Consider the following 70,473-nt stretch of genomic DNA (forward strand, 5'->3'; position numbering starts at 1 on the left):
CACCAACTTGCAGATTCTAACAATAGAGTTGTCGACATTGAAACAGGAGCGGAGGAAATAGATTTTTTATTATAGCGAGGAAATAGATTTTTAAATGTTGGCATTTGATATAGACAGCCATTTGAACCAGAAAATACCATCCAACATACAATAGGTAATTGACTGACCAGAAAGCAAACACATTTTCATCAATGAGATGGAGACTGCCCTTATTTTTAACCTGAAGATACACACTCAGGAGGCCAAATTTACCTGGCAACTTTCTACCTCACTTGTCCTTTCACTCTAATATTTTGATTTACTTGAAAGGAAGAAGTGGAAACGCATAACAGGTGCTCATGATGAAAAGAGATGAAAGTCAGAGGCCTAATCAATGGACAAGTTGTCCTCAGACCCTGGACGGATGCCTAGGTTAGACCCTCCAGAGGCTCCAGAAGAGGCGAAGGCCGTGGGTTTCACTGGGGAGACAAGATTTGAGCAGAAGCAATCAGTGAGCCATACAAGACGGTCTGTACCGTACAGTAATGTCACTAGTCATGAAAATTCACATTTTCCTTAGACCATCATCATCCCACCAAAGCTGAATTAAAATTTCACCGAGATCTTGTTACTTCTAAAAATTTAACGTATTGAATAGACAATACATTAACAAGGCTAAAACATCAGAAGATATTTGAAACATTTTCACAAAAGTCTCCCTTCTATGGCATCTCTTAGCCACCGGTTCCCATCTGTTCTCCTCCATTGTTATTAGTCTGAGTTTCTTTATGTGCCAATAAGCACATAGGAATAATCTCTCTTTTACACAGTGTAGCATACAGTTCACACTGGTCTGCATCTTGCTTTTCCCCTTAATATATAGGTTGAGGATCTTTCTATATCAGCTCACAGAGAGCTTCCTCATTAAAAAAATTTCTTTTTCATAATATGAGAGTGTTTTGCTGTATGAATGAGCAATAAATTAATTATCCAGTCCTCTTATCTATGAACATTTAAGTTGTTTCCAACATTTTTGCTATTACAAACAATAATGCAATGAATAACCTAGTATACATGTCACTATGCACATAAGTTATATCTCTAAGGTAAATTCCTAGAAGTAGAATTGCTGGGTGGAAAGTTAAATGCATTTTCAGTTTTGAGAGATATTGTCAAGTTGCTCTCTGCAGAGGTTGTCCCACATTATCCTCCTGATTTTCTCCACACCCTCACCTACAGCGTGTGTTATCAAAAGTTTGAAAGTCTTAGTGAAATATGTTTTCAGTGTAGTTTTAATTTACACTTATTTGATAAATGAGATTGAACATCTTTTCATACATTTAAGGCCCACTGTATTTCTTTTCTCTGTGTGGTCTTTTATATTCTTTGCTCATGTTTCTATTGGGTTATTAGTGGGCTTTTGTTTCTGTTTTATTTCTAAGAGTTCTTTGTATAAGAGGAAAACTCGCTTTTAACAATGCAAGTTGCAAAAATTTCCCCAAATTTTACATTGTTTTCTGACTTTGCTTATAGTATTTTTGCCATGTGGGGATATTTTCTTTTTAATGTGGTTAAATATATCAATCTTTTTGGTGTGTGTGGCTGCTGGAATTTAGTTACAGATAAAAATATTTTCCCACTTTAAGAGAGGAGCTTATTAAAACAGCTCAACATATTATATTTTTATAAGACTATTTACAACAAGGCATTTATTACATAAAATTGATCCCCTCCCCTGCCCCACGTTAGTACATTAGATAAATAAGACTGATATGATCAAAAGTGACTACTATTTAAAATAGAATATGTCTGTATTCAGATAGTTTTAGACATTTTTATTTATTATAGTCTAGTCATATATAGAACAGAAATTTAGTACCTTAACTAATTGTCACATTCAGAGGTGGAGAGCAGATTCAAAACTAAAGACATGAGAAGACCTCAATTGAGGGTACATTTTCAAAAAAATAATAATAACAAATAAATTTAAAAAATAAATAAAAAGGGAATTCCCTGGTGGTCCAGTGGTTAGGACTGTGCACTTTCACTGCTGAGGGCCCGGATTCAGTCCCTGGTTGGGGAACTAAGATCCCGCAAGCCACGCAGCCTGGCCAAAAAAAGAAAACTAAAAATAAAAAAAAATTTTTTTAGGGCTTCCCTGGTGGTGCAGCGGTTGGGAATCCGCCTGCCAGTGCAGAGGACACGGGTTCGTGCCCTGATCCGGGAAGGTCCCACATGCCGCGGAGCAACTAAGCCCGTGTGCCACAACTACTGAGCCTGCGCTCTGGAGCACGTGCTCCGCAACAAGAGAAGCCACCGCAATGAAGAGTAGCCTCCGCTTGCCACAACTAGAGACAGCCCGCCTGCAGCAACAAGGACCCAACACAGCCAAAAACAAATAAAAATAAAATAAATAAATTTATTAAAAAAAAATTTTTTTTTTTAGTTAAAAAATAGGGTACATTTTCACATCAAAGAAAGAGCGTCCATGAAGGGGATTGATGCCTATAATATATACAAAAGTATTAAAATAAATATTTTAGAACAGAATACTCAGGTAAGGCACAGTCATAACAAACTCTGGATCCACCTTAATCCACCAAAAATCAATATATACTTAGCAGGGGCCTGCCGTGGCAAGGCACTGCCAGGCACTGCGGGGAATATAAAGAGATTGAGAGGCATTGTTCATGTTTACCCTTCAAAATTTCACATTATTTTTCACATATGTATATGATCATTTAGGTATTAAGGCATCTTTCTAAGGTATTTAGCTGGCAAGTCATCCAGAAACTTTGGCCAAAAGAGAACAAACGTGAGTAACCATGTGATTTTTGTTACTAAAATTAAAAAAAGAAAACAGTTGACATTTCACTTCTTCTTTACCGACTTGAAGGGCCACAAGGAGACCAGACTGCTGCCTCCCTCATACTGATTTATCTTGCCCTCTCTCTGTATCTGCCCCCCACAATGGAGTGAAGAGAGGTGAAGGTTGGTCATCTTGCCACTCTCTATGGCCAACTCTTTCCATCTTAGGGGTACAGTTTTATGACCATTGCCTTTGATGCAAGCGTAGTATCCCTATAAAACATAAATGATTATGCAGTCTTTTATTATTTCTATTATTTTATGCCATGCATTTTAAGTGTTATTTAATGCGTTTTGGGGGCAGTGATAATGGGTAAAGATTTGTGAAGTCTGAAAATACATCTAGATTATTTTGTATGCATTTTTGCAGCCTTATGGAAATAATTACCATTTAGAAGATAGCAGAGATAGAGAGCTATAGACCAGACTTCATGCTCCTCTTTCATAGTGTAATATATTTCTATAAAGGGGCTTCCCATCCTGGATCTGTATTTCCAGTTCCCCTTATGGGAGGGACCACGTGCTAAATTTGCATTGGTAGAATACAAACAGAAGTCATTTTATACCATTTTCAGGCCAAGTTTAAGAAATGTGGGTGCCTTCTCCAAGTTCTTTCTTTGCTGATTGGCTGCAGAGGGTAACAAGGCCCTGGGAGATGGCAGAGCCATGTGAGGGAAGGAATCACCAGAGGAAAGACAGGTACCCACTGAGCAGGAACGTTAACACCAGACAGTTATATGAGGAAGAAATAAACTGTTGTGTTAAACCTCTGAGATGTTGGGGTTTATGTGTTACAGCATCTAGTGTTACCCTAAATAAAACAAAAATCCTTTCATTATAAGTTGCAGTTTTTTGTAATATAACTCCAATATGGAATGTAGATCACTCCTCTATTTCGGCTATGTAAGTTTGGTCCCTCTGTCCTTATGGAGGTTATAATTTAGTTGACTGCTCTGTCTTTAGCCATGTTCTCATTTAGTGACCTCAATGAACAATAGAGGGTCTAAAAAGAAATTTGCAGACAGACGCAAAGCTGAAAGGGATAGCATGATGTTCAATGAGAGAATCAAGATCAAAAAGTTATCTAGATTGATCAAAAGGAACAAGATGAAATTTAGGCATGCAGTAAAATGATATGCTTTCACAGACAGTGGTTTGAAACAATTATAATGATTCAGACATTATTATGAATTGGGATAGGGAACATTTGATAAGTAATGGAAGAAAAAAGCGATCGTTTCTATTATGTGTAAGGAAAAGGCAGTTCTTGTGAGATGCAGCTTACTCTCCAGTTACCCGAATAAAAAATCTGGGGCAGAATGTTTTAAATTGTCATCTATATACTTTAAGTGTATATGGCTCAGACACAGAGACCTCCCTCCACTTGGAAGACCATGTTTACTTGAAAAACAACAATAAAACACACATCAGAAAGACTGGATTCAAAAGATTAAAACCTACAGTTTTTAAAATTCATTAGAATTCACGTTTATAGAAAAAGGAGAACTCATTCTAAGTCAGACTCTGTCTAGGTGTCTAGGGGAAATGGAATAGAGTTCTGTGTGAAATTACCATAACAATAATCACTCATCTTTATAGTGCCTTAGAGCAGGGGTCCCCAACCCTTGGGGAATGGTACCAGTCCGAGGCCTGTTAGGAACCAGGCCGCCGCACAGCAGGAGCGAAGCTTCATCTGCCATTCCCCGTTGCTTGCATTACCACCTGAACCATTCCCCCCATGCCCGCCTCCCAATCCGTGGAAAAATTGTCTTCCACGAAACCAGTCCCTGGTGCCAAAAAGGTTGGGGACCGCTGCTCTAGAGCAGTTCTGTCCAGTAGAAATATAATGTGAGTCACATATGTAATTTTAATTTTTTTAGCAGCCACGTTAAAAAAGTAATAGAAACAGGTGAAATTAATTTTAGTGTTAGATCTTATTTAACTGGTCATTTCCACATATATTCCACATGCAAAATTATTAGTGAGATATTTTGCATTCTTTTTTTCAGACAAAGTATTCAAAATCCAGTGTATATGTTACACTAGCAGCACATCTCAGTTCAGACCAGCCACATTCCAAGTGTTAGTAGCCCCGTTTGGCTAGCCGCTGCTGTATTAGCACAGTTCTGAAGAGTTCATTGTCTTGTTTAATCTTCACAGAAACCCTCCACCATAGGTATTATTATTCACATTTTACAGATAATAAAACTTTTACAGAAGTGAAGTAATTACCCCAAGACACCCAGCCATAAGGGAAGATTCACTTTCTGATGGGCAGTGTATCTCAGGGTTAAGTGGGCCAGTGTGGAGTCAAACAGAACTCTGGCTTCAAATCCTGGCTCTGACATTTTCTTAGCTGTTTTACCTCGGGCACATTTTTTTCAACATGTGATTTCATTAACCGAAACCTGGTGATAATAAGAACCCTCATAGGCTATTGTGGGATTAAATGAGATAATGCCTGCAAGGTCCTTAGCACAGCACCCACCCATGGCAAGTGCTCCCTGGAAGTTGATGGTTATCACCTTGACGACAAGCCCAGTGCTCCTCCCACCTTCCCACACTGCTGCCCGGGAGCCTCATCTTCCATTCACCCAGGGTTCATTCTCCACGTGTGACTTTTACCAGGAACCAGGGAACTGAATGTTGGTTCTGACTCCAAGACCAGACTCATCCCAATACATCACAGCTGCTTTGTTGTCATTTTTTTGGTCAAACATATTGTTGTCATTTTCCAACAGCACAGGGTGTGATGACTTGACAAACCACAAAGTAAATCCGGAAATGTTGAAAGGCAGCCACGGAGTCTCATTCTGAGACCCCTCCAAAGCGCCCCCTCACAACTGCGGGCATTGTAGGAATACCTGTCACTTGGTTCTGGGACTGTTCCACCCCTCTTCGTGCCCTTTGCAATCTGCACAGCTGAAGGGAGGAGATAGAATGTCTCTAGGCAGGAGCTGGGGCGTTCTCACAGCCTCCTCCCTGCCTGGCACCAGTATCCCCACTTATCTGCAGTGTCGTAACATGACCCCTTCCCCCAGAGCCAGGTTGAACTTCCCGCAAGGCAGTAACAGAGTGTTTTTTACCACCCTGAACGAAATACTTTAATAAAATATGGGGTTGGAGTATTGAACCCACAAGTAGTAATATGGTGGTGCTCACACATGCAATGCACGCTGGTTAGTGACTGCCCCCCAAAGTGCTTTCTTTCGTCATAGAGCAATGGTTTTACCGAAGACAGGCTCTCAAAAGATTGACACATAATGAAGTGAATCTTAGTTCATTCACTCATTCAACAGATATTTATTGAGCCCCTACCACGGACCAGGTGTCGTGCAGGGTGCTGGGGATGCGATGGTGGGCATGAAAGACAGAATTACCGCCTTCAATGAACTTATCTTCTAGAGGGGGATGTAGATAGAAATCAAATATAGAATTACAAACTGTAGTAAGAGCTGGAGGAGAGGGAGCAAACCGCAGAGAGATCTGATCTGGTCTGCAGGTCAGAGGAGGCTGCCCTGAGAAAGTAAGGACCGAGCTGAGGAGGCTTAGGCTATGTGAGGGCCTGAGGGGATAGGGGAGGCATCTTGGCAGAGGCGAAATTGTAGCAAGGATTATGCTGGGCTCATCTCAGGTCTAGGATAACGGAGCTGGCTATCAAGAACCTCTTTTATACAAAGGCCCACTGTGTATCCTGTGGAAATGGCAGAGGGATTTTGGGGTTCAAGGTTGGACTCCAGAGGTTCCAAAATCATCTCTCCTACGGAATTCCCTGGTGATTCAGTGGTTAGGACTCCACACTTCCACTGCAGGGGCCCGGGGTTCGATCCCTGGTCCGGGAACTAAAATCCTGCAAGCCACGCAGCGTGGCCAAACAAAACAAAACAAAACACAAAATCAACTCTCCTAAATAAGAAAGAGAAAAATGCTGCCCCAAACTTCTGAGAGAAGCAAGCTGGGTGGGCAGGTATGAGAGGGTTCGGCCACTTTTACACACCATCCCGGGGCACTAGCTGGTGTCCCACTTGCAGGCCAGAAGGTTCAGGGTTTGCCCAGACTTGAGAAAGCTGAATGTGGTGACAGTGGAGGAACCATCCTCCCACCCCTGCCTTGATGGCAGCAGCAGTTGAATGCCATGAGGGCCAGGGTGGTGGCACTGGCTTCTTTTTGTCACCGGGTGGCTGGAGCAATAAGGAAATGGCAGCTACAGAATGTAGTAGGGTGGGAGAGGCAAGCACAGCGCGGGCAGCTTCAGCTGAGCTGAAGAGGGCAGATCAGGGGTGCTGGGATCTCACCCAGTGATGTCAATGTATTGGGGGCTTGTCACGAGAGATCATTGCATTTTTAATGCCCATGACTGACCTCCAGGTTGTCAGGTTGTGAGAACATAATGATAAAGCTCAAAAAATGTCCAGACTTGGGAGGTGTGTTCCTCTTCTCCCCCGCTTCTCTCTTCCTCTTCTCTTCTTTTCCCTTCGCTTCTCTTTTCTTCCTCCTCTTCCTTTTTCTTGGGAAAAACATGAGTTTTGGACATGTTGAGTTGGAAGTACCTTTGAGACATCCAAGTAGTGATGTTAATTACCAGCTGGACATGTAACTCTGTAACTTAGAGGGCGAGACCTGGGCTAGAGATCTGTGTGTGAGCTCATTGACATACATGGTACTTGAAACACTGGGCATGAATGCATGGCTGGGGGAGAAAGCAAGAGAGAAAGGGGCCCAGGAAAGGTCTTGAAGAGCCTCAACATGCAATGACTGAATGAAGATGAGTCCACAAAGCAGCCAGAGCAGTAGGGTCAGAGAGTGAGGAGGGACACCAGTAGAGGTGGTTGTCCAGAAATCTAAGGAAAGAGTGTGTTTCAGGAAAGAGTGTGGTCCACAGGGCTGAATGCTCCTGGGAGGTCAAGAATGGAGCCTGAAGAGGCCCACTGGATCTAGTGAGTCAGAGGTCATTGGTGATCTTGGGGAAAGATGTTTCTATGGAGTTATGGGGGCTGGAGTTTAGGAATAAATAGGAAGTTCGGAAATGGAGACAACAGGTGTAAACAACTCTTTCTAGAAGCCTGATTATTCTGTTAGAGCATGCAGTTGTGACGTTGAAATCTGTGCATTAGGATTCACTGAAGGAGGTACCATATTTCAGTGGAAAGAGAGCCATCATTTGTCAATGGGAAATCACATACTAACAGAATTGGCGCCCCCCTTAATGAACCTGTGGAGCATTGACTCTGGTGGGATTGCTACATACATCATGGCAGCAACAAGACAAATGTTCTTCATTTGGGGTATGCACCTGTAAACCTAAACAGCATGATCTGTACGTGCAGATGGTTTTGTAAACAATTACTGATATAGGGGCATTTTTAGCCCATTGATCAACTAGGAACAGGAAGTGACAGGAAAAGAGACTAATCACGGTGATGGATGTGTGCATCAGAATTCCTGACTCACAGCATGCCTCAGCACCCAGGTCTCAACACCATTGCCTGTGACACTTCAAATGGCATTGAGGCCACCTTAAAGCCAAGGGGGAGGGTCTGCCATGGCAACACAGGCATGTGGCATTCATTCAACTCTGACAAATGCGAACTGTGAAGGCGAGAGTGTGGGACCAGATTTTTGGAGACTGAAATATTTACTAACACCCACAGCTTTGACACCCAAAGTCAAAGTCAGAGGATTATCTCAGTCATTTTTGATCGCAATACTTCAGACATTTTGACCCATTTGAAGACGCTGACAACACTCACTTGGTTCTGAATAGGAATCAGCACTTTTTAAAAATCTGTGTGCATACGCCTCAAATCTCTTAACTCTAATTTCTGACACCCAAAGGGTCCATTTTAGAGGCGGATACTCCTCTTTCTATTTTATCCTTTTTACCTGGAAAGAAGTGGATCCTGAAAAGTTGGAATACATGTCAGGAGAAGGGAGAATGTTTGAAACTTTCAAATCAGTGTTCATTAAGGTGAGTATCTTGATGGCAGAGACGCCATACACTGAGAGCGCTGGTACTCACTTAAAAACGGCTTCGGGCACATTTGAAATGTACTTATTCATAGACTGTGCATAAATTAAAGGGAAGGGTTTTCAGAAACGGTTATCTGATGGTGACAGTTATCTATGTTCAGACATCTGGTGCTTGTCTCTCCTCATGCCTGAGCTCCTCGTTGGGTTTAAGAAAGATGCCAAAGCTGCCAAAATATCTCTTTTGCGCCCAAATTCACTTTAATAAACACTTACGTCTCCATGTCTTCAGGAGGAAGAGAACGAAGCAGGTGGGCTGAGGCAGGACACCAACGTGGGCAGCACCAGAGGACCCCGGGGTCTCCTTATTACCAGGGAGAGAAGGTAACCTCCTGCCTGGGGTGATTTTAGAATGCCTGGAATGGACCCTGGGTGGGGGAGGGTGGGAACGATGACGAACTGCAATCACGAAACTCCCCCACCTGTAAGTCAGGAATCCCTCTAACAGGAGCTAGAGATAAAATGTAAATGCTTATGGCTCTTCGAGAGATAATTCAGAGATTTTAATTCACCCTCAGGTGTAAATGGTGCTTCCAGAAATCTGGTCAAGCCTGAAGGAAGGAGCGTGGGAGAAAGACCCAGGCAGTAGGACAAGGGCTGCCTCAAGGGCCCAGGTGTCCTCCGGGGGGAGGCAGACAGGATCCACATTTTGGCTTTGGTTCAGGGCTGGGTCTGACTGGGAGGGAGGCGGAGAGAGAGAGAAACTGTGAGAGATGGGAGTGGGTTCTTTGTCCTCTTGGGAGCAGGGTGGTGGGTTGTCGGATAGTGGGCACATCAGGAAGATACCACCCTTTGGCTGCCTTCTCTGCAAGCCTCAGGCACTTCTTTCACAAGGACGCCTCCAACGTCTTTTCATCAGTCTTGACAACTGCCATGTCAACACAGGACCTTAAAATTTGTTGCAAGATACCATTTTCGGATATGCTCAGAAGAATCAATCCTGTCCACTACCTTCACTTTCTGAGAGAATCAAAGTGATAGTTGGTGGGGACCAAACCAGATTTAGGGGAAGGACCCCACTGAACTCTTCTATCCCTAGTTTAATATTATGGTTTTAGCATTTGCATATATCTTCTTAAATAACATTTAGGACTTTGGGCGATTGGGATTGACATGTATACACTGATGCGTATAAAATTGATGCCTAATAAGAACCTGCAGTATAAAAAAACAAACAAACAAAACAACTAATACTAAACTTTCATTGGGTTATTTGTATGAAGATGACTTTTTTAAAATTTATTTTTTTAAAGGTTTTTTTGATGTGGACCATTTTTAAAGTCTTTATTGAATTTGTTACAACACTGCTTCTGTTTGGCTGCGAGGCATGTGGAATCCTAGCTCCCCGACCAGGGATCGAACCCGCACCCCCTGCATTGGAAGGTGAAGCCTCAACCATTGGACTGCCAGGGAAGTCCCTAAGTTCATAGCAATATAAACTCAAGTTTGAACACAGCTAAGTTTCAATCAGTTACAATTATTATCCTTTTTGAAGTTAAAATTGTCCCATCTTTGGCTTGTGGGAGGCTTTTTAAGTTGGCTCCTGAGTCTTTTGACATGACTGAAGTAGATTTTGATCACTTCCTTGCTACCCAATAAAACAAGATGTCCAGGCTGATCTTGTATGCCTCTTACCCCAGACCTGGAATCAACCATCTCTCCAAGAAACTGTGGTTTCTTTTAGTAGAAAATGGTATTTCAAGACTACAGTCTGGGTACTATAGATACTCATTGCTCCTAGGTTGGTCACTGTTTCTAGGCCTCTTCAGTTGACAGAGCTAGGATGGATAGATCAATTGACAGATCAATCAATAGATAGGTATAAACTATCTCATGAGTTCCTACTGATACTTCCAATTCAAATTCAGGACCAAAGGGGTTTTTTTTGTTTGCTTTTGTTTTTGTTTTTTGGTTGCACAGCTTGCAGGATCTCAGTTCCCTGACCAGGGATTGAACCTGAGCCAAGCAGTGAAAGCCCAGAATCCTAACCACTAGGCCACCAGGGAACTCCCCTGTTTTTTGTTTCTTTAATCTTAGGGGGTTTTATTAGTCATGTATACTTTAGTAAGAATTAGCTAGACCCTTTCCAAATTGACAGATGAGAACAAGTTCTCAAGCAAGCTTAGGCAGAAAAGGGAAATTTAGTATAAGGATACACAGAGCCCAAGGACAGAAATGCAGACAGACCTCAGGAAAGTAGTGAAACCAGGGACAAGAAAGTTATCAGGGATCAGGGCAGCCCTTCTCTATGGGAAGCTTCTTGCTTTTCTTTCATCAGATCTACTTTCTCCACTTCATCATCCACGTGGTTGGTAAAAGGTGTCCAAACACTTCCAGGAGATGGGCATTTTCCTGTGTTACAAACATGGCTACTGGGGGTGGAGACTAGGTAAGGAAAAGGAAGGGCTGTTCCTAGGCAAGAGGGAATCTCAATCAGCTGGAGTCCATGTCATGAGGGGTGTGAGTGCATAAAGGCTGTGGGCACAAGGGAAGGCAACCATGCTCGTGAAAAGAATGCAGGACGGGGTTTTCACTTAACCTTTTCTGTATCACATCTGTATCTCTTTTCTTCCACTCCAAGACGCCTGGTTCTCAAGGACACAGGGCAGGATAAAATTAGAATATCACATAATTAATAATCTACTTTAGGACTTCCCTGGTGGTGCAGTGGTTAAGAATCCGCCTGCCAATGCAGGGGACACGAGTTCGAGCCCTGGTCCAGGAATATCCCACATGCCACGGAGCAACTAAGCCCGTGCACCACAACTACTGAGCCTGCGCTTTAGAGCCCGCGAACCACAACTACTGAGCCCGCCAGCCACGACTACTGAAGCCCGCTCGCCTAGAGCCTGTGCTCCACAACAAGAGAAGCCATTGCAATGAGAAGCCCACGCACCGCAACGAAGAGTAGCCCCAGCTTGCCGCAACTAGAGAAAGCCCGTGTGCAGCAACGAAGACCAGCACAGCAAAAAATAAATAAATAAATAAATCTATTTTAAAAAATAATAATAATCTACTTTATCCCACTTCACACACACAATAGTCTCAGAGTAACATTAATACCACCACTATCGATGTAATTACTGAGAACAGTTAAAACTCAGTTGTCACATATGTTCTCCCCATTCTCCCATTTTTACAGTTGTCTGTAGCTACACTGTATGAGCATATGGCCTTTGTGCCCTATATTTTCTGTTTTAACCCTCACTCAGTCTTAGTTCTATGAGTAACCCTTTATTTAATGCTCACACCAGTCCTTAGGTTGATGTTTTTCTAGTCATTTTTATTGTCTTAATTGTGAAAATTTAAGACTATCCATCAAAATTGTATTAGTATGGTTCTCCAAAGAAATACAACCAATAGAATGTGTGTGTGTGTGTGTGTGTGTGTGTGTATTTATTATAAGGAATTGGCTCAGGCAATTATGAAAGCTGAGAAGTCCTAAGATCTGCAGTTGGCAAGCTGTAGACCTAGGGGAGATGATGGTGTAAGTTCCAGTCCAAAGCCAGCAGGCTCAAGTCTCAAGAAAAGCCGATGTTTCCGTTTGAGTCCAAAGGCAGGAAAAGACCAATGTCCCAGCTTAAGGTAGTCAGGCAGGAGGAGCTCCCCCTTACTCTCAGGAGGGTTGGCCATTTTTTCATTCAGACCTTCAACTGATTGGATGTGGCACACCCACATTAGGGAATTTAATCTGCTTTAATCAGTCTACCAATTTAACTGTTAGTCTCATCCCCAAACACCCAGAATAATGCTTGACCAAATAGCTGGGCACAGTGTGGCCCAGGCAAGATGACACACAAAACTACCCATCACAAAAGTAGAGGGCAGGAAGACTTTTTGCTGCCCCTAAAATCAACAAGAAGTCATTCATTCTGCCTGCTAGTTCACAAGGCCAGACCTAGTAAGGGTGCTGGTATTATACGAAAGGTTGCAATTTACAGAGCATTACATGTATTATACCATCTAAATCTCCAAACAAACCATAGTCTACAGATCCAGAAACTGAGGCTTCGAGAACTAAAGCAATTTACCCAGTGTCATACAGATAAGTAATGAAGTGGGGATTTGAACACGGATCTCCTTGATTTCCAACCCTGTGCTCTTAACCGCTATGCTAGATGTCCTGGAAAGAACACAGGCTTATAAGGATAGAAGGTGAAGTTCTTTACTCTGTGGCACACAGTTCAGCTGAGTGATATTTACGTGTGTTCCAAGCCTCACAGTCTCTTTAAGTATCCTTGGAAAGAAACAGGTCTACAATAGTAGATAACTGAGAAAAGAATAAACCTGTCATGACCATTTTTTTTTTGGCCATGCTGTGCGGCTTGTGGGATCTTAGTTCCCCAACCAGGGATTGAACCTAGTCCCTTGGCAGTGAACGCGCCGAGTCCTAACCACTGGACTGCCAGGGAATTCCCATGACCAATTTTTAAATTTGCTTACTACAGTTTAAAACTTCAGGAAGCTCATTTCTCCATTTCTAGAGTTCACACAGAATACCAAATAGTGGTATGTGGATTATAAAAGCTACGATACTTAGAATTAAAGCAAGAGAAAAATAATTTTTGACAAAACATATATACAAAAGAGCATACATAAAATATACGTACAGTTCAAAGAGTAATAAAATAAACACTCATGGACGCATCTTTCTACCTGAATTATATCTACTAATTTCTACTACTTCTGGAAATTAGAAGTAGATGGAAACATTTAGTACATGTGTTTATCTGCAGGAGAGAGTCAAAATTGCAAAGCTGATTTAAGAGCTGGTCTGAACCTCCTAGAGACTTGTCTTTCCCGAAGTGGATTCAGAGGAACCCCAGACCTGTGAAAGAAGGGATTCTATAGTCAAATAAGTTTGGAAGAGCAGTGCATATTCCCCTGTCTCCACCTTCCACTCAGATCTACAAGGGACACATTAACATATCAGGAAAAAAAGCCCTGTAGTAACCTTTTAAATTCTGTGTAACGCTGGATTTCCCCAACATATTTGACCACCAAAACTTTTCAGGAGGCCTGTTACCACCTGAATGCAACTTGTGTTCCCCTGGGGAAATGCCGGCACAGGTGCCCACTGGTGACAGGGGCATGAATGGAAGCTTTCCTGACCAGTGATGCTGATGAGAGCACAGTCTGAATGGTCAAATACCTCTAGACTCCTGAGAAAGGTAGAGGTTCAGGAGGGAGTGGGGAATGGGAACAAAGTCATAGCCACTCTAGTCAAGGAGATGGGCAGAGATGGGAGCCAGCACAAGATGAGCAAATTTGCTTTGCTGCTCCAAGGCAACATTACCTTCAAGTTTGCAATTTAGGTGGTGGTTTCCAGGAGGCCTATGAAAAATAAAGCATAAGATCCTGTTATTTGACTTGTGTTTTAACCGGTAAGAGTCTCTGTCTTAGTTCACGCTACTGTAACAGAAAACAATAGACCACAGGCTTAAACAACAAACTTTCATTCCTCACAGTTCTGGAGGCTGGGAAGTCCAAGTGCTGGCAGATTTGGTGTCTGCTGAGGGCCCTTTTCCTGGTTTGCAGATGGCCACCATCTCACTGTGTGCTCACATGGCAGAGAGAGAGAGAGAGAAAACTCTGGTCTCCATCCCATCATGGGGGCTCCACCCTCATGACCTCATCTAAACCTAATTACCTCCCAAAGGCCCCACTTCCTAATACTATTACATTGGGGATTAGTGCTTCAACACATGAATTTTGAGGGGAGTACAAACATTCAGTCTATAGCAGTCTCATTAGCAATGATTGCATTAGCAATTATTGTACAAAGCTTTGTTGTCCCATTATGCAACAAAAGCAAAAGCAAAAATAGACAAATGGGACTACAGCAAACTTAAAAACTTCTGTGCAGCAAAGGAAACAATCAGTAGAGTAAAAAGGCAACTTACAGAATGTGAGAAAATATCTGCCAAGCATATACCTGATAAAGGGTTAATATCCAGAATATATAAAGAACTCATACAACTCAACAACCAAAAAACAAACAAACAAACAAAAAAACAAATGACCCTTTAAAATGGGGAAAGGACTTGAATAGATGTTTCTTCAAAGATGATATACAAATGGTCAACAAGCACACGAAAAGATGCTCAACATCACTAATCATCAGAGAAAGCAAGTCAAAACCACTATGAGATATCATCTCACATCCATTAGGATGGCCAATATGAAAAAGGAAACACAAACAAACAAACAGAAAATAACAAGTGTTGGCAAGGATGTGGAGACACTGGAACGCTTGCACAATGTTGCTGGGATTGTAAAATGGTACAGCTGCTCTAGGAAACAGTATGGAGGTTCCACAAAAGAATAAAAATAGAACTACCACATGATTCAGCAATCCCACTTCTAGGTATATATCCAAAATAATTTAAAACAGAATCTTGGGACTTCCCTGGTGGTCCAGTGGCTAAGACTCCATGCTCCCAATGCAGGGGGCCTGGGTTCCATCCCTGGTCAGGGAACTAGATCCCACATGCCACAACTAAGAGTTCACACGCTGCAACTAAAGATCCTGCATGCCGCAACTAAGACCTGACGCAGCCAAATAAATAAATATTTTTTAAAAAAATCAACAAAACCCCCCAGAATCTTGAAGAGCTATTTGCACACCCACATCCATTTCAGTATTATTCACAATAACCAAAATGTGGAAGCAACCTAAATGTCCACCAGTAGATGAATGGATAAATAAAATATGGTATATACATACAATGGAATATTATTCCACCTTACAAAAGAAGGAAATCCTGGCATATGCTACAACACAGACCTACCTTGAGGATATTATGTTATGTAAATAAGCCAACCACAAAAACATAAATGCTGCATGATTCCACTTATATGAGTTATCTAAAGTAGTCAAATTCATAGAAACAGAAAGTAGAATGGTGGTTACCAGGGGCTGGAGGGAAGGGAAACAGGGAGTAGTTTAATCAGCATAGTTTCAGTCATGCAAGATGAAAAAGCTGTAGACAGCTATTGTAGAACAATGAGCATTTATTTGACAAGACTGTATTGTACACCTAAAAAATAAGAGGGTAAGTTTATGTTATGTGTTTTTTACCCACACACAAACAAAAAAAACGCCTTGTCTAGGAACTTGCTCAGATGCTGCTCTGAGTAATATTCCTCAAGCAGTATCCTCCAGCCAGGCCCCGGGAGACTTATTTTCCAAGTTTCTTCTAGAAAAGGAATGTAAAACTGAGTTTTCTGGGTACTTCAAGAGCCAGAATGATGGAAGAGAAACCATCCTGACCTCAAGGAGTCAGGCAGGGCAGTACGGGGAGCTGTATTTGCAAGTACGGACACGACAGCCTAGAGTACACACTGGTGGGGTGGGGAGGAGTTGGTGCCAAGAGGAAGCTGCCCTGAGGAGGGGCAGAGCTGGGGCCAAGAGCCACTCTGCAGACTGGTGTGCAGCCTGGAAGCAGAGGAAGGTCACCAGGACAACTGGAAAAGCCCCCGCAGCAGGGGAAAGGCAATGTGAGCAGCTGGGACTCTTAGAGAGGGAGCCTTTAGTTCTGGGAATGACACTGCTAGAATGAATGGGACTCAAGAGTCCAACAAGGGCTACACACCATTTTAAAATTGCAACACTGGTAAATTGCTTGATATTTAATCCTCAAGAGGGTCAAAGTTAATCACCATTTTTGACTCCTTTGAGACAGACCTTAAAGTTGAACCCTTTGACACTTTGTAGGTTTTCAAATTTTTAGGTCTTACTACAGGGAAGAAAAAAATGTATATATATATATATATATATATATATATATATATACACACACACACACACACACACACATATACACACACACACACACATATATATACACACACACTTTTTTCTGTAGCATATATATACATATATATTATATATAATTTTTAAACTATGGCACTATAGAAAACATGACTTAAATGCCTTCCAAAGTAGATTGGGAAAGGAGGAATATTTCACGTATACCAGATGCTCAGCCCGGCCTACCCCCTTGACTCCATGACAGGAGGGCACCCCCAACTGCCACCCATGATTAGTGCTTACATCACGAGGAAGCCATATCTTGGGAAAGTCAAACTGTCCAAAGTGCTCACTGGAATAACACCATCCACACACTTCAGTCCTCAAAATATGGGAAAGTGACTTTGGACAAATCAAGGAATCATACACTTGATATTTCTAGAAATTACTAGGTAATTTGCTGTTTAATCCTGTATCTGGGAAGCCTTTGAAATAGAGTCACTCTAATACTTGAGACCCTAACTCAGTTATTCTTCAAAAGAAAAAGGGGTAAGCTAGAGAGGGAAACATGAAGAGTTACCAGTAAGTGCCGGAGCCCAGCATTTCCCACCCTTGAGGAACGTACCCTCCTTAAAGGAGAAGAAAAATTGCCCAGCTCTCTGGTGTCCACTTGTTACTCAAGTAAGTACAAAACCTGAAGCTGAGGAGACTTATGCTAATACTTATTATACTGCTGTAAAAAACAAAACAAAATTACGAGTTCAAACAAAATCACAACTAAAAACCATTCAAATTAAAGTCATTAATTTTATGTGATAAATGATATTGTGTTGCTACACTGAATTCTGCCCACCTGACTATGGTGCCGACCGCAAGGACACAGGTTCTTTGAGTTCACCTTACTTCCTTCTACCAACTTCCACACCATTTTTTTTCTTTTTTCTTTTTTTTTTGTACTATCATCAGGGAACAGTTCTGGTGGAGCTGCTTGCATCACCTCTGCTGTAAACGCAAACTTGGAAGCTGAGGTGATATGGCAGTACTGGATTATAAGGGAGTCGTTCAAACCATCAGGAATGTTATACGATAATTCGTTTAGGTTAGCATCAAAGCTGAACATTCAAAATTAGAAGATGTCCCAGAATACATCATTGGGTCTTAAATATTTTGACAAAAACTTCCAAAGCCTAAACCTGAGGCTCTTAACTTTTTTGTACCACCGCTCCCTTTGGTGATCTGGTGAAGCCTCAGAATAATATTTTGCATAAAAAATGATAGGATTGCAAAGGAAACCAATTATATTGAAATTTGGTTATCAACATATTAAAAAATGAAAATGTGGTATTGATATATGCTTCTTTATGAATATATTATTCATAGGATCTAGTGGCAGATCTGGTAACTCATAATTTCTAGGTAGTGAAAAATGTAATTGATAGTTTGTGATATCTTCAATAACTGTAAAGAGGTATTAAAAAGTGCTATATACACTACCAAATGTAAAACAGATAGCTAGTGGGAAGCAGCCGCATAGCACAGGGAGATCAGCTCGGTGTTTGTGACCACCTAGAGGGGTGGGATAGGGAAGATGGGAGGGAGATGAAAGAGGGAGGAGATATGGGGATATATGTATATGTATAGCTGATTCACTTTGTTATAAAGCAGAAACTAACACACCATTGTAAAGCAATTATACTCCAATAAACTTTATTTTTAAAAAATAAAATGAAATGAGACCTCTTGGAGAGTTAAAAAAAAAAAGTGGTATTAAAAATATCTGTGATTTCTATAAATGACAAAGTCACCAATTTTACTAATATTTCATAAAACTATGAATTTATAATATTTTATACATTTCAGAAGAAGTTAGAGAAAATAAAGATGTAACTTTCCCCCAAGTTCTTGAATTCTGTCCACAGACCTCTAAGGGGTCCCAAGGACCCCAGAGAAGGACCCTTGCTCTAAATCTTACCCGAATAAAATGGTCAAAATTATGCACACGTATTCAAGGTTCACTGCAGGCTTAGATGATTTAAGGAGCGGCCCAGGTACATGGATTATCCATCTCTCTCCCTTCACAGAGCAGCTGGCCAGGACCCAAACCCAGCAGACCTCTGAACCTCTATGTCACCATACCATGAGAAGCTGGAGTGTCCTGGCATGATGTTCTTACCTGGATCTTCTCCTTTCACCCTCTTCTCTTCAAAAATTCACTGCAGGGTGAGATGTGCATCCTCCCCTTAGCTCTCAGGAACTCCTCCCTGGGAGGAGCCCCACATTCTATAGTGCACTTGTGTGGCTCCCAAGTCAGGAGGAAAGGCCCTAAAGAGACTCTGCTAATCTCCTATGAGGAAGGGAGTAACCACACAGAGCACAAGGACCTCCTTAGTCGTTAGGCAACTGGTCAAGAGGAAGTAGGGCCAGGAGACCTCCTGAGCAAGAGACACCCAACCAGTCACGTGGTTGCCCTCTCTACCCACCCTCTGGCTGGGAAGGGCTGAAATGCCCTAGGATTGCTAGGCAACAGGAAAGAATTCACTGATGATGGTACCCAGAAGACTGTTACACCCTTGGCAGTCGGTGGCATGTGGTGTGTGTGTGTATGATGTGCCCCATCACTTCTGCTGGAGGTCTAGAAGGGGCAGAAAAAGTCAAATTTCTAAAACAGCTTAAAGGGGCTTTTGGGGGCTCCAGCCAGGCTATGAAGGCTAGGGCTCACCACAGTATGTTGAAGGCGCCCCTCCCCTGGGGTGTCCCTCTTCTTCCCGTACTATTCTGACTTCCTGTCAAAATCTGCTCTCCATTCGTGGTCAAGGTGCTAAAAGGGACTGGTAAACAAATCCATCATAAGAACCCAAGTGATAAGACTTCCCAGCTGCTCCCTGCAGTGTGGAGAACGAGCACAGACTGAGAACCAAGCTCTCTGCGTCAGCCCCGGCTGAGCCTCTCAGTAGCTGTGTCGTGACAGCCCTCTCTGAGCCTCAGCCTCCATTTCTGTAAAATGGAGCAGTAAAATCCATCAGAGAGTCACTAGGAGCATCAAGCATGCAGGCCAACCTGAATCTAACCAGGAGGAGACCACCTGAAGATCCAAATTGAGGGACATTCTGCAAATGACTGATTCGAATGCTTCGAAATGTCAATGGCATGAAAGACCAAAGAGGGGGAAAAAAGGTGGGAGACTGTTTTAGATGAAAGCAGACTAAGAAGTCATGACAACTGAATACAGGGCATGATCCTTGATTTGGTTCAAAAAAGAAAAAGTCAAAAGACATTATCCAGACAATTGGGAAAATTTGAATATGGATTTAATACTGTTGTATTAATGTAAAACGGCTTAGGTTTGACTGTGGTATTGGGTTACATAGCAGAATGCCCTTTTCCTTAGGAGATACATGCTGAAATATTTTGAGAGTGAAGTATTACGATGTCTGTAGTCTATCCTGAAATGATTCAGCAAAACTTATATACACAGAGAGACAAAGCAAATGTGGCAAAATGTGAAATGATGAATCTAGGTCTATGAGTGCTAACTGTACGAATTTTTACAACTTTTATGTAGGTTTGAACATTTTCTAAATAAAAGATAGGAGAAGAGGAATACAGACATCTCTTCACAGAGGGCCTGGCACAAGGAAATAGTTAATCAACTATGATTGTTTGACCTTTCCATCTACAAAGGGATGATTTCATAAACCAAAAGAATGACTATAGAAAATGGAATGACAGGCTCTGGCACGGGATGGTGGCAGGACTCCGTGTGCTGGGGCCTCCCTGCTCTGCCTGGCCCTCAGGGGGTGATGACAGTGTCCCTGACACAGAGCGAGAGCTCCTCCTCTCACCTCTGGGAGGAGGACATCCTGGCTGGCCCAGCCCAGGCCATCGGCCGTGTTCACAGCCTGGCCTTGAGACTTCTCTGTGGAAGGTAAGAGATTAGAGCTGGAAAGGACACTTTTAATCCCAGGCTTGATGGCTGCAGCCTCCCAGGTGAGGAAATTGGGGAGCAGACAGTACCTTTGTGAGAATGAGAAACAGGTGCTCCTTCCTCTGGGAGACCCAGCCCGTGTCCAGGCACTGGCCGTCCAGTCGCACACAGCAGCCCTGATTAATCCCGTGTATGTAATATTAGCTTCCATTAACTGAATGCCAGGCATGTTCTGTGACTTATTTTGAAACCTCACAACTCTTCAGGAAAGATGTTATTTTGCTCATTTCAATTGTGGGGGAAAAGGCTCAGAGGCTTGTTCGATTGGCCCAGCTAGTAAGTGTCTGAGCAAGAGAGCAAGTATCTGAATCTAGGACTACTGAGCTCTCGTCCCACTGCCGCTCTCCAGCCTTCCGTTTGTGCAGAGTTTTATGCCATGCCGAACTCCTTTCCTCGTGTGGTCTGCAAGTCCCCATAACTCCACAAAGTAGAGAAGGTAACAAGTGAGGAAACTGAGAGAGAAGGGACTTGCTCCAGATCATCAGAGGCATGTGACACAGTCTGGAATGTAGGAATCAGGTCACTCTGTGTCCTTAAGGGACTCCCTCCCAAATAACCATTGGAGGCTGTGACCCACCTCCTCTGGAAGCCTAAATGGGTTAGGAACAAATGAACACGGCCCCCTTTCACCTCTGCTTTAGGGAAGCCATTTGACTGTCGAAAGTTCCTCCCTTTGGGGAATTCACATGGTCACGCTTTGACTCCCAGGCTCCTCTCTTGGTTTTACTTTTCATGACATCTGTCTCTCACCTATGTTCCTGCCAGTCTGGGTGGCACCCCTTCCCTCCTATATCTCAGCAAGCCCAGGACCTAGCCCTGCCTCAGCTGTTTCCTCCATCTCCCAAACCTGTGCTATTGCTTCCTTAGTGGAACATCTCTCCTTCCTTCCAGGCTTCTCCTTTTAAGAAGCAATATGCTAACCACCAGATAGATGTTCACTGTGATTCTTGATTTCTCTTCCTACAGAAGTTCTTCTTCCTCTATTCCCCTTGCTGCCCATCTATCCATCCATGTACTTCCTCATCCATCCTTCCATCCATCCATCCATCCATCCAACTACTTATCCATTTAGCCATTCATCCTCCCATTCATATATGTACACACACACACACACACTTACTCACACATCTATCCATCCATCCATCCCTCCATCCATCCATCCATCCATCCATTCATACATCCATGTATTCATCCATCTATGTATTCATCCATCTAATCATCTGACCTTCCACTTATTCAACCTTTATTGAGCACCTACGATGTGCTACAAATACAAAGAGAAGCAAAGTCTGGCCCTTGTCTTTGGGAAACTCCCAGCCTATAGGGCAGGGGTAGACAAGTATCACCATGGGTTGAAAGCTCTCCTAGAAGTATGTACTAGGGACCATGGGACTTCAGAGGAGGAAGGGGCTAACTGGCCAGTGGCTGAGAAAAGCCTCAGGCAGGGCCAGGCATCTGAGCTGTGATTCTGAGTCCCCTTCTTCGTTCTGTTCCTCCTCTGTGCCCATCCTTCCCCCAGTCCTCCATCTAGTCATTTTGTTATCTGTATGTGCTTGGGCTGAGGGCAGTCTCAGTGGACAAAAATCGAAGACTCCTCCCCCAAAGTTGCACAGGTGCTGGCTTTTCCCTCCTGGCTTTCCTTCTTTAGTTAGGCCAGTCTTCCGTTTCATCTATCAGAGCAGCTCTCTTTTTATCTCTGGACACTTGCACTTAGGCAGCAGGAGACAACCCCCCCCCCACCACCACCTTCCAGGGGACGAGCCTGCCACTGAATCCAGCAGTTTCTGTAGAAGAGGCTCATTATAGCTCCTCTCACTGGGAGGCGGGGAGGGGTGTGTGTGTGAGGGAGGCATACCTGGATTTCCAGGGATCAGCTGGCGCCCAGTTTGGCTTAGCTCCTCAACCGGAAAGCCTTGCCCCATTCCCGCCACCCCTGCCTAGCCAAACCCACTGTTCTTGGGCCTTCCTCCAGGGAGCCTGTGGCCCTCAGCAGCACTCAGGGGCCAGCCTGAACCCCGGCTCCCATGGACTCCTCTGTTCTGATGGCCCCTCTGGCCACAGTGCCTGGACTCTTGGGACTCTGCTGGGGCTCTGGTGGGGGTCTCAGGGGCAGCTCAACTCGCCAGGGCTGCAGATGGAGAAATGATCCAGTGGATACTTGATGACTTCCTGCCCCTTGGGCTGCTGTGAGATTGAAACCTGGCTCCCTCTATCTGCAAACAGTCACTGAAGTAGTGGCCCAGCAGGTCTGGGGGCACGGCAGGGCCACTGGTAGGAGTAATACAACAGGTTTCTCCTTCCTGAGCTCCTCAAGCCCCTCATGTCTTTCTGTCCCCCAAGCCCTACCCAAAGGCTGAGGCTGGCAAAGCTTTCCTGCTGGAGGGTTGAGGGGCAGAAGAAGACCTGGCGTGACCTTGGTCCTCTTTATCTCCTCACAATGGCACAATCAGGACTAATGCTGTGATTCTCTTTGTTTCTGTGGGGACTCCTCTGCAGAGGGGTCCAGGACCAGGCAGTATGAAGAGCTCAGCAGGGGGATTCTGCAGAACACCTGGTGCTCCTGGGCATGATGATCCCTAGAAGCTCCCTTTAGGGGAATTTTGCTTCCCTCTCAGGCTGCCCCTGGCGTTTAAGTCCAGCTGGATGATCATGTTGGGAGGAAGCCTAGACTGTATCCCCTGGGAAGTCTGGGGCTCCAGCAGCCAGACTCAATTTTTGGGTGAATCTGCTCTCAGCTGAAAGGATGTGAGCCTATGAGAGATGGGAGCTAAGCTAAGGTGATCTTCAATATCCACCCAATTAATGACAGTGACACAAACCAAAGGTAATCAAAACCTGCAGTGAGTTGGGTAAACTGCAAAGAAAACATCCTGAAAATTACAGTATGGGCATTTGGGCATAATGATGGCACATGTCTTCCAAAGCCCAAAAGAAGAGCCGGGCCAGCAGTCCTGCTATAAAGCCAAGGAATGGCCATGGGGAAGAGTTTAGTTCAAGATCCCCCAGACATCTACTAGAGGCTCTTGCTAAGCCAACAGCTGTTTTCTGTTTGTTGAAAAGGTCGTTATGTCAACAGAACCTATGGGGACCAGTGCCCGTGAGCTGGAGTAGCCAAGCTGGGTCTGTGAGGCAGCTGGGGAGGTGCCCTGCTCACATCTCCTTTCAAGAGAACCTGCTGTGAGAAGTGTAATCGGCTGACAGTCCCCAGCCGTTGCACCTTTCAGTCTGCTTCAATGTTCAGGTCCCCCCATTTCTGCCCAGTGGAGGACTCCTCCAATAGGCAACCTTTGCCACTAGCCTTGCTGAGATTTTCTTAGAGCTGCACTGTAATCTGAGACTCTTCCCACCTAATTCTTCCTTCCCGCTCTCCTTTCACAAGTGTCAGGAGACACTTCCTGCCTATTCCTGCTCCCTTCCCCCTTTATCCTTCACAGCTGTTTTCTCCTATAATTCTCTTTTATTTTATTTTATTTTTGGCTGCGTTGGGTCTTCGTTGCTGCGCAGGGGCTTTCTCTAGTTGTGGTGAGCGGGGGCTACTCTTCGTTGCGGAGCACCGCCTCTAGGCTGCACGGGCTTCAGTAGTTGTGCCACGTGGGCTCAGTACTTGTGGCTCATGGGCTCTAGAGCTCAGGCTCAGTAGTTGTGGCGCACGGGCTTAGTTGCTCTGCAGCATGTGGGATCTTCCCGGACCAGGGCTTGAACCTGTGTCCCCTGCATTGGCAGGTGGAGTCTTAACCACTGCGCCACCAGGGAAGCCCCTCTCCTGTAAATCTCTTGCACGTCTAATTCTGCCTTGGCATCTGCTTCTTGGAAGACCCGAACTGAACATCTACTATATTCACGGTCTAGGGCTTCCCTGGTGGCGCAGTGGTCGAGAATCCGCCTGACAATGAAGGGGACACGGGTTCGATCCCTGGTCCGGGAAGATCCCACATGCCGCAGAGCAACTAAGCCTGTGAGTCACAACTACTGAGCCTGTGCTCTAGAGCCCGTGAGCCACAACTACTGAGCCTGTGTGCCGCAAGTACTGAAGCCCACGCACCTAGAGCCCGTGCTCCACAACGAGAGAAGCCACCGCAATAAGAAGCCCGCGCACTACAACGAAGAGTAGACCCCGCTCGCCGCAACTAGAGAAAGCCCGTGTGCAGCAACAAAGACCCAACACAGCCAAAAATAAATAAATAAAATAAATAAATTTTAAAAAAAAAGAAAGAAACAGAAATACTATATTCATGGTCTGGATCTACTGGAAAGTAGATTCTCAGGGTGGGCAAATCTGGAGAATTTTATAATAGCTGGAGAGGTCTGTGGAGTGTTGGGAAAGAGGGTTGGAGAAGGACACAAAAATTAGAGAAAATGAACACAATGCTTATCAGCAAATGCAATGATCTGGATAATTCGTGATGCATTCGACGGAGCTGGATTTTCATCTCAACGCCACCACCTCTTTGGGCAAGTCACTTAGGCTTACTTTCTTCATCTATAAAATGAGAATACTTTTACTTACCTTGCTGGGTTGTTGTAAGAAGGAAGAGGATGATGCGTGTAAAGTACTTCACAGCACGGCTGGCACAGGTGCTCTCAATTCAGAGTACCTATCGTTAATTCTTATTTCCCTTTAGGAAGAGAAAGAATGTCTTTCCTCTTGTTTGAAGCCAGGCAGGGACTGGTTCGATAAATAAAAGCACTGAATCCATCCTGGGAGGGGGTCCGCAGGCTTGGTCCCCTTTCAGCCTCTGGGAAAAGGGAGGGCTCTGTATTTGCCCAGAGGGCAGGTCAGCGACTCCACTTGGACCTTGTTGCTTCCTGCAGAGGGTCCGTGCGGTGGGTGTGGGACAGAGGTGGGAGGGGGAAGGGGAGGGGAAAGGACCTTAGAATCTAAGGGGAGGTGGTCTCTGGGCAGTAGCTTCAGACGCCATGGAAGATGGACCAGAAGTGGAGCCTGGAGGTGGAGTCAGGACCCAGACCTGGAGGGCCGGGCCCCTCTGGGCTCCTCCCCTCTCCTTGTTCATCACCCTCAGCTGAGAGAAGTTAAGCTGCTAGCCTCATCCCCCTTGCCCAGGAGGACTCAGTTGTCTGGGGACTTCTTCAGAGTCACCAGGCAGTGGCGTAGGGCTTGGCTCCATGTGGGGGTGAGGGCAGACCCAGTGAAAGGGAGAATCCCAAGAAGAAACAGCCCAGGCGTCTAGTCCCGAGAATGCCCTTGCCCCGCTCCTGGTGACCCAGAGCCTGTCACACACCCCCAGCTCTGGCCTGGGTGCCCAGTGTAAGGCAAGCCCCACTAGGGCTAGCTGGACCCGCACAACTCTCTGCCACCTCCGTGGCAGCTTCTTTTAAGAAGTCCGTTTTCCTGAAAGGAAAGGTAGATGACAAATTAAGTTCCTCAGGGGCTGATTCGAGGGAGAAGAACGACGGTAGGTGGCAGTTCACCTCAGGAGGCCCTGTCCCTCTTACCTCAGACCTTCCTCCCCACACCACAGGTGTCTGGTTCTGGCTGTCAGGATGCTCTGTGGCCTGGCACCCTTTTCCGCCTGGCAGAGAGTAGCCAAGGAGCTAACCACATCAAGGACTTCATCTGTCTCCCACTCCTCCAGGGCAGGGACTGGTAAATGTCAGCTGAGCTGAACTGGGTTCTCTGCAAATGAAGGAATGAAAGAACTGCAGAGGGAGAATGTGTGCAAACACCCCTAAATCCACCCCCATTCACCCTTCTCACCCTTCATCTTCCTTAACCTTCCCATCCCCTCTTCTCTCTCCCCCCACCTTCCATAATCTCTCTGTCTCCTCTCTCTCTCGGTCACTCTCCACATCACTCCCCCATCCCCATAATTTGGGAGGCACACGGACCTGGGTTGCACCTGCTCCCATAATTAGGAGGCACACAGACCTGGGTGGGACTTCGGGCAGGATACTTAACTCTCTCTGTGCCAGTGTCCACGTCTGTAAAACAGGATAGCACCTGTGGAACCGGGCTGTTGTGAGGTTGAAAGGAGATGAAACAGACACAGCAGCTGGGCTCCAGGCTGCAGGGCCTTGGGAGGGGGACTGAGTAGCTGCTATGGGTCCGGAGTGGCAGTTCCCAGCCAAGGAGGAAGAAGCTGGGGGTGGGAGGCTCCTGAGGGGCCAGAAGCTCAGAGAAGATCTGACTGGTTAGCAGAGGAAGTGGGTCATGGGTCAGAGGAGCCCTGCCCAGAGGCAGCTCCGGTCTCCAATGCTGGGTGGACGCAGTGTCCTGGCTTCTCCCTTGTCCCCACAGGTCTCTGAGGGATCAGGTGTTCAACTAGCACTTCGGAGAACACCTATTGAGCCAGCTGCTGGGATGGGCCCTTTAACTCATTTTGTCTTCATTCTCACAGCGATCTACATAAGATAGGCATTATTATTCCCACGATACAGAGGAACACGTGGAGGCTCCGAGAGATAGGCAGCTGGTGAGGAGTAGAGGTGGGACTTGATCGGTCCAGATGACTCCAAGCACAGTGCCGTCTGTCCTGCAGCAAGATGTACACCTTGGTTCTGTTGTGTCATCGACCTCCTGCCAGCCCCTTGGGCTAGGTTCTGGGAATGTCACGTGAACAGGACAGACACGGTCTCAACTTTTCACAATTCACATTCTTGGTGGGAGAGACTGACAAGTAACTGGATAGATACAGCAGCGCATGGTAGGTGCTATCTGAGGTGAAATCCCCAGGGCCAAATGTGAAATCCCAGAACCTGAGGATCAGGTCCTGTACAGGGGATCAGTTAAGGCCTCCTGGGGAGTCATGGCAGAGAAACATGAGTGCCTATAGGAGCCCCCTCCCCCAAATTTGGGGAATATGGTTGGTTTACTCCTCCAAAGTCAGGCCAATAGCAAGGCTAGGTATAAGTGACATTGGCAAGGAGGCTCTTACCGCCTCTGTCCCTCACCCCCTTGGGCACCACTTCTCACCACAGCCCCAGGTCCCTGAAGTACAGCAGTTCCCACTGGGGATGTATGAAATAGGACTAACAGAGAAAAGCCAGCTCTGACCTTGAATCTCTCCCATGGGCATGGCTGGCCCAGCCTCCTATTCTCCATCCCCTGGTGGGTCTGGGATCTCTGGAGAGCAGTGGGGAACGGGTCACACTGAGGCCTGTCCTCTACTACTACCCTGACTGTATTCCTCCCACATTGCCCACAACTTCCTCTGAATCTAAGTCAGCAAAAGCCCACCCCTCACTCAACCTCCTTGACTTCCTTATAATTCTCAATGCCAGGAATAACCTCCCCTTGTTCACACAATGATCCCCTTTTTCATCTGAGGACGTCCTCAGTCAAGTATTCCTGCCTAAGAGGAGGAATATCTCTTACTTAGCTTCAGGGAATGATCGTGTAGACGTGCTCTAGACCTGGAGCCATTCCTAACGGGGCTTGCCCTTTGGTGTCATCCCAGAAGCTGAGTCAGTGATCCGGTATGGCTTATGGGAAGCTCCCAAAGGCTCCATGGTATGATGATGGCCCACTGCACTAGCCCTAGCAAGTTACAGCTTATCTTACTTTCTCTACCTTCAAGCTCCCTCTCCTGACCTGGGGAAAGAGACATCAGGGGGACTTGGTGGACACACAGGAGCTCAGAGGGAGAATCAGAGATGTTGACTTTGTATACAAAATGGCTTTATTAAAAATTCAGCTATTAGGAAAACAAAGCCTTCTCAAAGGTTCTATCAAAAAGTACAAATTTTAAATAAATGCATCAGAAAAATGGCAGCCAGATACACAAGCCACAGTCACTATCCTGGGGGACAGGAGAGAGTGCCCAGAGTCCCAAGAAGAGGCTGGGCACAGGGGTCTTTGGATGCTGCAGGGCCAGGTCCTGGAAGGGCCCTTTCAGTTTTCCTTTCCTTGGAAAAAAGGGAAAGAACCCGGCAAGTGTAGGAAATTCTAAGTCTGAAGCGGAAAGATACATAAGTCATTTATAAGGCACGACTGCTGACTCCAGCCCTGAGGCACATGGAGTGGATGAATGGGTGATCAGAGCCACAGGGCCCCCCCGCTGTGGTCATCTCCTGATTGGTGCCTCCTCTGGATTTGGCTACAGGTTAAGTTAAGGTGGCTCAAGTGGACTGCACAATCCCTGCAGGCAGGGCCGTGGAGACAGTCTTGAGAAGAGATGTGTTGCTACACCAGCAAACTGGTATCTAGCCCTGCCAGGGCAAGAAGGATCACACTGGCTCCCAAGAAATCCCCCTATGGAGAGCACCAGGCCACCTGTCCAACCCTGGCCTCTGAACCACTGTGTGCACCCAACCTGGACAAGGAACTTCCAAGGGCAATTCTTTCCACCTAGGCATCTGGAGAAGCCCCAGGCCCCAGAGCCAGGATTTCTCTGTATGGCAACACAGAAGGGGGCACTGTCAAAACCAGTCCCCAACAACTGCTGGCTCACACCCATGGTCACTTATGACAGGCCTCCCTGGTGATGTTAGGCAGTGGGTAGGCAAAGAGGGAGAAGTCCAGGATATACTTAGGCAGCACGTCCTGCAGCAGGGCCCGTGGGGCACTGCACAGGTGGTAGTGCAGGCTTTCGGGGCTGGCTGGCCGGTACCAGGCCTGGCGAGCTGGGAATCGGACATGGGGCGGTGCCCGCACCCACTCCAGCACCTGGTTGGCATCTGCCTCCAGTCTCTCATAGGAGCCCACAAAGTCGTAGCGCACGGCACAAGGCTGGCACAGGTGGTACACGGGCATCCAATGCTCGTTCATGCGCTCAGGGTCCTCGTCCACCAGGTATCTCAGGAACTCGGGGAAGGTGACATCGTCCCCCGCAGGGCTGGGCCCCGCTCCAGCCCTGTACCGCCTCACTATCTCAGCCCCATAGCGCTGCTGGTACTCTCGGATCTCGCCAAACTTGTTGCGGTAAGCAGAGAGAAGGCGTTCCAAGGGGTCCCGCACAAACAGGAACTTGAAGTAGTGCTGCAGGCGGTAGCGAATCTCATCAGGCCTTAGGTCTGCCAGGAACACCAGGTCGCTGCGGTGGTCCATCTTCAGGCGGACGTCCACGTTGTCCAGGACGCCCGCCAGCACCTTCAGCACCCTCTTCCAGTTCGAGCAGGCCACCTTGGGCACGTAGCAGTAGAGGAAGCGGTAGCGGTCATTCACGAGGATGTGGCGCAGCAGGGTGCGCCGTTGCCCCACCGGCAAGTCCCAGGGGTCCCGGGGCATGCCTGGTTGTCCGCACACTGCCCGCAAGGTCCGGTTACGGACGTCCTGCCTCACCTGTAAGTCCGAGTCCCCCGCATCCAGGGACAGTCTCCCAGGCCTGGGGACCGTCCCACGCCAGACCGCGTCCTCACGGTTGGGAGGGTGCAGGGGAAGGGGCTTCATCTCGGCCAGGATGCCACGCTCGATCATAAGCAGCAGCCCGCTGGAGGCCACGATAACCGCGAACATCAGCATGGACGGCAGCAGCAAGGGCGGCCCGCCCAGCCCGGCCCGGGCCCTGCCCAGGGGAGCCCGCCTCAGCGCCCGGCCCAGGGGCTCGGCGCCATTTGGGGCCGCCAGCGGGGTCAGCGGGCGGGGGAACATCGTGCTCCCGGGGCGGGGGCCTGCGCGGGCCCAGCCGATCCGAAGGCTGCCCGGGAGGCGGGCTCGGGCTGGGGGCGGGCCCGAGGGCTTGGGCCCGCGGAGCCGGGAGGGGGTAGGGGAGCGGAGCGCTGGCGGGAGGCCCCGGCGCGCGCGGGGGTGGCCGACTCCCGGGCTGCGGCGCCGGAGCGGGCGGCGGGCAGCGGGCGGGCGCGGCGAGGGACCTGGGCCGGATGTCCCGCCCGGCCGCTCTCCGCCCCCGGCCCCGCGGTGACACAGGCGCGGGGGCGGGCCCAGGCCGGGGGCGTGGAGAGGGGCGGACGCCCCTGCAGCGAGGGGGCTGGGAGGGCGCGTGCGGACCCCCACCCTGGAGAGGGCGCCTGAGCCAGGGCCGTCCTAGTCCTCCGGGCTTCGGGTTCAAAAGCTGCCGAGGCCCCGAAGGCAGGAAAGACCCAGGCCGCGGTTCCCTCTCCCGCGCAGCGCGTGCCCTCAGGGAGCTGGAAGGAGAGGACCTGCACGCAACGCCCTGCCGCACACTCTGGCCCGGCCGAGCCCTTACTCCAACAGCGGGTCTGGAGGCAAGGGGCTTCCGCAGTGCTCTCCACCGACTCCCAAATTTGAGTCCCAAATTTCTGGAGGTCTTAATTGCTGGAAGCAGAGTCCCCAGTGTGCTCCCCCTACCCGCCGTGTCCTGGCCACTCCAATAAAGAGGAACTAGACAGACGGTCAGGCACTGACAATGGCTCAGCTCTATGGTGACCCTTAGATTTAAGACAGTACCTAGTGGTTACAGTGTTTATCCACTGGGGAATGCTGAAATGTCTGGAAATGGAATCTTCTCTCCTCTGTCTTCCCTCTTCCAGGCCTGAAGAGGTGGGACACTCTCTGGTGAGGGGCCAGTGACAAGTTGGTGCCTTGTGACCACTGGTGTGGTCAGCACACATTTTGAAGGGTGAGGAGCTGGGGGCACAGAGCAGCAGCCTCCTTGCCTGGAGTCAGACGTGCTCAGGGGCACTGGGCTGGCCCCGTGGACTAGAGGCAGACATGGGGAATGCCTGGGAAGTCAGGAGCCAGCCTTTACTGATCTGAACTGGGCACCTAGCTAAGTATCCAGACTTCACCCTGTTACATGTGGGGAGCCCGTGAGGCTCTGAACCAGAGTGTCCACATTATTGAGGCAGGTGTCATCTGTTGTATTACCTTCTTTAGTGGTCACAGCCACCCGGGGTGGTATGTACTATGCGCATCCCCGCTGCACAGCTGAGGAAACAGGCTCAGGGAAGCTGAGACTCTGTGTGGGTTGGTCTGATTCTAAATCCTAAATTCCTAATCACGATCCTTCAGAGATGAATGGAGCACAAACACGGAGGGAGAAAGCAGCTGACCCCAGAACACACTGTACTGAGGGGGTGATGGAACAGGAGATGCCACAGGCTTTTAGTGAGAATGGAGTTACCTCTGATAAGAGGAATTCAGAGGATGAGGACTCCTGAAGGATGAGATGAAGCTAAAAGACTCACGCATAGCCCGCCCAATCCTAGCAGTGTGAGCACAGCACATGTGCAAGGGTAAAGAATGGGAAACCTGGTGGCCTTCCAGCTCCTCAGGATAGGCTCCCTACTCACTGTCTGAATGCTGGGGTGCATCTCAGGATGCACCATTCACTGATTTAGAAGTCTGCATCAGGGTTTAGCCCTCACCGAACTGCTCCTTGCTTCCAATAGCACTGAAGGTAGATTTCTGGTCGTGGGATTATTTCTACTGAAATCTTTTCTTTTAAACGTCTTCTATACTAGGAGAGGAAAAAACTTTGAGAAAGATTTTGGTACCTGCGTCACATGTGCTCATTTCTCTGAGCAGTTTTCTGTGTTAGCAGTCACAGTGAGGCAGTCTGAATACAGGAATAGCCACTTACTCTGGGGGAGTCCTTAGACAAAGTACTGGTCTCCACACCAGTTTCTCGTCTGTAGAATGATGGGATACTGCCCATCTCATGGGACTCTTGTAGGCAGCACACTGATGGCAGTGCTGCAGTATGTCCACAATGGTGTCTGTGCCACTAACAAGCTCTATGGAAGCGCAGCTGCCCAGATGTCCTTACAAAATGCAGGAGCGGGTTGGGCAGCATATCTGCCTCCTAGGAACCCCGACAGCCTTAGGTCCACCCCACCTTGAACACAGTCAACACTGAGGCTTTGGGGCTAGGGCTAGGTTGACTGAACTAAGCGTCCAGGCGGTCTGAGCCCTCGGCCTCATGATGTAGCCTTCATTTCCTCAGCAAGGAGTGCATGTTGCAAGATACCAAGGCCCTTGAACAGTTTCTGCTGGCCAGTTCTCCAGGGGCATGATCCAAGGTGATGAGGCAGTATCTTTACCATGCAGCCACTTGGAGACCAGTTCCCAAGGATTTCACTCAGCCCACCACGATGGGAAGAAGTCACCTCCAAGTTCCCATTCCCTTTGTCTCCTCTCCTCCCGCTGTTTCCCCGCACATTCCTGTGCTTTTTGCTTACTGACCTCAGTGAGCCCCTGCACTGCAATGGTTAAGAGTGGTGAGCCCCTCTGCACCCACACACAAAAAGATGACACAACACACAGGAAATGGTCCTTTTCTAAATCAATACAATTTCTCAAATTTATTATTTTTTTTTCTTAAAGAAGTACTTCTAATCTCTGTCAAAAGGGAGGTGAGGAAAGGTCCTCCCTCCCTTGTAAACACTGAAATACAGATCTGAGAAACCAGGGTCGACACACACAAAAAGTGCATTTTACAAAATATCAACTAAAATATATTTTACATGAATTATGCTTCCATTGAAATTCTACCAGCTGCATTTTCAGGTTCGAAAAAATATTTCCACATCTAAGAGATTTCAAAAGCATTTAAGTTGTGGGCAGTAGACCCTGCCTCCTGGGAGACGAGGGGCCTGATCTCCTGCTGGGTGAGGCTGGGCTCCTTGGCAGCAAGGGCCCAGCGCCCTGGGAAAGAGCAGGCTCCAAGGCTGGGTCTCCAGAGCCGCCACGGCCCCACCCCACGGCCGCCCTGCCAACCTCTCTTACTGCCCCGCCCTCCTGGACTGATGATGCCTTCCTCCAAACAGCTTATTTAATACAAGGGGACCCAAGTTCCTTCCCTTCAGGTTTGGGGTTGGGCTTCCCATGTGTAAATTCACCTCTGAATGGTCCAGGCCTCACCCAGCCTAATAACCAATCAGGAGCAGCCATCTGCTCAGGGACAGCACAGGGCTGGGGGATCGCTGGGAGAGCCCTCAGGATTCGCTTCCACCTCCCGCCCAACTGTCCTCACCCAGTGCCACCTCCTCAGCCTGCAGGGTCTGTGTCTGCCCCTCCCTAGGGGAGGGGGGACCCAGTGCTGCCCTCCTTGGCTCCTGTCCCCAGGGTTGTGGCCTGTGGAATCACTCACGAGCATGTGCCCAGCGCCGGACCCAAGCCACACCCCCTCTCCCCACCAGGCTCCTCTTTGGTACAAATAGGAAAGAACCAGACTGCTCCAGCCGCCACACGGAGTGCCCCAGGGCCAGGGCCTAGTTCTGGCAAGGAGAGCAGGGGGCTGAGTCTCCTAATCTACTCTGGGGAGCAGCATGAGGTGAGGACAGGGCCCCTGGGCAACAGGAACAAACGGAAAATGCAGGTCCTTAGCTCCTGGAGTGAGTGGCTGCCGCTCAGCAGGTCTGTGGACTGATACAGTGTTGATTCTCGCTGGGGTGTGAATTAGTGCAATCTACAGAAGACGAGGGGACGAGGTGGCAGGGCAAGGGGAGCCACAGCACTCCTTTGGTTTGATTTCAGGTGGGTGTGGCTTGAAAAGTCGTGTGTGAAGTTCTGCAAGAGGTTTCCTAAACCTCCAAGTGTAAGGCAAGAGGAAAAGTCTTCAATAAATCAGGTAGCAATTTTCCTTGCCCCCTGCCCCCACCCCCTCCCAGCTCCCTTCTGCTCTCCCAGACATGACAAACCCCATGTTGATCAGTTAATTTCTGGGAGCCCAGACCTGCTGGGTGGCCTTCACCAGGAGGGGGACAGGAAGCTGACTCCCACAAGCCGGCCACACCCATGACTGTGAGGGCTGGTAACTTGTCCCAGCACCAGGGGCTGCTGCAGGGGCAAAGGAGGAATGCCAGAGAAAGGCCCCAAGTCCAGGAAGAGAAAGTCAATGCTCTGGGAGCCAGACTTTGGCTCCCTACGCCTCAAAGGAATGAGCTCGGAGCTGTGCTAGAATCTGGGAGAGCCTGGTCCCAGGCTAATGGGGAAGCAGCAGGTCACAGTGGGTGAGGTAAAGCTGGCTCCCACTCCCCCCTGAAGGGCCCAGGGGAGGATAAAGAAGGGCCTGGTTCCTGAAGGACCTTCCCCCAACCCCCCCAGGGGCCATGCCCCTGAGGCTTGGCCCAGCCTCAGGGAAGACTGCTTCTTCAGGAGCCTCTGTCCAGGGGACCACAAAAAGGCGCCCTGGGCCAAGCTGAGGGCTCTGATGCTTTTCTTATACCCTGGCCTCCCCTTCCCTCCCATGGGGCCCAAACCCATAGGGGCCCCTGCCCTCCCCCCACAAGAGAACCACAGGCCAGCCACCTCAGGCTCCTGTGGCCCCTTAACCAAGTGCTGTGCTTCAAGCAGTGCCCCCTGCCCTGAGCCCCACTTGCCCGTGGGCAGCCCCAGTGTGGGCGTGAGGAGGCTACTGAGGGTTCTTGAGGATGCGGCCATGGCGGAAGTCATAGACATGGCGGCAAAGAAACACCAGCTCAGGGTCCGTGTCCTCGGGCACTGTGCGGTGTGGCGGGGTGGAGTAGTCCGCAGAGGGGGGCACCAGTGCTGTCTTTCGGCTGGGGAGACCCTCGCCTCGACGCTTGGCCATGGCACAGAATCTGCAGTGACACACCATTCGCTGTCTTTACCACAGCTATCTTAGCAGGAAGACCAATTCCTTCCCCACCCTGCCCAGAGGGCTGGGACACCCCCTCCCACCTCCACAAGGGCAGGTGCTGCCTCCATCCCTGTCCTGGGGCCTATGCCCTCTCTGCCAACCATCTTCTCTGTCACTGGGGAACCACACCTACCGGGGCCTCCCTCCCAATCACCTGTCAATTCTCCTTGATTTTTTCTGAGAGCAGTACTGTAACCATCCCCGCCTCTGCAACTCTGCCCCAATCACTCTGCGTCAGAGGGGGAACAATTTTTCTTTTTTTTTTTTCCATAAAAATTAGATGATGGAAGCAGACTGTGGGAAGAAAGTTCTAGGAGGTCAGGCCCAGTGAGTCAGATCCCCTTGGGGATCACAGGCTGCCCCCAAATAGCCCTGGGAAGTCTGAAGGGAGAGGCTAGCCAGAGGTACAGGGCACCACCCACCTGCAGTACTCAGCAAAGGTCAACACGTAGCACTTCTCTTCAATGCAGGCCACACTATTCTGGTCCTGATGTCTCGATGCAAACACTTCATTCTGCAAAGGCTCAAGGGGAGGGAGGAGGAGGTTGGCTACCAGGGTGGGAAGCACCTAGCTCCAGGAGCAAGGCAGACATTAACCACTCTGCTGGGACTCCTGACCTGAGATAGACAACTCCAGCTAGTGCCCAGAAAGCTAGGGAGCTTCCCTGGAATTTCAGCCTAACTGCTCCGCATCAAGCAGCCCAAGGCATTCCTCCCAGGTCCTGTCCTACTCAGGAGCAGCCAAGTGCCTGCTCCAGCCTCTGACTAACATCAGCCTCCCGACCCCCACCCCAGCCCAGGGGAGGAGAGGGGAATTGGTGTGCATTCTCCCATTTAGATGAAAAGTCCCAGCGAGGGAAAAAAAAGTAACAGGGAGCCCAGACCGGGGGTGGAGCAACCCACACACACGGCTTGGTAGATACCAAGGGGTGTCAGTAGTCTTTTCTCCCCTCCCTCTCCTGCTGCAGACAGTAAAGGTGTGCAGCTCCACCTCCCCTTTCCTGTCGCCAGGAAGACACAACTACTTGCTCCCATTCTGGCACCCCTGCTCTTGGGGGCTCCCTTTCTGCCCCACCTTTCAAGACAAAGGTTACTATTCCCTTCAAAACATGAATTGGGGCAGTGTTGGGAAAAGAGGCTAAAACTCAGGCCTTTCCCCAGGTTCTCTGGTGTCCAAGGTGATGAGTCCAGGGACCTGGATGCCCAGGCTGCCACCCCATACCACGTTCTCAGTGCCCCAGCCTCCCCCCCGCCAGGCAGCTCACCTCGTGCATGCTGGGACTGCGGCCTCCCTGTAAGTGCTCTGGTCTGTAATACCACAAGAGGCTCATCATCAGCTCTCCTGGGGGGAAAGAGAAGCAATCAGGGCTTGAGCTGGCAACTCCAGAGTTACTCAGATAGGCAGGCGGGCTGGCCACCTGCCCTGGAGGCTCATCCAACTTCAAAGCCTAGGCCAATTCTGCAGGCTCCGGCCACCCCTATTCCCTGCCTTGGGCCAAGTCTGGCAATTCAGTGGCCTAGAATGCTGTCAGGTATGGAGGAAGGAGGAGGAAAAGGCACTGACAGGTGAGGCAGGGTGACAGGCGCCCAGGCCCCAATGGCTGGAAAGGTTAATGAGCTGATCCAACCCAAGCACAAGGCCGTCTGCAGCCCTGAGCACCAGACAGACGCTGGCTTAGTGGAAGGCAGACTCTGCCAAGGACGCAGGACACTAGTGCCAGGCCGAACTCTAGACAAGGGTACCTGATTCTGGGTTCTCCCAGAGGGCAGAGATCTTGGCCACATAAGGTGTGGACGTCTTTCGAGGGCCTGACTTGAGCAGGACAGTGTCCCGGACTCGGATCGTCTCTCCATGCCGCTCCACCGCCTGGTAGCTCTTTCGGATGGCTGGTTCCGGTTCATCCTGAGCAACAAACCAATGACACAAACAAGGTTTGTGGGGCCGCACTCAGCATGGGGAGGGAGTGACATCCTCTCTGTGCTCTCCTCAGGGCAGTCAAACCACTGAGGATGGGAGACTGCCAAAGTGGTTTGCACTCTGGCCCCTCCTCCCTGAACCTGGCTTTCAGGGGCAGGAAAGGGAATCCTCACCGTTGAAGAAAGGAAGAGAAATGGGAACAAGGGTAAGAAAGTGGCTCGAAACTTCTGGGGCTGCACTCTGACCACCACACCCACGACAGCCGGCTCTCGTGCTCCAAGCCCCCAGCACCGGGTAGGTCCTCAAGCTTCCTAATGGACAGTCATCTGGGTTTGACTCTTAAACCACCATGGTATAAGCGGCAAAGCCTTATCACGGGCAAATGACTTAATCTACTGCTAAGCCTGTTTCCTCGTCTGTGAAATGAGGGTAGTTCTAGGACCACGGGGTGTGTGTGTACCTCACGGGGCAGCAGTGACAATGAAAGCGGATAATGCATGTAAAGTGCTTAGCTCGGTTCTGGCACCTAAGAAGTGCTCAATACATTTCAGTCTACATTCTTTTCATCATCCCAGATGTTCCTGTATCACCAATTTTCTCTGCCTATCCCAATTTCCCCTATACATACTTATCCAAAAAGCCTCCAGGGAAGTCCTCCACTTTATAATCCAGGATGAGAGGTGAAGACACTTCAGGAGGCTTCCCTAAGTGTCGGTGACAGAGACGGCAGCCACCAGCTGTGACTGACTGTGCATTCCGTAACTCCCCAAGGCACAGGGCACACGATCAGTAGGGGCTGGGGGAGCAGGCCGGGCCAGTGTGATCAGTTCCTGGGGTACAACTGAGCTGGAACCCCTTGTCACTTCCCAGAGTGGCTAGAGCCAGGGGTTCCTGGGACCCAACTCACTGCAGGTCCTATGTCCATACCGCCACCCTCCCTTCTCCCCATCAGCTGAGCTGGCACTCACCAAGACATAGACGGCTTTCTCACAGGCAGCCCCAACGGGCACCCAGCCGTTAGTGCGGCGGCGGCGGCGGCGACGTGGGCGCGGGCGCTGGACGCGAGGCTGCTTGGGGTGGCTGGGCCTGCGGGCAGCCTTGCTCCGCGCAGTGTGCCTACAGCTGGAGCCCGTGCGCAGACCTGACTTGGAGCCGCTAGGAGGCTTGGCGCTCTGAGGGCACGCGCGAGCTACCGTCTGGGGCTCCGAGGTGGGTGTCTGAAGATGGGGGACAGGCTCTGCTGCAGGTGGCACGCTGGGCACAGGGCATCCCAAGAGGGGGTGGGCAGGTGAGGCAGGGTGGCCAGCTTCCGGGAGAGGAAATTCCAGCTGGCCCAGGGACCTGCAGCCTTCTGGGAAAAGGAGAGAAGGGGGTCAGGGAAGGTAAAGCAGGGAACCCCCGGCCCCTCTGTTTTCAGAGCCTGCTTCTTTTAATTCTAAGCGTGAACCCAAAGGCCACTGAGGTGGCAGGTGGGGTCAGAGGCTGTTAAGGTAGATGATCAGTGACAGGCCAAGGGTTTTTCTTGACCTTGGAAACTGGCCCACAGACACCTCCATCTCTTCTTCTAGCCTGAGAGAAGGGGAAGTAATGGGAATGGCATCTCTAAGCTCTGACTTAATCTTCCTTCTCTAAAGCTTCCACTGTACTTAGGAGCAGGGGATCTGGAGTGAGACCAGGATATGAGTCCCAGATCTGCCACTTACCAGCTGTGTGACTTCAGGCGAGTCACTTTACCTTTCTGTGCCTTGCAACAGAAGTAGTAGTTATGAGTATCATATAGTGTGTCCTAGGTGTTTTCCTATCAACGTATTAACTCTTCACATACTTACAACAACCCTATGAGGTAGGTACCATTACCCCCATTTTACAATTAAGGAAACTGAGACACAGGGTGGTTATTGGTTTGTCCCACAGTCACGTGGCTGAGGAAGTGGGGAGAACATTTCAGTCTGGCTCCAGAGTCTGTGCTCAATTAACATGCCATATGGCCTCCCATATATAAAGCACTAAGAACAAGCGCCTGGCACATGGTGCTTACTGGTGTCCCAGGGCAAGGGGCTAAGGGTCTTGGGTCCCACAGGTTAAGTGACTAGACTTAGAGAGTGGTACGGAAGAAAAAGAAAAGCCTAAAAAGAAGCTTGCTCTCATTTCTTAGAGCTCCAACTCATGCGAGAACCTGAAACAACCAGTCTGGTCAGAGTCAACCGGTCTATAAAGTTGTTTTATAGACCCCTTCAAGAAGGGCTGTGCAGGGGAGGGGAGAGCCCTGAGAAGGCCTGGCCCCTCACATCACCAGCAGCAGGGCAGACCTGCTGGCTAGCATGGCTCTGGTCACCTCATTTCCACCCAGGAGCCAGGAAGGGAGCCTGGAGAGGCATGTGAGGACACTCCTGCCAGTTTGGGGAAAGAGAGATCACTTAGGGGTGTCTCATCAACTACGGCACGAGACTCTCAGGTGTCTGGATCTTGCCAAGAAGGTAGACACCAAAGCCCAGGCCCTGATGGCAGCCTGTCTGTTCTCAAAGTGTGCCCACCTAGTCTGCACCTAGCAAGGTGATTCTAAGTCTGAGCATTACTTCTCCTTCAAGGCCTGTATGGCCAGGGACGAAGCTGTCCTATTGCAGCTGGTACCACCTACCAGGCCTGGTGCCCACCACCCCTCCCGTGAATGCTGAACTCGGTTGGCATGCAGATGGTCTGGGTTCCCGGGAAGTAAGGAATTCTAGCTTTCCTCGAGGAAAGCAGAAGGACATGGGAACAACTTGGCAAAAGTGCTAATTTCAGCATCTAACTTGCTACTCAGAGTCTAAGAATGGGCATCCCAGTGGAGAGGGAGGAGAGACACTCCCTGCCCACTTCACCACCACAATGCTACCTAACTGCCATGCTGAGAAACCTCCATAGACAGTGGGGACGGAGCAGGGCTGCTAAGAGCTAAACACAGGCCTCTTTCCTGGGAATCTCCTAGGCTGGGGGCACAAAACTAGAGGAATCCTCCCTTCTCAAAACCCCCGACTCTCCCACACGGTAGACAGATGCCAGTGCGCCCCACCCTCTTGGGACACTGCTTCTCAGAGACTCCCTGGTGTACCCCACCTCCAGGAAGGCATACCTGCTGCAAAAGGCATTTTGTAGGGGCAGCCGCCACAGGTAGTGCCAATGTGGGTAAGAGACGGGGGCAACATTTCACAGATGCTGTAGCCATTCACTCCAGTGTCCTCACTGGAGCAGTAGCGAGAACCCCACGGAGGGTGCTGGAAGTGGGTGCCCGCGGCGGGCACTGAGCTTGGGGCCAGGAGGAGCCCCGCGTTAGCTGCAGCCACTGGGGACAGCTTGCCCTCGGGGAGCACGGAGCAGGAGGAGTAGCCCCCACACCGCAGCCCGGCCTGGCTGCAGTACAGGTAGAAGCTGCCTAGCGCGGTGAGCTCAGGCCCACCACACAGGCCACTGTAGTCGGCGGGGTTGCCAGGCATCGGTAGCGGGGAGAGCTGGGGTGCAGGGAATGAGGGCTGGTGCAGTTCCTGCTTGGGGGCAGGTGACTCCTCGCCTGGGCGCCCGGGCTCCGGCTTCAAGGCTGCTTGCCCACCCATCAGCAGGGGCAGGTGAGGGCGCAGCCCCAAGGGGCTCTCCAGAGCCTCACTCAGGGGCTGGTAAGGTGGCTGGCTGGACGGCCCACGAGGGGTGGTAGACGGCCATGGCTCCTCGGGGTGTCCTTGCCAGCTGGGTGGGCCCGCAGCCTCCCCAGAGCCAGCCCCCTGCCGGGCCTTGGGATAGTTCTTGCCATTGACCTTGGCCCACTTTGGCCTCGGGGCCCTCAGTGCTGGTGGCTCAGTGGAGTGCCCATCTGCTTCTGGGTGGGCACGAGGCGGCCGCAGGGGTAGCTCCCGCTCCTGGCTCAGCTTTAGGAAGGCAGCTGCATTCAGGCTGGCCAGTCTCTTGGGAGCTGGATCACCATCTCGGCGGGCCCCTTCATCCGGTGCTGGCTCTGGGGACAGGTCCCGACTTCCTCCTCCGAGGTCCCCTAGCCGGGGCCGCTTCTTGGAGGAGGCCCAGCCTCCAGTGGCCCGGTCACGGTCCCGGCTGCGGTGGGGGTCTCCCCCTCGGCTGCGGCGGGTGCCCATCAGGCTGCTGGTCTCTTCCCGCTCCAGCAGCAGGTTATTGAGGGCCTCGGCGTTGAGGGAGGCCAGGCGCCGCTTGCGGGGCTGGGGGAGGCCAGTGTCCTCACTGGATGGGGCCGGGCTAGGGGGCTTGGGCAGGTCGGGGGGCAGCTCATCAGCCTCATCTGCGCTCCGTGGACCAGCCACATTCTCCAGGCGGGTCAGCAGCACTTTGCAGGCCTTGGGCTTCTCGGGAATTAATGGGCGCTTCCGCAGTGGGTAGTTCTTGCGGCGCCCTGTGAGGTGCCCCGGGCTCTCAGGAGGACCTGGCTCCACACCCTCTGCCCCCTGCTCCATACTGCTGCCCTCCATCTGCAGGGGCTCCTGGCGGCCCGTGGGGCCCGAACTCAGCATGGGAAGAGACTTCCTCCGAGTGTGTGTCATGGAGTACCTCCAAGCTGCAGGACATAAGGCAGGCAATGAGAGAAGCCTGCCCTGGCCTGCTTTCTCCCCCACTGCAGCCCATCCCACGTCCCCTGCAGTAACTCTGGCCTACCCTCACCCCAGCTCCAGCTTGGATGTTCCCGGGACCCCCCCTTCCAGAGTGCAAAGGTCTAGCGGGGTCAGGCTACCAGCAGCTGTGCAAGGACTGGCTGCCCCACTCTCCTCTGAATGAAGCCCCTGGGGACCCTATGGAGCAGTGCAAACCCCAGAGCTGGAAGACAGAAGAAGCTGGGGGCAAAGCTCTCGGTTGTCTCCACCTGTTCTTCTCCCACTAGATATTCATCGCAAGACAGGAGGAGACTGCCCTGAGGACACGGAGCCAGGATAGGGGCTTGGGCGGTGGGAGCCCGCCAATTCCTTCAAAGACATTATCAGCCCCCTCCCCCGTCTTGAGGCTTCTGAGATTGGCCACAGGAGGATAAGGAGATGGACAGTGAGGAGCTGAGATGAGGAACTGCCTGCTGGGCCGTGGAGGAGGCAAAGTCCAGCCTGTGAGGACACCTGCCTGGCACATACAGCAGGACAGCCATAACCTGGGTATTGCTGGAAAGCCCCCTCAGAGTGAAGGCCTGGCTGTGAGGAGCCTGTGGGGGGAGGTCTCAGCCAGCCCGTGGAGCCAGCCCCACCTTGGCTCAGATCCCAAACAGCTCAGTGCCAGTGCGTGGGGGAGGGATGTCAGTAAGGCTGGGGCCAGCATTCCCAGGTAGGAAACCCAGGGACCATACTCTAGACCTGTGGTACAGCTTCAAAGGCCCACCAGCCACTAAGAGCTGGGAAAAGAAAGTACCAAATAGAAGAACTAACTCAGGCGACAAACCCAGGCAGCCTTGTTAGTCCTGCCTTATTCCTCAGGACTCCCTCCTTGTAGGCAAGATGCCAGTCAGGGGGCAGGATGGGGGTGAGTCACAGGAAACCCAGAGCGCCCCAGACAGAAAATGCCCGCGACCAGGCATCATCCATCCCTTAACTTTGCTTAGCAGACACCCCCCCACCTCCAACATATCTGGGCCCCCCGGGTACCCCCCTAAATGAAAAGGGCAGCAGGCTGTGTGCAGGAAGCTGGCACAGCCCAGGCAATGGAGAGCTGAGGGGCAGGGTGGGGGGGACGGATACTGCCGCCATCGGTGGTCAGAGACTACTATGCTGTTCACTCCCTACCTACACCCCAACAAAGCAAGATGCTGCTGAGTAAGGTGTCAGACAGAGCTCTGCCCTCCCCAGCACTCTGCGACCCCTCCTGCCCAGCAAGCTTTTCAGCTTGATTTCTCCGCTGCTATTGTTATTCACACTCGCTCCACCAGAGGAGCTGGGAGCAGTCCCTGCAGGGCCAGGATTTAACCCTGAAAGTCCCAAGCCTGAGGACTCCCAGGGAATCCAGAGCCCTTCCAGGAGCTCCTGTGGCCTTGGGCCAGTGGCTGGGGTCACTGGGTGCCCTCTACCCTCTCTCCAGAGACATGCCACATGAGTTGAGAAAGAGTGCTCCAAAAACCAGGCTGAGGGCAGCGGGGGTGTCCCTCACCCCTGAGAAAGAACTTGGAAAACTGGAAAAGGGAGGCGGGGTGCCAGGCATTGCTCTGGCCACATGCGGGGACCTGCATACCCAGAGACCAGGCCTCAGGCAGGACAGAGAGTCACAGAGGCAAATCCATTCATTCCTGAAGCACAGACTGGAGTGCTCCTGAAAAACCCCAGGCATCTGCTAGGCTACCTAAGACTCTTTCTTTCTTCTAATCAGGGTGTCCACCCATCCCTGATTGCTCAGCACACTTATTAGCAATGCCTTTTTTCACCCTCAAAAGAATCCCAGTTGCTTATAACCCCAGGCCCTTCCCTCAAGGGCAGGGCACCCCTGTGCCAGAGGTGAGGGAGCAGGAACAAGGAGAAGCACATCTGTATTTCCTAGGGAAGCCTGCGCCCAGCCCTCCCCCACCCCCAAAGGGCCTGGAGAAGGAGGACAGTGCATAGACCACACAGCTGAGCAGGGGCCAAAGCCCCTCAGCAGGCCCCAAGTTACCAGATGAGTCAGACCTGGGAATGGCCGGTGGCCAAGGCTGAGGTCACCTGGGCTTATGGCCTTTAAGGACATGGACACCAAGCAGAGTAAGGAGGGGTGGATGGGAAAGAGAAAGCGAACACAGGGAGGTGTTTCCAAGCCTGGCCAATGAAGAGCTCTTAACGGACCATGGTCCTTGGTCTGCCCTCGCTTCCCCCCACCCTCAATTTGCTGATAGACTTGCTACATGGATGGATGGCCCAGGGATTCTGGGATACTTGGTCCCACTCAGTCTTTCCCTTGCAATGTGAAAAAGACTAGGAGGAAAGCCTTCCACTTTCGGGAGCCTGTCCCCAGAACCTGGGAATTTGTTCCTGGCAGAGTATCTCACTCTTTCACCTCCCTCTTAGTCCCTCAGGGACACCCACTGTCCCTGAGGCTGATGATCCCAGGAAGCTTCTAAATCACAGGGTGCAAGTCACATTTTCAAATCAAGCATATGGGCCTCCTGCTAGCCTCCCTTGAACTTGCCAAATCCTGTCACCCGCAGAACTCCTAGCTTTCACATGGTGCCTAAGGCAGCAACGTCACTCACACTCCTGAGGAGAGGCTGGGGACTCTGCTGCCTACTGCACTGCACTCCAGGCTGAAGAGAGTCAGTGAGTCATGCTTTGAAGCCAGATGGATGTGTGAGAACGTCGGCAGCAGCTTTTCCCTGGGGTGGGGCTGGGTGGAGGGGCGCCCAGCCTGCCAGGGCCCCTCCAACCTGCAGGGGTGGCCCAGCTCAATGGGGGAAGAAGATCCCGGGAAAGCAGGAGGCTTGGTTCCCATTCCAGCTCTGCTAACCATCCTGCTGTCCTGTCCCTCCCACTTACACACCAGCTCAACCAGGAACTTTCTACCACTACCAACAGACAAGGGTGCCTTGCTTCTCTCAGACTACCCTCCTCTTCTCTGGGAAGCCCTGTCCTCCCAGGGGCAGGTAGTTCAGGCACCCTCGGGAGAAGGTTCCTAGGAGGGACTCCCCAGGGCGTCTTAGAGCTCGCCTAGACCATGTCAAGCAAGCCCTCACTGAAGAAAACCAGTCTGAAGCACAGTGGCCGGCCGGTGGTCCTCCAAGCCAAAGACCCAATGAATCACAAGTTGAATCCAAAATCACAAGCCTGACCAGGGCTGGGAGAAGTCATCTCCACAGAAACAAAAAAGGAGGGAGGCCTTGTCTTTTGCCCTCAAGATGCAGCAGCACCTTATACGTAGCCCCCACGGCCCACCAGGGCAGGTGGAGGACACCCAAGGTACTGTGTGCAAGGGCAGTTCAAAGGCCTGGAGGAGATGGGCTGTGGGCACCAGAGGGGAAACGAGGGCAAGGGTGGGGGCCTGGATGAGCAGGTCGAGACCAGATCACTCCCCCAAGCAGAGGCTGCCCTGGGGCAGAAAGAGGCCCTCAGCCTTGGCCATGGCTCTCCCTAACTTACCCAGCTCTAGGCCACACCCACACCCCCATCCTTAGGGGTTCAGGACCCAGGGCTCTTCCCCACTGCTCTTCCTGAAACCTCTCTTACCCACTGCACTTGAAATTTTGCTTTTCAGGCTTTTTGGTTTATTTGTAGTGGGAGGGAGTACTTGGGGTGGGGGGGGCGGTCTTAGGTAAGAGCAGACCAGGTGGTCCCCTGGGTGAGGGTCAGGAAGGGCCCTGACCCAAGCCACCTCCCTCCAATTACACCTAGAGCCACACAGTGGGCACCGAGTAAGCAATGCCCACTTCTGCAATCTCTCTTGGAATAACCCCCTCCGCCATCCCTCAACGGAATAATACTTTTTCACGAACACTGAGTTTCTTGAATCTGCTATCAGAGAAGAAAAGCAGCAAGAGCACAAAGGCAAGCTCCTGTTCTTTTAAATTTAGTTGATGTTACTTCATGGAAAAACAGAGAGGTGAAGCTGCTGAAATTCTTGTGATAAAGCCAGATAAAGATGTGGCTGGTATCTTTTGAATCCCCCAGAGCTGGTAAAATGGAAACAACCAAAGCTTTAAGTCAGCCAGACCTGGACCCACCACTGGCCCTCATGAGCAACTTACCTAACTTTGCTGAACTTCAGATGCTTCATCTCAAAGAGACACATCAGAAAGAACTTTACTTAAGAGTGGTGGCGAGAATGACACTAGGGACCACGCAGGAGCCTAGCAGAGTAGGAACCGGGCAGGCCAACATCCTGGGGATCCCCCTCTTTCAGACCCACAGACAGAGGAAGGCAGCCTGCCCTCGGCCCTCGAATCCCCACATTAGGAGTCCAGAGCCACCGGGGGTGGTGAGAAATTTGAAAACGCAGCCTGTACCTGACCCCTGCTCTGCTACCGTTCCATTGAAAACGCCCGAGTGTCCACCCCGGGAAACGCAGCAGTGCCACCCCTATCCCACTCGGGACCCAGTATGGGGTGAACTCTGTGGGGCTCAGTTTACAATGCAGCGAAGAGGGCAGGGGCAGAAACTGTATCCCACAGACCCTGAATAACAGCTCCACGCCTCCAAGAAACAAGAAAGGCGAGATCTTCAGATGCCAAAGGCCCAGGGGATGGGGTCAGAGGGCACTCGCTCTGCCTGCTGCTGCCATCTGACTGCAGCTTCAGTGCAGGCTCCCAGAGAGAGCAGAAGCCTTGGCTCCAGCAGCTCAGAGCTCAAGCCCCAGGGTACTGCCCCGAAGAGAGGGCCTCCTTGGTGCCCATTCAGCCTCACTTGCTGTGGGTACTCAATTCACTCTGCAGTCAGGCTGGGATCCTACAAACACCTGGGCAGGAAGCACGGCGCCTGACCAAAGGGAACTGGCCTGACCCGTCTGGATGCGGCTTGTTTTATAGACTGCCCTCGGGTCGTGGCCATCTGAGAAGCTGGGCCTGCCTGCCCCGGAGGCACCAAGCCTATCTCTGGCCTGTTGACCACCTGCTCCTCACACTTCACACTGGGGGCTCCCAGGAGCCCAGAGAGGCAGGAGCAGCAGTGCGGGGGAAGGCCCACCCCCACCCCAGACAGGGTCCGGTGCGGCCACCAGCCCAGCCCCACAGCCGGGCCCTAACTCTGGCTACTCCTGTCCACGCTGAGCATCCCAGCAGGAGCGCCCAGACACACAGGCCCAGAGCTACACCTGAGCGTCCAGAACCTCCACGTACTGCTGGCTCTGGACACAAAGCCAGATATCACACCTCTTGGTAACTGTAAAAGAACATGAATCTCTGTGGGGAGGGAGGAGAGCTTTAACTCAGACTATGAAATGGACCTCTCCATTTTACATTAGAATTGCAATTAAGTACAGGAATATAGTAACAGTAGAGTCGGTGGAATCTCCTTCACCTTCTCACTGGAAACAGCCAGTCCCTAGTCTCAGGGCAAGGCCCTTCGTGCAGGTAGGGGACTGAGAGTGAGGGAGACAAGACTTACCCCTGGGACCCAGAAGTCAATATATACACACAGACCCCTGAGCGAGGACAGTGGGCAGAGAACACTGTATTTCAGGCATACCACAGTGCTCTGCTCTAAGAAACTCAGACCTGACAAATTAGAAGGTAATCACGTGCAATACAAAACTAGCCTGTAGAGGCTTTCTTTAAAGGCACATGTCCCTACTGAAAGCAACCTACCTTCCCCTAGCTTCTTCTCAGTGCCCAGCTCCTGTGTGCACGAGGCAGACCTCTAGGTGCAGGTGTCGGTCCAGCTAAGCCAGAGCACCCGCCGCTCACTCCCAGGCACACGGCACCTCTTGTGACCTTTGCTCATTCAGCCAACGTTTGCTGGCCCCTCGCCACAGCTCAGCAAGGCGAGACCCACACGGGGCTAGAAGCCACTTCGTGCCACTGCTAATCCGAAGTGGGCTTGGTCGATGGCTTGAACTTCTCTGAGCCTTGGTTTCCTTACCTACACAGCAGGGTTGTTATGAGGATCAAGTTAAATAAGAATGTGTGTCAAGTGCCTAGCAGAGTGCCTGGTATACAGCAGGTGCTCAACACAAGCTCATTCTTTCCCCATACATGTCAAGTATCAGGCTAAGTGCTGAAGAAAAATGCAAAGCAGACTGAGGAACTGGAGCTTGGGCTGGTAGGAAGACAGAGGACAAGACAGTGTGACAGGGCTGTGACTGAGGGCTCGGAGCTCGGTGCAGAGAGCTTGCCTCCATGGCAGCTTCCTAGAGGGCACATTTGAGACAGGACTTTCAGACTCTTGCTGAGGGTTCTACGGTCTACTTCTTGCCAGGTGTACTAAGCCCAATGGGAAATGGGCAGCACTTTAAGAAATGTGCTTCCTAAACATTTGGAAAGGGGGGGAGACAAATCCAACTTTCCCCAGACTCACCACCATTGGCTCCATACAGGATTACTCCAGGCTGGGGGACAGGGAGCGCCGCTCCCTCAGACCCTCCCACCCAGACTCCACAGTGCACAGACCAGGCCAGAAGCCAATCTCCTCCTGGAGCAGGACCCATTTGCTCCCGGCAGTTAAAGTGTGGAAAAAATAAAGCAGGAACAGGGACAGGGAACCTCAAGGCTCAGCAACAAGTCAACCAGGAGGAAAGCTCGCGTACTGATGCACCGTTCTTCAAAAAACACAACAGCTCACCAGCCTGCTCTGGGCACCTGCCCAGGAGTGGCAAAGGATATGTGCTGGTTCAACCACCAGGACACTCCAGGAACCAGTAACTTAGATTTCTAAGATGGCTTGCTGAGACTGGAGGTGCAATCTCTTGTCCTGAACACAAGAAACTGGCCAGCCAGGCCAACATGGGAGCTCTGCCCTTAGCCTCCCCAGCAAAGTGCCGACCTCCTGAATGAAACAGCCATGAGGAACAAGACCCAAGACCAGGGCTTTCCAATACTCCCCCAGCGTGAACAGAAACACAGGCAGCCAACCTGAATATCTCACGCCTAACCAATTAACTGTTTAGTAACACCCCCATTATGCAAGCTCTGCAGGGACAGGCGGGCTCTGCCTTCCTTACCAATAAATCTTATCCACAGGGCTTAGTAAGAGCTTATTGAACAAATGAAGATCTGGTGCCCACCTGCTCCATCCCATATAACATTTCCACCCTAGACTGATGGCACAACTTACAGCCCAGAGAAACTCTGACCTCCAAACTATCCCTCATCCCCAGGAGTCCACCTTGCCTCTTCAATATAATCCACAGTTGAACAGGCTACTTTAGGAATTCTCTCATATTACACAGCACAACCTTCTTCCACTACTGTCCTCTTTCTTCTCTCTCCCAACCTGCCCAGCTATCTCAGGAGAATATTCCTCTCGTTCCACTTACTTCTTACAGTCACCGTCACTCTCATTCATCCTTGCCACCCCCCACTCCCGGTGGCTGGTATCATCTCACCCTAACATGGAGAAAACAGAGGCACAGGGAGGCAGAAGAACTTGCCCACACTCCCACACCATCGAGGGCAGAGGTGGGGCGGCTGGTGTCAGTCCCCAAGCCCACGCCCCAAACCGCAACACAGGACGGCTGCTGAGTCACAGACCAACATTCGAGATCAACTTGCATGTGCAATTCTGCTTCTCTGTGCTGTTTTAATTATTGGCATTAACACATTATTAGTTTTTCCTGATTTTTCACCACAAAGGAATTGAAAAGGTACTACGATTAAAAGGCATCTGTATACTGGCCAGGGAACATAAACATAATTTTACAAACTGTTTCTACAGAAAAGTCTGCTCAAAGTTCCCAATATGCTCTTAGATGCACTTCTGAAACAAACCCATTTTATATCCTCGAAAGGGGTAAGGGCTACAAAGACGTGTTTTCTTGATTTTAACAGTCAATCCACGAAAGGAGTCTACAGACTTCCCCCCCACCCCATGCATCTAACCACATCTCGAATTAGATGAAATCTCCATCACGGACTGCAATGAAGACTGAAATTTGGTCATCACACTCCAAACAGCCATCTTAATATTTGAAGACATATTACCTGACCTCTTGGCTACCTCTTTGGGCCGAATAAGTCCAAGTCCTTCCCATTTTCTCTGACGATTATCTCTTACAGTCATTTCATCTGTTTTACAATTCTTTTCTACACTTCGTCCAAACTGCGTGAACCCCTTCAGGCACAGAGCAGGCAGGGGACACCCCTCACTACTGAGGAGGGCCTGCTGACCCTGACTACAGTGGACTCGTGATTCCATCTTCCATTCTGGCATACACGTCAGGATATCCTGGCGTCAAGCAACACCCTAATACCTTTGCTGTGATACCTGCAAAGATCCTCTAAAAGCTAATAATTCACCTCTAGGGAATTCCCTGACAGTCCAGTGGTTAGGACTTGGCGCTTTCACTGCTGAGCCCCGGGTTCAGTCCCTGGTAGGGCAACTAAGATCCCACAAGCTACAAGACACAGCCAAAAAAACAGTAATAATAATAATTCACCTCTAAACCACCTAGCTGGATGAGAATGTGATTAACAAACTGAATTTTCCCCAAACATTTAGACAGGCAGCTGCCGTTGGAGAAGGGCCATCCCTCTCCTCTGCAGGTAGGAAACTGAAAGAGCTGCATCTAAGGAGGGCTGGGGCTCAAACAGGCACTGAAGATGGAAGGGAAGTATGGGGTGGTCAGTACCACTCCAGGTGAGACCCTGGGGTCACAAGAGGCAGCACACCAGGTGTCTTAACACACCGGGTGTGTTAAAGCCCCCACCCCCATCCCGCAAACCTACTGGAAAAGAAACATAAGAAAAAAGATGTAGACCTCAAGTTTCTGCCTGGCATTGATCCTGTTAACTAAGATGAGTCACTTGTCATTTTTTCATTCAGGTAACTTGGTTATGGTGCCTCAGAAATAAGTTCCTATTTCAAACCTCAGAGAGGCTGAGACACAAACCCATTCTTTTATTCCTGGTGCCTGCAGAGGATCTTGAGGGCAATGTTATTATTATTGTTATTATTACTGGTGGGACGCTGAGACAGGTTAATAACCAACCATCTTTGCAGGTGTTTCCCACTGGGAAAAATGGAATCTGGATGAAAATGCTTCCCGGGACATCACACAAAGTCCTGGATGTGACTTTGCCCTGAGGCCTGCTCACTAAACCCACCACAGTCAGATCCCCAGCCGCTAGAGCAAGTTGCCTAGGGCAGGACACCAATCCCTCCACTGCAACCCCAGGGCCAGGCTAGTACTCAGCCACTCTGCAAAGCCAGCTCAGTGGAGCCAAGGGCACTTGTCTGGCCCTGAGCAGGTCGCCTGCAGCCTCAGCCTCACGGCCACTGCTGCTCCTCCTCCTCCCTATTAGCCGGTTTACTGCTCATTAGTGGCAGTACCAGGAGGTGAGCAGGGGAAACATAAAGGAGCTGAAATTCAAACCAGTCTATTTTACTCCAGTTAGGTGCCTCCCCTAAAAACAGGCAGGATTTCATCATCCAGGACCTCCCTATCCCCTTTTCCGGGGAGGTTGAAGCAGGCTGAAGGGTGTGGCGCTGCAGAATCTCAGGACCCCAGGTGCCAGGAGCCTATGCTTCTAATCATCACAGGCTCTTGACTACATGCTGTATTGTCCACCTTTTCAGGGTTAGCAGGCACTTCCAGCCATGAGGTGGCCCATCATGGCAAGGCCGGGGACCTGCAGAGCAGGAGTGCTGGGGCTGCCCTCCGTGTCAAAGCACACTCTTCTTGTCCCTCCAAAGTCCCCAGCACCATGGCAAGTTCACAAAGGAAGTGAGTCCTGCCAGACTATGCTAGCAAATTCCCATAAATACTCGGGCTGGGGTAGTACTGCTTATGTAAAATGCTTCCCCATTGAGAGATGCTGCTTTATTTACATTCTTCACAACCCATTCATAAAAAGGAGGCCCTTTAATGTTGGGGCTGTTCGTATAATGCTCCATAAACCCAGCAGCTTCAACTGGCGGCCTTAGTTCAACACAGGCAACTTCTCAACTCCGGAGACTTTTTCCCCTTAAGCTTTTTTTTTCTCTTTAATGACACCTTGCGACAGGGCGCTGAGCCCAGATGTTGCCGGAGCAAGGCCAAGAGGAGTAAGAACAGATAAAATGAAAACACACAAGTCCTCCTGAATGCTGGGACAGAGGTGGGGAGGAATGAAAATAAAGAAATCGAAAATCCCCACAGAACTCCAATGTGAACTATGTATGTTGGGAGGTTTAATCCCTTCCAGGTTTACTGAAACTTCCCTTATGGATGTCAAAATGCTCCCCAACTTACACCTCTGTGTACCAGAGACAGTGTGGAGGGGATTTTTTTTTTTTTTAACCCCAAAGGAAAAGATAGAAAAAGGCTCTTTTTGGCTTTTAATCTGCATTGTGGCTGAATAAAAAAAGCAGAAATTTTCTCTGCTTCTTTGTAAAAGTGTTCCAGGGGCTGCTAGATCCAAGAGGGGCACAATCTGCTTAGAGTGGAGAAACTCAGACCATCCTCAGAAAAGAGAGGAAGAGCCGTGTTCCAGGACACACAGCACAAACAGCCCAAGCAGCTGAGAAGAGAGGCCAGGAGATGCATTCTGAGGTAACCTGTCTCCTGCTACTGTAGAAGCAAGGAGGAGAGAAGTGGTGCGGATTTTTTTTTTTTAATTGACGGGGGAGCGGTCTGCATTGCCATGGCAACTGTGAGGGGTGGCATTCCTGCTTGGAAGGGAAATGCTGGTCCATTAATCATCAAACTGGGGCACAAAAGGGAGGTTTGGGGGAAAGGGGATGGATGCGGAATTTATTTTTTCAATGTCTAGACTCAAACCAGTCACCAGTCCTCTCTCCCATTTCTCCCATGGCCCAGGGTTGGTGGTAAACAAAAACGGAAGTTCCAAGAGAGCCGGGATCATAAGCTGTCCTTTCTGATGGGTCCAGTGTGGGACTGATGGTGCCTCCCATATCAGCAATGCCTCTATAAACAACTCCTCCAACATCAGTCCCCAAAGCCCTGTCCACACGCCAGACCCAGGAATCTTCCTTTTCTGTTCTCAGAACCGTGTTTTCTCCCCCATTTATACCCAGGACTGAGAAGAGATAAAACATATGGATTCATTTAGCATGGACAACAAGGAAAATTGCATAAGAGCAGCAAAGCCGGGTAGCGAGAACGGCCTGGTAAGGTAGGAGGAAAACAGGATTACAGTCCTTTTCCAATTCATGTCTATATGGTATCAGGTGAGCAATCCACAGGACAGACTCTTCACCAGCTGGAATATCAGAAGCAATCATTTGCTCCCCATGCTAAAGCACCCCAAACACACCCTATGTATATGCCTTAGGAAAGGTCAGAAACCACCAAGGACTCCTATACTAGCATTTCTAGGGAAACAGAAGGGAAGGTTTCCCTTCCGCTCCCACTCAACTAAGCAGCCAACTGCATTTATTCATTCAATAAAAACGATGTGCACAGCACTATACCAGAAATCCTAGAATACTCACACACACACAAAGGTTTAATACTCACACTGTCCTTGTCCTTAAGAAACTTCCAACTGACAAAAGCACTCAAGAAGACACCATGTTATAAAATCCAGGGTCACAATCTCAGAGGCAAGCAACGCTGGCCTGGAGTGGTCTGAGATGAAGGATGAGAGTAGGGTTCAGGCAGGAGAAGAAGAAGGCAAGGGGCTCCTAACTGGGGACAACTGGCGAAATCAGCAGGAGCAAAGATGCAGGGAGATAAACATACATAGCGCAGCATGGCTAGGGGAGAGCCTTAAGGGACACTGTCTAGGATGAGACTGCAGGAAGAGGGGAGTCACTGCAAGTTTGTGGGTAGGGGAGTGACATGGGGAAAGGAGTGCTTTACAAAGAATGATCTAGCAGCTGTGTACAGAATGGATCAGAAGGGCCAGAGGAAGCAGGAGGGACAGGGAGGTCATGACAACAACATAGGCCTGACATGGGAACAGCAGGGCAACAGAAAGGAAGAAAGGGAGGGAGATATAAAAAAGAAACTCTTCACTGGCTAAACTCTCCAGAGCAAACCCTCTTCAACACTTGATCTGACTGACATGAGTCTCCTGCCAGGTAAGAGCCTGTCAAAGAGGGAATCATTGTTTTGGCCATTCTCCTTTAGGTTCTGGTGGCCAGACAGGTCACCCCCTTCTGACTGCCACCAAAAGAAATCACATACATACTGGAGAGCCCCTCAGGAGACACAAAGACCTTGAGATGCTGCATCATCCTCTGGATCTTAGACATACAATTAAATTCTCTCAGAAAAAACTTTAGTCTCCTGCATGAGGTAACACCTCCCTTTCCCACAAGGCTCAACTCCACCCAGGCTGGGGTCTAGACCCTATTGGGGAGGGGGATGGAGGGTGGCCATGAATTAACTCCATGCTCAGACTAAGCAAGGGTGACAGGCGGTTTTCCCAAGGAGGGATTACAGTCAACCACAGCTGGAAACAGCTCATAACCAAAACCTTCCTGGGGTGGGACCCAGATTTTAGCAAATATCTACATTCTAAACACCCTAAGTCTCCCTGTTTTTGTGGTCCCAATTCTAAAATTAAGTATGGGATCACAGGAGAGGGCACAGGAGCTCTGAGTGGGTTTTTACATATGCAAAAACAGCATCCAGCTTAGAACTAGTAACTGGTGGGGTCAGAGGCACTCATGGCTTAAGCCACTGGTTCCCAAATGTCCTCTGCTTGGCCAAGGACAGTGGTGTTCCTCCAGGACATGTGGTCTCTATGGGGCCCTTTTCTCCTTTTTGCAGAAGGCATGGGGGTGGAAAAGGTGGGAGGAAAGTCTCTCAGGTGATAGAAAGAGAACCTTTTTTATTTAATAATTAAATTCCTGCCTGGGTTTATAAACTCAGCTTCTCATTTCTCTATGTGAGTACCTTCTTTCGCTAAAGAAAAGTGCTGAAGGCAGTTATCCATGGATTGCTGGAGCACTTCTGGGAGGTATTTCCTAGTCCCCAGTCCAACTGGTCTTCTGCCCTCTTAAGACTAGTGACAATGGGCGACTGGGAGACGTCCCAGGTGAGATTAACCCTCTGCCTGTGGACAGAGTCTTCTTGCTGAAACCCCTCAGTCCTGGTAGGCTCTAGAGCTGCTCACCGGACTCTCTCCTGGTGAGTCCAGCAACCCGGTCGCCACCGACCAGGCCCACCATGTGCACACCCCCACCTCTGCCCCACTGGGTCGACCCCACTCTTCCCAGAACAGCGAGGTGATCCGAGACTGCAGCCGTGAACCAGTGCCGCAGCTCCTCCCGGCGGTCGTCCCGGCCCCCGCAATCCCTAGGGCAGAGTCCGGCCCGGTCGCCCTCCCCTCGGGGTGGGTGGCTCGGACCCGCTCCCCTCCCCGACGCCACCACCTGCGCCCGCTCCGGCGCCGCCTTTGTCCGGCGCTTCGCCGCCAAGCGGGCCCCTCGGGCCCGACCTGACCCGGCCCCCAGCCCTAGAGGAGAGGCGACGAGGCGGGCAGGGCTAGGCCCGGCCGCGAGCACTGGGTCCCGCTGTCACTTAGAGGCGGTCTGACAACTTCGATCCCCCCGCCCCACCTCGGACTCGGCCGCTGCTCCGCACGGTCCCCGCCGGGCCTCCCGCGGCCCACACTCGCTTCTCGAACCGGTTCCCTTCCCTTTTCGGCGCCTCCCTTCCTTCCAGTCCGATCGGGTCCGGTCTACACTACCCCCCGCCCCGGCGTGGCCCCCATCCCCTGCCCCCCATCCAGCAATAACCGGTCAGCTCCCTGCGCGGGAGGGCGCCCCCCACCCTGTGCTGGCGATCCCGCGGCGCCGCCCCCAGCCGCGGCCCCTTGCCTCGGGGACCGCGATGGGGGGAGGGGGCACGGGGGGGCGGGGGCCTCGCCGCCCGCGCACTCGGAGGCGAGCCGGCTCTGCCTCGGCGGAGAAACGACCGGCGCCCTCCCGCCCTCCGCCACCCGGGACGCCCGCGCCGCCGCCGCCCGGCCAAGCTGCCACCCTGCGGCCCCCACCCACCCCGCCCCCGGCCTGCGAAGCGGGCGGCCCCCGGGGGCTGTCACCTCGAGGCGCTCCGCACTCCCCGATGGCGGGACCGTGGCGCTGGACCCGGGGGAGAGGCGGCACGAGCGAGCGGGCGGCCGCACCTGCTTCGCGTCGTCCGTCCGTTCGTCCGTCCCTTCCCGGGCTGGCGGGGGCGGCGGCGCGGCGCGCTCGGTGGGGCGCGCTGACGGGCGACCGGTCCTCTCCCCTTCACTCGTCTGCCTCCCTCGCTCGCTCCCTCCCGCTCGCTCGCCCCTTCCCCCCTCCTCGACCGCGGCCCCTAGCTCACCGGGACGGCGGCGCGGACGGCGCGGCTCTGGGCTCCCGCAGGCCCCGGCCGGGCTGGAATCCGGCGGCTGGAACCCCCCGGGGGCGCTCAATTCCCGGGCTCCACGCTGCTGCGTCAGCGCCTCCTCCTGGGGGCCGGGGCCGGGCGGGCGGAGCGGGGGCCGCGGCCGGGCGGGGCCGTCGGGGGGGCGGGCGCGCCTGGCCGGGGCGGGCGGACGGCGGGGGCCGGACGGGCGGGGCAGGCAGCCGGACGGGCGGGCGGCGGGCGGCGGGGGCCGGGCTCCGGGATCCGCTACGCCGCTCGCGGTTCCCCCACAAACTCCCCGAGAGCGGAGCCTCCGCCGCCCTCCTTCCTGCTTCCTCGTCCCCAGCCAATCAGCAGCGCGCCCCTCGGCCAGCTCCGCCAATCAGCCGCCCCGCCCTGCGCTGGCCCCGCCAGCCAATCCGGCCCTCCGCTCCCCCTCCCGGTCTCCAACCAATCAGAACCGTGGGTCGGTCGTCCCAACGCAGGGGGCAGCACGAGGCGGCCGCGGGAGGCGGTGCGGGGAGTGGTGGGGCCTGGGGGGAGGGGTACGGTGCCAAGGGTGGTGGAGGGGGCGGTTTTCTTTGCCGGCTTCTTGGATTTTCTCCTCGTCTCCAGAACATGAGCCCGTATCCCATGGTGACCCGACCCTGGAGCCCCAATCCCCTAGCTGCTACCCGCCCCCCCCCCCCGAGAAATCTAATCTCACCCCCGCCCTGGCCGTCACCTCTCTACATCCCTCGTCCCCCTTCTCCTCTCCAGCACCCAGTGGAGAGAACTGCGAGCCAAGGAACACCCCCACGCTCGCCAGCGGCTCCTGCCCCCAGGGCAAGGCTTCGGGAAGACCAGCCGAAAATCAAGCGAGGACAACCCCCCTTTCCTGCAGAAAGGGCCCCAGACTCCAACGAAAGGGCCCCGACTGCTGAGAAGCCCCTCCCGCCCTTGCCTCATCTTTCCGACTTCCCTGCCTGCCACGTCTCCTTTCCTTTCAAGCAAGGTCGGTCCTGGCTCGGTAACCCCTCACCCGCATCTCTTTTTCCTCTTTCTCCCCTTCACCTACCGCCCCCCACTCCAGCTCCTAATTCACCCTTCTCAGAAGCAGAGTGTGGAACCCTCATCCATTTCCAGCCGACAGCAGAGCCTGGTCTGTGAGTCCTTGACACCCACACACCCTCTTCCACCACCGCGGGGAACATCAGAGCTCTCCGGGGGAGGGAGGAGGGGGTGGGCAGCCTGACAGCCCAGGCTGGACTCCCTCTCTCGCGTCCCCAAGCCAGGATGGGACCAAGTGTGGACACTTACCTGGCTTCCCCCTAGTCACCGAATGCTGTGGCTCCGTCTCACACCCACAGTCTCACACCCACAGACGTGCCTTTCCAAGCCCGAGCACGCTCGCGGGGTCAGCGGGGTGGGTGGGCACAGCAGGCTGAGGTCACACGGAGGTGTGGGAGGTCCCTGTGAGGTGCGGGAAGGGGCTGTGTCTTGGGCACCTTGTATCGCCAGAGCCGGCAAAGGGCTTCACTTCAACAAGCACTGGATGCGCACATAGTAGGTTCTTGAGAAATGCTGAGTCCACCCTAGAACAAAGCCTCATTCCCAATTCAGGCGGGGGAGGGGAGCTTTGGGAAGTAAAAGGAGGAGCGGCAAAAAGGGTAGTGTCAAGTCACCAGAGCCTGGGAGCAGCCCAGGGAGGGGCTGAGTGGAGGAACACCTCTGGCAGAGAGAAGCACCCCCAGTGCTGGGGCTGCCTAGGCAAGAGGAGAAACCCAGCCTTGGAGTGTGGCTGAGGGACTCCTCCTGCACCACACATAATGCCTAGCCTTTCCTAGACCTTGAGACTCAGCACTTTAAGAAAATCAGGGCTGCCAGCCCCTATGGCTGGGAAATAGAACCCTAAAAGACAGTTTGCCATCTGCCTCTGGAGCTGTCAGTGGGGCCCAGACAGTCTTAGCTGTGTTGGGGGACATGTTTAAAGGAGAGGGCCACCCAGGAGGGTGTGAATGGAAGCTGAAAACTAAGACTGTGGCACAGCAACTTCTCAAAGGGCCAGGTTCTCCTAAGACAACTGCCCCTACTTCTCCCACCTCCCACCCTTAGGGAAAGCAAAATCCCCGAACCTATAAAAGAACACTAAAGGATTTCTCCCCTCCCTGAGCCTCCCAGGACAAAGATTCCTGGCAGTACCCCACCACCATCAGGCCAGCCCTACCCCCACCTCACGAAGTACCCCCTCCACCTGTCTGTCCTGTGAGCTGATGTCCCCCACCCCTCATCAAGAGACTGGTGGTAGAGGGTAACAGCAGAGGTGGCTGCTGGTGCTGAGCCATGCCATCTGGCAGACTAGAGCCAAGGCAGAAGAGGGGAAGGGGCCCCTGTCAGCAGACCAGCCTACGGTGACCTTGGCTTCATGCCCACTAATGGGCAGGGATTGAGGCCAAGAGGGTCAGAAAAGAAATGTACCTAGTCACAGGAAAAGGAGACCCAAAGGGCAGGAAGCCTATGCTCGGCCTAGGAAGTGGTTGCAGGGTGAGGTTGGAGGACTGGACTTCTCCGCAGCATCCAGGAGTGAAGATCCAATGGCCCTAGGCTGGGGAAGTGGGGAAAGAGTTGTCTTTATTTGGGGCCCCGGTGGGAGGAAAAAAAGGGAACATTGATTGGAGAGAAGGCGGAGTGGTCATGAGAGCCCATTCCAGCCTACCCAGCCTGCCCAGCCTGCCCAGCAGCTGGAGGAATTCTACTCTCAGAGCCTCCCCCATGTGGGTGGCTGTCTCCTTTGCCCCAGGAAGCTCTCACTATGGTTTGGAGACAGAGGCTGGCTGAAGGCACTTGATGTTCCTCCTATGCCAGCCCACTGATCTACCTCTGTTCCCCAACCATTTTGTCAGTGCTGGTCAACGAGCCAGCAAAGAGACCAGGGGCTGCACACCCTGCCTGTTCCCCAAGGGACCTTTTGGTCTCTCTTCTTCACCCCACTTCCGGGGACCTCTTCACCTGGGCTTCCTTCCTTTCCAGTCCAGAGCCGTTTCCAGGTGTGGAAGGGCTCCACCTCTTCCTCTAAACCTTTCCTGAATGAATGCTGCCCCCACCCCACTCCACCAAGGCAGCTGTGCCAACGCCTGGGGCCCCTCACCTTTCCTCACCCTGGCACACCCAGTAGCCCAGAGGTCCCCCACTGAAAAGGATTTGCTGCTTCATCTGGAGAGAGGAACGGATTCATCAGGTCTCCAGAGCCACCCCTTCTCTGCCTCCAGGCAGGGGGCTCTCTCTACCCAGTCGCCTCCAGACCCATCAGGAAGGGTTAACTGCCTTAGAACGGGAGAGCAGAGAGAGAGAGATGCGGAGAGGAAAACATCCAGGGCTGAGAGAAAACACGCTGCACACCCCTCCCCCACCACGTACGACCAGACTGACAGCCGGGACAGACTGGCTGCTCCGTCATCTCCAGTCCAGCCGCCAGGCACCTCCCCCACTGCCCGCCGCAGTCCCTGCAGACCGCCTGCCCTCGGGTCCAGCCACCTGGCACAGGGCAGGGCACCACAGCGGGGCAGCGCAGTCCTTGCAGTGGTGGCGGTAACCACTTTCCCCTTCCTCCATTCCACGCCCTGGTCCTGTCTTTCCTGGGAGTGGGGCAGCTGTTCCCTTGCCCCCGCCCCCCCCCCAAGAGTGCCTGAACTCTAGGTGTCAGGATCACTGACTGAGCTACCTGGTCCCTCATCCCCACTGGACAAACTGGAGGTCACGGTGCCTTGGGGCAGGGATACCATGACACCAATTAAATGCGGCTGCAGCACTTGCCCCCCCTCCCCCGTCGCAGGAAGGGGGGGTGTTGGGGAATAAAGAAAGCTGGACTTTTATAGTCCTTTTATCTGACCCACTCCCTCTTAAAGGGATCGAAACCCCCTGCTTAAAGGGATCTCCAGAAATTATTTGCCCCCAGGCAAATCCAAGTGCAGCCGTCTGTTTGGTCTTTACCTGCTGGGGCCCCTTTCCCTAGGGATGGGGGAAGCAGAAGTGCTCTCCCTGTGACTCTGAGCTGGAGGGGCAAAGCCCCCTCCTGCCGCCAAGGAGCCAGCTGTTGAGCGCCCAGCACGGAACAGGACCTCTCTCTCCTCTAATGGCACCCACTGCCACAGGATGAGGGGGAGGTCAAGGTGAGGCAGGAGCCTGTGTGGGCCCAGTCTCTGCATAAGAAGGAACAAGGGGGGCTACATGTACTCAGACCTTGGGGAACACATGTCCATGGCGCGGTGTCCAAAACCCCCATCTGTCCAGTGCTAGCCTCCAGATTGCTGGCCAGGGGAAGTCTTTGCAGGCTGCCTGCCGCGCCCCCCCGCCCCGAAAAAGCTGTTTCTGCGTTCTCCTTCCTTCTCACAACTCCCAACTCCCACCCTTCTTAGGGCCTCAGGCCTTCCCCTTGGGGTGCCCTCTCTGCCCCTTACCCAAGTTGCCTCCACCGAGGCCCCAACAACTGCAGACTAAACCCCATTTCAGGCTCTTTCCTGTCCTTGTCGTTGAGTCCCCGGGGTTCGTCTCACCCCCGTGGGCCCTCCAACCCCCCTCCCAGCCAAGAGGGTGGGGGATGGGCACCCTCGGCTCCCGGGAGCCCGGCGGAGCTGCATCCTCGCCCTCCTATTAACGCGGCACCTCAGTCCCACCCGGCCCTTGGGGCCGCAGGGTTCGAGGAGGGGGGGGTGTGAAGGGGGGGAGGTGGTTACGAGGGCACTCCAGACCGAGAAGGAGAGTCGGAAGCAGGCTTCCAATGAAGCCACCCCTTCTGCCCCTCCTCCCTTCGCCCGTGGAGGGTCGAGGCTGCCGCCGGAGGGCTTCCCGAGCGCTTGGGAACCCGCCAAGGCCCCCACCCGTGCCACTCCCTGGAGGAGAGGCTCCCCCAAGGACCGGAGCTGCGAGCCCTCCCCCCGCACCTCCCGCAGCTGCTGCAGCCTCCGGCTGAGGTCAGGCTCCACCTCCTTTCTCCGGAGGGAGAGCGCGAGGGTTGTTTGTTGTTGGGGTGTGAGAGGGAGAAGGTTCGAGATCACCTGGCCCAGTGGACACCGGCCCCGGGAGCGGGAGCGGGGCCGGTGGGCTGGGTTCGGCGGGAGCCGACTGCAGAAGGTCGAGGACTCACCTCACCCACCCCCACCCGCTCCGGTTCTGCAAAAGCGGCCCCATCCGCCGCTCTAGTTCTTCCATCCAGCCGCCCACTCGCCCTTGCCCCCGCCCAGCTGTCCATCCCCGGAGGGATTCTGGAGGGGCCAGAAAGCCCCCGGCCAAAGGGCCAGACCTTGGGTTACCACGAGGAACCAGACTGGGTTTTTTTTGTTGTGGGTTTTTTTTTTTTTTTTTTTTTGGCTCTCAAGAAGCTTCCAGTCGGGGGCTGGGATGTGTTGGGGTAGAAGGACAAGTAGACAGAAAACAGCTTGACAAACATAACTTCTTGACAGGAACACGCAATGGCTGCTGAGGAAGCCAAAGGAGGGGTGCCAAGGTCTGCCCCTGGTGTGGAGCTGGGGTGAGGTGCGAGAACGTTCGAGAAAGGGCTAAGCAGTGAGCAAAGTCTTTATGAAGGAGCAGGCATTCCCCACGCAGACCTGCCATCGGTAGGGGCAAAGTTAAGGACGCCCCGGGCAGGGGTCCTGGCTTGAGCAAAGGCGCAGAGCTGTGAAGTAGGCGGTGAGTCGGGAGTTGAGGCTGGAGCGGGGCTGGAGTCACCCGGGTTTGTAAGCCCTGCCAGGGGGCTTCATCCCAAGGCATCGCTCACCGAAGGCTTTTAAGGGAAGGAAGGTCCTGGTCAGATCTGGGCGTGACAGAGATCTGGGGAGGCGAGTTGGGGGAGCAGAGGGGTATAGCTCATGCAGGGGGCATGTTGCCCCTTGGTTTCCACCCAACGCTGGCTTCTCGGAGGGACGGTTTACCTCCGGTCACCGCCCTCCCTTACAGGTGGGTTGGGCAGAAAGGGTCTATCCTTGGGGAAGAGTCCTCTCTCAGCGCGGCTCCCACTGCCAAGCACGGGTTCTACCTTCTTTCTCCCCGGGGAAGGGATGGGGAGGGTCCAGTTCCTCCATCTCCTCCCTCGCCCCTTCTAAGCAGTCCTGCCATTTCCTGGAGCAGTGGCAAGAAAGAAGTCGGCAAGCAGGGGGACCAGCTTTGCCCTCCAGGTGCTCTTTCTCTGCTCCACTTGGGACTGGAATTCTCAGGCAGTGAACATTGATGATTAAAAACCATATAGAGCTGGTTTCGTCTTCATCCCAATCCCAGGAGGCAGGCATGATCACTGTTGCCATTTCACAGATTAGGAAACTGAGGCTTAGAACAGTTAATGCCTGTCCCAAGTCACACAGGTGAGACTTATACCCCAGCTTGCCTGACTCTCATGTTGGATCCCCTGGCCCCAGCCCACAGCCCTGATTTCTATGAGCCTGGACAGCCATGCCCCGCTGTCTGCCCCTTTGGACCACGACACTGTTGGTATTGCCAGGTCAAGTAGGACAGGGTGGGAACGTATCAGTGAAGCCTCATACTATCGCCCTGCACTTACTAGCCTTTTCCCAGACACCTGGAAGCACACTTTCCAGGGCTTTCCTTTGGGGTCTCCAGCACAGGTCATACCCATTCATGTTTGTTCCTGGAGTTCCCTGGGCTCTCTGTCTCTGGAATCCTCATCCTCAGAGACTCAAGCCTGACTTCCTGGGAAGGTCTTCTGAAGCTCAGGTGAAGGTCTCCCAAAGCTTAGGTCCACCTCACTCCCTGATGTTCTGGACTCCCAGGGGTCCCCACACTGCCTACTGCTATGCCTTCCTGACCATCTCCTGCTTTGCCTGGGTCTCTGTGATGAGTCTACAAACCCCTGGAAGGCAGGACTGTGGCTTCAACTTCCTCTCTATGGTTTCCTGTGTGTCTCGCACATCCTTGGATCCAAGGAAGGATGGCATTATAGGTCCCTCAGAACCTAGCTCCAGGATAGCCCTCTACCTCTCCCCTTGAACAGATCCACTCAGGGGTCCCAATTTGGCAAACTTTGAGCAGAATTCAGCAGGCAGACAAGTTCTGTTTGACAAGCTTTTTTTTCTCACAGGGCTTTCAAAAAAGATTAAAATCAGGAGTCAATGCTGAAATGTTTGGAGATTTAAAATAAAAATCCAGATTTACAGTTTCTCTTGAAAAATCAGAAGATCTGGCTACCTTTGGCCCCTATTTCCACTTGCAACAGTAGGCTGGTGCCAAGTAGCAAATGCCATCTTTACATGGCAGGCATGCTCCAGTGTGCCATGGTTCCACCTTGCCCTCTTCCACCATTTATGTGTGTCTGACCCCTGAAGGTCTTCAGGTTTGTGATCCTTGCACTGTGGCTACAGAGACACAGATGGGTGTCATGGTCCAGGCCTTTGGAGTGTCTGCCTCCCTGGCCCTTACTTGGAGAGCCTCATTACATTCTCACAGCCTATTTCTCATAATACCTTTATTATTGTTCACTGAGCATGCTCCAAGATTCACGGGCCCAGGCTGCAGATGAAAAGGGAAATTAAATGTGGTCCAGAGTGTGTGGGCTCTTCTGGGTGACTACTCCCAAGAACATGGTGTAATGCTTGGCAAATAGTAGGTGCCTAATAATGTTTGATGAGCTGAATAGTAAATGGTAAATGGCAACTGAATAAATAAATTAATGGCGTGGGGAGGATGGTTCCAAGAAACACGAAATGTCTGTGATGATCTGGGTGTGGGTCGCTTGGGACCTCAGCTTCCTCAGGGTCACTGCTATCAAGACACTTGTCCACTCAGATATCGAATAGGAGTATGTTAAGGGGATCCCTCCTTTGAGGAACCCGGGGGGCTATGGACTGGAAATCCAGGAGTGTATCCACTGTGATTCCTTGAACCCAGACCCGCAGACTCCTGGGACCATGAGGAAACCCAGATCTGGAATGGGCCGTGTCTTCCAAAGCCAGGGGTCTTACAGAAGGCCTGGGCAGGCACTCAACACGCATTTCTTTCTTCAATCTTCAACAACCCTTTTAGGTTAATATTATTCTCAAATTTACAAATGAATAAGGACACTGAGACCTGAAGAGTCTAAGTAACTGCTCAAGATCACACAAGCTTGGAGTGGTTCCTACCTTTGCTTTTTTAAATATGGCACTTAGGGCTTCCCTGGTGGCGCAGTGATTAAGAATCGGCCTGCCAATGCAGGGGACACGGGTTCTAAGCCCTGGTCTGGGAAGATCCCACACGCCAGGAGCAACTGAGCCCGTGTGCCATGCGCTCTTGAGCCCACGAGCCACAACTACTGAAGCCCGTGTGCCTAGAGCTGGTGCTCCGCAACAAGAGAAGCCGCTGCAATGAGAAGCCTGCGCACCGCAATGAAGAGTAGCCCCAGCTCGCCGCAACTAGAGAAAGCCCGCGTGCAGCAACGAAGACCCAACGCAGCCAATAAATAAATAAATAAAATTTAAAAAAATAAAAAAAGAAATATGGCACTTAGCATAAAGGGTTAACAGAGGTCTCACCCTTTGTAGGTCTAAAACCTTTGCTCTTTTGACATTTCACGTAGTGTAGTGGTTAAAGAATACAAACTCTAGCCAGACTCCCCGAGTTGGAGTCCTGGCTCTATAGCCTCTTAAAACATGCAAAGTACTTAGAACAGTGCCTGACCCACAGCAAATGCCCTCAAAGCATTAGCAGTTATGAGTCTACTTTATCACGCCCCCATCCTGCCATGCCTGCAGTCTGCCCTGTTTCTGTATTGGTATTGGAATCCAGTCCTGCAAGCCCTGTTTGCACCCTGTCTCACACTGGAAGCCCCTACTACGTGGTGCCCGTGGCTGTATTCTGTCCACCCAGCTGCAGTGTGTCCCCCTCTGGCCTCAGTCAGGCTGGATGCCTCTCTTTGCTACGTCTGGGGGAGGAGCCAGCCTCTCTCCCCATGGCTTTCCCACTTCACCCTCCCAACACCGGGGCAGTCTCCATGACCCCAGCCATCTTCCTCTGCATTTGGAAAGATTTTCGGTGGCATCGCTAATCACATTCCCCAAGCCTCCATCTCCTACAGGCTTCTAGCCATAGCCACTGACCTCCCCAGTCTTCTGAAACCAAGAGCAGAGGCAGAGAGTCACTGGTGGCTCTTTGGCCATCTTCCTTCAACCTCAGTGAACGCACAGGAGCCCAAGATCAGCTTTTCCCAGCAGAGACACCCCCTGGAGAGGCCCCCAAACTAAAGTTTGGGCCACAAGCGCTATGCTAACCAACCACAGCGCCACTGACACTTGGCACTGCTCAGGCACCAGAGGACCTGGAAGGTGATGCTGATTACATTGCGTCTGACCTGGACAGCCTCCCCTCCACCCAGCAGAGGAGAGCCCCTCTGAAACTGAAGAACCCAGCCAAGAGTATATGACCCAGGCAAGACTGAGTCAGACAATAAATAGCTGGTCAGGTGACACCAAGACTGAAGCGTGAGGTCTGACGAACATTTCCCCTGATTTGGGAATATTATCCTAATTTTAAAAATTCTTACAAGGGGATTTGCAAAAATCATGATTGGTTATATGGGCAACGCTTCTTCTTTACTGAAGTGCATATGGGGAAGTCAGCAATTTTCTTTTTCATTTGTTTCTCTCTGTCAGAGTGTGTTCTGTAGCGATAGATAACATCCCCGGAGAGATTCCATGAGCTCAGAACTGGGTTAAGTTCTTTATACACTCTCTTCTAATCTTCAGCCAGTCTTATGAAACAGGTAGTTATTATTCCCATTTTACTGATGAAGAAACTGAGGCACAGAGAGGTTCGATCGCTTACCCAGAGTCACACAGCTAAGAAGTAGAGGAGCCAGGATTCAGATCCCAGCCTTGTCACTTTTTTTTTATATAAATTTATTTATTTATTGGCTGAGTTTGGTCTTTGTTGCTGCACGCGGGCTTTCTCTAGTTGCGGCGAGTGGGGGCTACTCTTCCTTGCAGTGCACGGGCTTCTCATTGCGGTGGCTTCTCTTGTTGCGGAGCACGGGCTCTAGGCACGCGGGCTTCAGTAGTTGTGGCTCGCAGGCTCAGTAGTTGTGGCTCGCGGGCTCAGTAGTTGTGGCGCACGGGCTTAGTTGCTCTGCGGCATGTGGGATCTTCCCGGACCAGGGCTCGGACCCGTGTCCCCTGCGTTGGCAGGCGGATTCTCAACCACTGTGCCACCAGGGAAGCCCTCAGCCTTGTCACTTTTAATTGTTCCTTCATCTCTTGTTCCTAAATGAGCTTCCCCAAAAAATTCTCCATTTCTGTGTTTTCCAAATGTCTGTTAGCAACTAGTTTGGATTTTACACATGAAGTTGCTGTGAGCAACATTCATCTCACTATTAGACAGGGAAGCAAAATGTTTTGAGTGTATTTTCCTATTTCTTTATAAAAAGAATGTTCCTTTTGCAAACCCTCATCAAAAGTGCCCTTTGCTTGCCCTCTGCACTCATGTTGACACTGAAATAATGTGCTTTCGGGGACATCACATACACTTCAACCAACTTCCAACTACAGGCAAACCCAGCGCTCTCCCAGTGTGTCGATTTTGGGGTAAAGGCACCAGCCCTCACCCACTTTCCAAAGCCAGGAAACTGCGAGTCATCCTTGGCACCTCCCTCTCCCTCCTCAGCCACCACCCATATCTAATCCATCACCACAGCCTGACTGTCATTTACCTCCACTCCTCACACCTCCTCCCCACCCCAGCACAGCAGCCCCGGCCCCTGCATCCGCCCTGTCCCACCCCATCCCCCGATCCCCACTCTGTCCCACCCCATCCCCCCATCCCCACTCTGCAGCCTGTTCTCCACGCAGCAGCCAGAGGGATCCTCCCAAAACCCATCACATTGCGACCTTCTCCTGCTTAAACCCTTCTATGGCTCCTGCTGGCTGTCAGGATAAAAATCCGAATATGGGACAGACAAGTGAGGCTGCCCTAGCTGGGAGGCTCCCTGATCCCTACCCCCCCCCCCCCAATTGCACTCCTGAACCGGCAATGCTCCCTCCCTCCCAAGCCAAGCCAGGCCAGCAAGGGTAAGGCCTGACACCCGAGAGGCTGGGGTGAAGACCCATGCCTGCACTGGGTCCTGCCGTTTCCCCACAGCTTGGCAGGGCGCCTGCACACGGTAGTTCTCAGTAGCAATTACTGAATGATGAATGAATAAATGAATGACTGGCAAAGAAAGCAAGCCTTTGCCTGTGCTGCAGCGGCTCTGCAGTCTGCCTGCTTTGCCAGGTGGGCACAGCACTGGACCTTCCATATCCGCTTAGAAAACTACCTCCTGCTGCCATGCTGCCTACCAGGCCCTGCTGCTATTTTTACTATAAAATTTTCTGACTTTAATTCAGTGACTGGATTACAACAGTTGTGGGTTCGACAGGGCAGACTCTTTGAAATCTGAAGACATAAAAGTTATAGTGTTGGCTTTGGCAGTCCAGATGGCTTCTCCAAGAAGCTACAATCTGTGGCCCCAGAACCCTGCTCTTTTAGCTGCTACTAAAAAGATCGGAGAATTTAGTTCAAGGTGAAGCCTTGGGATTTCTCCTGTCCTCTTATGCCCCTCCCCCTGCAAGTCGGCCCTGGATGTTTTAGTTAAATCTGATTTCATTTAAATAAGCTTGGTGAAGGGTGACAGGAGGACAGGTGGTCCCCTCTTGTAGCCCCCCAGGGAAGGCATTCATTATGCAAGTATTTAATGGTGGGTACCTCCGTTAAGCCAGGCTTAATGCTGGGGATTCAGCAGCAAACCAGACAGAGGGTGTTTGGATGAGTGGTGCTCATGCTGGGTCTTAAAGAATGGATAACATTAGAACTCACCGGCGTGATTAAGTGTCTATCAGTGTTTCACATCTATCTCCCCAACTAGACTGTAAGCTCCTTTGGCCCCATAACTGTTCCTCGCCTTTGAATCCTGGCACCCAATGCCGGTCGTTCTTCACCAAGCTGGCGATTGGGGGAGGGGTGGAGAGGTGGGTCACTCAAGTGGGCTGTGTCTGGGGTACTCTACCTGAGGGGCAGGAGGCTGGATAAGCAGGTCCATCCATTGACTGGCAGTGTGACTGGGTGGTGGACCCCAGGAAACCCTTGCATACTCTCTAGGTGCAGAGTGATGAAGTTTCTATGAGGCTGCAGGGAAACGAGTTGGGTGGCTTTTTCCTGGCGAGTGGGGCAGGCTGGGGCTGCAGGGAGTGGAGGGAAGGGACAGCTCAGAGAACCTTGTGGGGAAGAAAGAGGGCTGAGCCCGCAGGAGTGGCCACATGGGGCTCCCATCCTCAAGGCAGAGGGGAATGTGGAAGTTTAAGGAATGCAGAATATGGGATAAGGAAGTAGGAAAGGGTACCCACTAGTGAGGGAGATACCGCAGAGCTAACACCGGGGAGCCTGTGTTTCTCTGACCCTTCTTTGGGGAAGGCTCACAGCCTTACTTACAGATTGTCCTGTTGCCTATTGACAGCAGGTTCCACATACTCTGAGGCACCTCCGGGGCCTCTCCCAGGCTGAGGAGTCCAGGACATGAGTCTCTAGCCCACTTGGAAGTTTGGGTGATCAGGTGGGGAGAGCAGAAAAACTGCAGCATGAAACTTCGAAAGGCCCCTAGGGGGTCGGTGAATGGGGCTTAGGGGTGTGTGTGGCAGGGTTCCAAGCACCCAGGCATCCTGCACAGGAGAAGACAAGGCAGGGCCCCACTTGCTTTCCAGTGTGGACTTCACCTTCCTTCACTCTGGAGCCAGGCAGCCTCCCAGGAAAGGAGGGTACCCGGGGCAGATGAAGATCCCAAAGGCCAACCTGCTCCCCACCTGCCCTCTTCTCAGCCTTGCAGGACCTACCGCAAGGTGTACTCTGCCCAGAGGCACCCAGGAGGCGGGGGCAGGGAGAGAGGTAGTGAGAGGGGACGGCACTTGCTGGGTCTGCATATCTGGGTGGTGCTTCTTTTTTTAATTTTATTTTAAAATCTTTTTATTTTTAACTTTTTATTATGAGAATTTTCGAACACAAAGTAGAATAATGCAATACACATCCATGTGCCCATTACAGAACTTCATCAATTGTCATCATTTCGCTAATCTTGCAGAAACAAGTTTTAATTATAATCAGAGATAAAACAGGATTCAAACTTCGTGGAAAACAGTAAAATATACTTTTTTTAGGTGGTGATTCTTTAGCTTGCACTGTTGCTAGCTCTGGACTTTGGAAGTAGTCTCAGCATTGGAGAGCAGATCCCTGCTCTCCCAGGTAACTGCAGTCATACAAAATTCCCATCCCTCCAGTCTTAATGAACAACTTTGCAATGGCCGCAACCCTGCCCTTCCACTCTGGGCCAACAGCAGGAGTCTGGAAAGAAAGAAAGGGCTGGGTAGGCTGCAGGCCAGTTATGAAGGACATCGGGTCTCACCTCCCTAGCCTCTTCTCATTTCAGATTCCTCCTCCTCCGATTTTAGATCTTAATTCATCTCATAATAAATTTAAGTAAATAATTTTATTTCACCAAGTAAAGGGACCTACTGTATACCCAACCTTGCCCAACCTGGCAGCATCAGGCAAGGTACTCAGGTACGGACTGAGACTCTGCTACTCCAGTCCCATAAATAGAACAAGCATTTGGGGTGGGACCTGCGTTGCCGTGAAAATACTCAGCTTTGCAGAGGCTGCCTCTTGGAGCCCAGGCGGATGCGCAGGGGGGACTCTCAAGGCGGGCCAGGCAGGTGGCCCCCAGTGCTGGGCTTATCTCCCTCTGGCAGCTGCAAGCTCACGCTCCTTGCCTCCGCTCCTGCGGCATGTCTAACAGCCTGTCTCTTGGTGCGTGCAGCCGTGTGCGTGTCTGTATGTGTGCACCCGTGTTTGCCCAGTGGGCACAGGACACAGGTGTGTTCGGATGGAGATGTGCCTATCTCTGTGGTTCCCTGCATAGCCCTAGTTTTCTCTTCGTTCTTCCCTCCGTCTATTGCTGGCAAGAGCAGCCCTCTGTACTTCCTCCACTGATCCCCTGTCCTCTGCGGGGGGAGGTTACTGCCTGTGCTGAGATATCCCTGGGCTCGGAATATCGTTCCTCTCTCCAAGAAAACTCCCCCTTACCTGTCTAGCCCATACTCTTCCACGTCTTCCAGGGCAAAGCTGTGTTGGGCTGCCTGGCAGAGTAAGTGGAAACAAAACTGTCCTTCTCTGAGGCTGGTCTGTACTAACTCAATGCTGGCCCAGCGCATGGTTCTCTGCTTGTCCATAAAGGTTTGTTGACTGTGGCTTATAGGTCTGGGCAGGGAAGCCGTGACGCACACTCTTTTGTTGTCTGATTTTTCCCCCTTGCTGAAAAGAAGCTCATGGGGTTGGCCCTGGGGCTGGCATGCCGCCTCTGCCCTGGGTCACGTCTGGTGGCATCATTCTAAAAAATATAGGCCATGCAACAGCTTTGGAAAACAGTTTGGAATTACCTAGTAAAGTTGATCATGTATACCCTACAACACAGAAATCCCGTTCCTGGGAGTGTACCTGGAGACTTGCACACATAAACTGGGAGACACATGTGGAATGTTTTAGAGTAGCCCCAAACTGGAACCAACCCAAATGTCCATCAACACAAGAATGGATAATTAAATTGTAGTATTTTCACAGA

At 51.4% G+C, this 70,473-nt stretch overlaps 2 protein-coding genes across 6 annotated transcripts; both read right to left on the reverse strand.

The window, feature by feature from the left end:
• Positions 1–28,232: 28,232 nt before the first annotated feature.
• On the reverse strand, positions 28,233–30,402 carry CHST14 (carbohydrate sulfotransferase 14). The gene has a single exon (XM_007180406.2). It carries the CDS (start codon positions 30,157–30,159, stop codon positions 29,029–29,031), a length of 1,131 nt encoding a protein of 376 aa, XP_007180468.1. The 5' UTR covers positions 30,160–30,402; the 3' UTR covers positions 28,233–29,028.
• Positions 30,403–32,758: 2,356 nt separating this feature from the next.
• On the reverse strand, positions 32,759–57,217 carry BAHD1 (bromo adjacent homology domain containing 1). Of its 5 annotated transcripts, none has more exons than XM_057543835.1 (7): positions 57,174–57,217; positions 40,123–41,565; positions 37,979–38,361; positions 36,836–36,995; positions 36,358–36,434; positions 35,515–35,615; positions 32,759–35,033 (listed from the first exon to the last, which is right to left on the reverse strand). In XM_057543835.1, exons 2-7 carry the CDS (start codon positions 41,549–41,551, stop codon positions 34,844–34,846), a joined length of 2,340 nt encoding a protein of 779 aa, XP_057399818.1. In that variant the 5' UTR covers positions 41,552–41,565; positions 57,174–57,217; the 3' UTR covers positions 32,759–34,843. The 5 variants fall into 5 exon arrangements, with proteins under 5 accessions (XP_057399818.1, XP_057399821.1, XP_057399819.1 ...); XM_057543838.1 differs by lacking the exon at positions 57,174–57,217 and adding an exon at positions 55,851–56,127; XM_057543836.1 differs by lacking the exon at positions 57,174–57,217 and adding an exon at positions 55,666–55,793 and having other exon boundaries at positions 37,979–38,358.
• Positions 57,218–70,473: the final 13,256 nt, after the last annotated feature.

Source organism: Balaenoptera acutorostrata, chromosome 3, assembly GCF_949987535.1.
Source record: "Balaenoptera acutorostrata chromosome 3, mBalAcu1.1, whole genome shotgun sequence".
NCBI classification, from domain to species: Eukaryota; Metazoa; Chordata; class Mammalia; order Artiodactyla; family Balaenopteridae; genus Balaenoptera; species Balaenoptera acutorostrata.

What these genes read in the sequence shown, in the direction of transcription:
- CHST14 (XM_007180406.2), bottom strand. Translation starts at nt 30,159, where the DNA reads ATGTTCCCCCGCCCGCTGACCCCGCTGGCGGCCCCAAATGGCGCCGAG.
- BAHD1 (XM_057543835.1), bottom strand. Translation starts at nt 41,551, where the DNA reads ATGACACACACTCGGAGGAAGTCTCTTCCCATGCTGAGTTCGGGCCCC. An exon ending in CAAAATGCCTTTTGCAGCAG is followed by an intron (nt 38,362 to 40,122) that starts GTATGCCTTCCT and finishes TCCTTTTCCCAG; the next exon opens with AAGGCTGCAGGTCCCTGGGC. An exon ending in ACCTTTGCTGAGTACTGCAG is followed by an intron (nt 35,034 to 35,514) that starts GTGGGTGGTGCC and finishes GTGTCACTGCAG; the next exon opens with ATTCTGTGCCATGGCCAAGC.